A 72,089-nucleotide genomic window follows, 5' to 3' on the forward strand; every position below is an offset into this window, starting at 1 on the left:
ATGAATGTGTCTGAATGAAAGGAAACAATTTTCAGAAGCTTAGTTCACATTTTGATTAATTTTGGATGTAGAGTAACTTACTTGTCATTAAAATTATGTGAGACAGGCATCAAAATACTTTTTGAGTTCTATCCTGCTGGCTTTCAGTGACAGGTACTTTCTAAACTTCCAAGTCAGCTGAGAAAGGGTATAATGTTACCATCTGGACAATGCCTTGGGATTCAGCTCTTTAACTCCCTATTGTCTCCACAGGAGCTCTCCCAAAAAGCCCAACAATGCCCTTTGGGGTCCTTACCAAGGACCCCTTACCCTGTTCCCAGGAACGATTTGAGGTGATATAGACTAAACTCCGGGTCCTGGCCATGAGCCCTCGTGGCTACTGCAAAAATGAACCCTGTCCTGGCTGCAACCAGGAAACCCTGTTTTATAAATTCTGCATTTTTACACCATCCCAGAAAGAATTAGGGAAGCAGGAGGGAAAAGTCCTTGTGTACTTGTGCATTTCCTCACCCATGAACAGGAGAGAAAATAAGTTGGAAAAAGCTCTTGGGCTGAGATTAGGACAGGGAGATTTCCAGTCATGATCACAGGAAAAACCATCTGGGAAAAATTGGATTTATTGCCAAATAAAATTGGTTTGGACAGAGAGAAATCGAGACAAATTGAAATACCAACTTTCACCCATTCCATGCCCACAGTTCCTTCAGGGCTATTCACCTGCTCCACCAGGGTCTTCAGGTAGCCGAGGTAAAGCTTTTAGTGTATGAAAAGTGTGCTTGAATTTAACAGTGTGTTTTAATTCTTTATCAGGAGCATCTGAGGACGGACTACATCATGATCACAGCCCTGTTGATACTACTCTTCTCACCTTCCAGTCAAAGTGCAAGAAGAATAAAAACAGGTAACTTTCCCTTACTTTAAATACTCTCAGTATGCATGTTTATCTGAATGCTTTATTAAGAACTGAGTACTAGCTGTGACAGAAGATCTGACACTTCAGTCTGACCCAGTATTGAGCTCTTACATAAGTTTTCATTTCTGTTAACACGATTTTCTTTACCCCACCCTCTCCTCCTCCTCTGCATCACTTGTCCATATCCTCCTGCAATTCAGTTTGGTTTCAAGTTATGTAAAATGTTTTCATCACTATGCGCTATCATTTGAGTGTGCAATCCTGTTCCAGGCCACAGAGTCTCTGGAGAACACAAACTCTCCAGGAGAAATGGGATTTCTTTGATGTCACTGCGCTGGGAGGGGGAGAGTGGCCAAGGCATCCTTTGAAGCCATCCCATACAACCAGGATGCTTCACTTCCAAGTGGTCCTATTTGCAGCCAACACACAAGGACATGAGGGAGTTCTGAGGTCCTGGGTATTATTTTTTTAAGTACACCACACTTACTCAAACCAGACAAATGTTTTTCTCCTGTTGATAAGTACTGCAGCCATTTAAAAACTTGCTATATATAAGAATGCCTTTAACAGGCAGCAGAAAAACCAAATTCTGTGGAAATTTTTAGTAGGAATAAGGACATGAATTATCCTCCCACAGAATCCTAAAATGAGTGAATTTTTTGCATCACCTGAGTTGCTAGGATTTCCAGGAAGCCCAGGTTACAAAACGAACATAAATTGTAAGTACAGTAAAGGCAAAGACATTAGACTGAAAGTTCAAATATCTATCTACATTTTTATTTTTAAGGATTAAGGATTGACAAGATCAGCTTTAACACCACCATCTTAAAGTGTTACCAATCATGAACCCTAGATTCTCCTCACAGGAGTTAGTCTGGGGATATTATTCAGGAGTAGAAAACATCTATTCCACACCTTCTTTTACCTGTTACTGAAATACAACCTCCTCCCCAGCTTGACAGCACAAAAAGCAGGAAAGGCTTTGGCTCTGTGTTAGCTCTGCTCAGCAATTACAAAAACATCTCTGTATTATCAACCCTGTGCTCAGCACAAATTCGAAATGCAGCCCCACACCAGCCACTGGGAAGAAAATTACTTTAGCCAAAACAAGCACACATGCGAAAAACTTCAGAAGATGAATAATACAAATACATTAACACGCATATGTCTTTCTTTCTTTCTTTCTTTCTTTCTTTCTTTCTTTCTTTCTTTCTTTCTTTCTTTCTTTCTTTCTTTCTTTCTTTCTTTCTTTTTTCTTTTCTTTTCTTTTCTTTCTTTCCTTCTTTCTTTTTCTTTCTTTCTTTCTTTCTTTCTTTCTTTCTTTCTTTTCTTTCTTTTCTTTCTTTCTTTCTTTCTTTCATCTGTCTATCATCTCTGCTGTTATTTTTTTTGCATATGAGAAAAGTTTAAAAGGCTGGTCTAACTCATGCCCTCCTAAGAAAAAACTGTTGATATTATGAGGTCTGAGTGCCTCTGTGAGAGCTTCAGAGGTGCAAAGATCCAGTCAGGGATGCAGTGAGCTGTGCTTCTCCTGGCCATCCTGGCAGAGGATGCAAGTGAGGGTCAAGCCTCCCACAACATATTATCCTTGTGGATCCCTTCAAATTCAGGGTATTGCATGATTCTGTTATTCTATGATTCTCAGTTTGGCAGTAGCCTCCCTGAAACTGAACCAGGAGGTCTTGTTGCTATATGGAGTTTTGCATCATGAAGTTGTTGTTATTGAATGTTTGTATAGGTGTTTATACAAAATACAAGACACTGCCCTGCCCACTGACCTTGATTTGCCCTTCTACTGCTTTGAGTGGAGCAGGATGTACATGCACACCTCTTTTAGGGAGCCCACATGCCCAGGATCTGCTCCCATCTGGCACAAGAGAAGAATATTTAAGCCGGGATCTTGCTTCATCCCAAAACTTGCTATGTTGACAGCAATTATCTTGTTAGAGGAACAGGCAGAAAAGTCATAAATCTTGTCTTGCAGAGAGAACTACATGCCTGAGGAACACTGTGTGACCTCTCTCTGCGTGAAGAATCCCATGTTTGGGTGAAACATCTACTCTGAATGGCTGCCTGCATGTCAGAGTCCTTTTCCCCACCCCATTTCTTGAACATTTTGACAGGCTATTATTTTTTTCCTCATCCAATAGGATTTTATGGTAGGAAGAAGGGGAGAGGTGATTATATGAATTTGTTTGAAATTTCAGAGCAGCTGTAATACTGATGAATTTGACAGGAAAACTGTGTGACAGCAAATAAAACACACAGCATTTTTTCCCCACGTTTTATGTGAATTAACACAATACACACTTCTAAACCTGCTCATGCATGTCTGACTGCCATTCCCAGTTCTGAACAAGTACATTGCTGTGGAATTCCAAAGTGCCTGATGTTTACAAGCAATCTATATATGGCTTTTGCACTGTTATTTTCCACAAGAATAAGATTGCCTTTTTTTTTCCTCTGCTGAGAAATCGTTTTCTGTCAACACTGAACTATTTGACACACCTTATACTGCCAACCTTTTAATCCAGTAAAACCCTATAGCAGGTCATTACCTTGGTGTTGTGTATGCACATCAGGTACTGTAAATAATATTTATAAACACTAAATGCTTTCCTCTTCTCTCTTAACTTTGAATGATGAGCATAGAAAAGCCAGTCATCACTGGACATACAAGTACATCAGCTGTCTGATAAGTCTGGAAATTGCAGAAAATTTATGACTTCAGGTTCTCCTGCTGCATTTGCTCTTTGTGTTTTTATTCACAATCATAAACTCTGTTTTCAATAGTTACCACTCACATCATTTTTCCCACTGCAGAAGAGAGGAAACTACAATTCAATCATCATCCATTAACCAAACTGCCTTTCTCATTTGCAATGATTCTTAACACACTGCTGAAAAAGAAAGTATTAATCTTTTCTAGAGAAGCTCCAAAAATTATTCTTCTCTAAACCATTGTTTAACGCTGAAAAAATACCACTTTTTAAAAGATGAATATTACTAAAGCATGGCTTATTGAGGTTTTGTTTCCCAGTCAAATTCCAGTCTTGCACTGCCTCATTGAAATGCACACAGGGCAAGTGATGCCAGTGGGAAAGAGACCAAACTCAAGAGTGGGACTTTATGAATTCTAATCTGGGCTTGAAGCTGTTATTTTACTTACAGTTTTCAAAATACTTCAGTCACAATGCATAAGACAACCTGACATTTAAAATGCAGGCCCTTCCACACTGGGCAGATCTCCTGAGGCTGACATAAGAACACATTCTCTCTTAAATCTAGCCTCTATTTCAAACCTCTCTTCCTCCCTTATTTCCATTATGTATTATGTATTTTAATGAAGTATTTAATTTTAATTGTGGAGACTCTATTGGTTAAAGCTAATTCTGTTGTTTTACTGCAATATGAGTTGATGCTGACATAATTAAAAAAAATGTGCAGAACAAAAATATTTTGAAAAAGAAAAGCAGCTGGTAAAATGGATGAGGCAAACTAAATGTCCATAGGAGGTAGATTTAATCCTTTATTTCCATGGCTGTGGTAGCAATAGTGGCCATAAATCTCACGTATGAGATTATTAATGAGGGAAATCCTTTGTTGATGGTTTGGGCTAATTCGTTAGGAGCAAGTGAACTGATGAGGTAAATGAAGAACCTTTAAAACTAAGCTACAGATCAATGACAGAATAACCATTTGAATTGCTACTCCTCTCTGTATCATAAAGAACAGCTGGCCCTGCCAAGGATCACAAAACCAGATATGTATCATTTTAAACAATCCTGAAACATAGTTGCAATTCAGAGCAGAATGGATGGAAGGTGCTCCAGACATTAAGAATGAAGTTACACAACCTTCTGTGCTCAAAGATGAAACAAAGTATTCCATGAAAAAGAGAATTCTCATGAAGAATTCTAGGAGAATTATATGGGGAAGGAGAACAGAGCAATTCTGGGCCTCTCTACCAGGGGGATCTGGGTCTCTCACTTGAGCACAAATTCAGGCTGTCTCCAGTGGCTCTCCAGAGGTTCTAAGAGTTATGGGATTACAGGTGGCAATTGTCAGTGTCCTATATCATACCCCATCAATAGTTGGTGTCCTGCATCCCCCCATCAACTTGCAACATTTGTACACTTTGTATTTTCGCTTAAAATATTAGCGGTTCCAGAAAGTAGGAACCTGTCTATAAAAACATCACAGTTACTCCTTTAGATCAATATAATAAATTATTTCATGGTAACTGCTCAGTAGAAAATGAAAAAGGCCTGTAAGGCTTTGCTTTATATACAGGAGAGATGTTTTAAAGTACATAGAGATTATGCTAATCTCCTCAGTTTTGATGTCTAAATTGAAATATTCTTGTATGCAGTGACATCTTTATCATCCAGGGACATATTAGTCTTAAGGCTGGCACTCCCTGAGACAGGAAATTATGAGCTTATTGAATTTTCCAGGCTAAACATTGTTCAAAACTAGAGGGAAAAATCTTCTTTAACCTCTTCCTGTGTTCACAGTTAAAATCTGTCCAGTTTCATTTCTCTCTCCCTTAAAAGCACTTGAGCTCTGCCATCTTTGCTTAGGATGTAGTTCACTTCACTAATAGTGCCAGTTATTTTCCATAGAGCGAAACACAAGCAAGACAGATTGTATTGCCTGTCCTCAGCTGCACTTTTTACTGTAGCTTTTTCTTCCACTTTTTGAAATGCAAGGTGTGAATGCAAAATGATTGCTGAGTGGGCTGTTTTGTATCCTAACAAAATACAGCGAGTGACAGGGGAGTTTTATGGTATAAAAGGAAAATAAGTAAAAGAAACATGCAGTACTTGGACGGGAAGGAGCTATAGAGAGGCAGAGAAGGGAAATTATACTTTAGAAATCTACCACGTGGACTTTTGTGCTGTAACTGTTTAATGATATTTCTGAGCAGAAAGAAAATTACATTTTTCCAGTCATTTTGCTGGCATCTTATCTTTCCAATTAAATTTTAATAACAAGTGGAGTTTCTTCAATATGCTTCAGTCAATTCCATGGGCATATGTCATTCTTGTTTTAAATTCCATGTCCTCTAACAAGACTTTTAATACATCAACTTATGGGAAATGGAGAGGAACAAGAGTTCAGATCATAAATTTGAATTATTGTCTCATCATCAACTTCAATGTAGTGACAGCAATTGACATCACTGGTAGCTGTATCCATGTTATTCATTATTCCACTCTGTGTGGTTGGGAAAAGGGAATGTTTCCCAATTGACTGATGGTTTTAGTATCCTCCCTTGCATATATATTTTTCAAGATTTCCAAAAGTCTTCAGGTTCAGCTGCCAAAAACTGAAACCAAGCTGAAGTTATAATCAGCCCCAGTTCCACGTCTAGGTCCATTTCAATCACTCCTCAGGAAAAGATAAATAAAACAGCTGCAAACAGAGCTGGAGAGAAGGAGGAAGGCAAAGGACCAGAATCATGTGGGTACCATTGCAAAAATATTTAGATAAAAACTAGAGACTACCTGTCACTTCTTCTCACCTGGTTAAAAATCTTCCTTTGGCCACTGACATATCAGAGAGCCCTACAAGCTATTGCCATTTTTATTTCCATTGCGTGATTTCTATAGCTGAATATTCAGCCATATCAAATAATTAATCAGTCCATCTTAATACTGAGGTGATCAAGCACAACTCTCTTTTCAAACATGTTCTTTGTATGGTGGAATTTTGGGACTGATAATATATAAAAATAATATCAGTATATAAATCTATCAGCAAAGCTTCTTCATTTTTAATACAGACTTCCCTCTGAGAATTCCATATCTATTTCTGGACAAATTTTTGTCCTCACCATGCTACTGATCTTAAATATCCTGAATTTCAATCGTATGGACATTTTCCCTTGAGGTAGTTCAAGATATGTGTGGCCATGGGGTGGGATGCAGTTATAGACTAAAAGGTGATGAAGTTGTGTGGACAACAGGGTACAAAATGTTCCCTCCTCTGCAACAAGGTTTGAAGGCATTACAGATCCTCATCAGGGTTTTTAAAAGTATAATTTATACAGCATATTGAAACACTGGAACAGCTAAGACAAATGTTAAATATTGTGAGTTTTCACGAGTCTGTTATTACTTATAAAAAATTGAAGGAAGTAAAAGGGGAATGATGAAAATAATCAAGAAATTGTGAAAACAATTTTGTCATAACGATATAATAACAGATCACACGTACATTGTCCTACAGCAGAAGACACAAATTGAGCAGAGATCTGGACTGCAGTTACCAAATGACAACAACCTTCTAAAAAATCAGACAAAATTATTAGCAAGGTACTGGAAGAAATGTTGAACTGGAGATAAATAGTCTCATATCTTCATTGCCAATTCCAAAATTCCGAATTTAGATATTTGTGATTTGATACCAGAACAAAAATTGTTTAAATCCCAATTAAGAGTGTTATGGATAATACTAAGGAGATGTTCTTAATTATTGAAATTTGACAAAGCCAGGCACCTGCTAATGTAGCCAATAAATATATTTCATCACTATGGCTGCAAAAACAAATACTGACTAGCAAAATGTGGTTAACTGAAATAAAATGATTGAGAAATAGAATGACAAACCATCTGAATTGCATTAGCCTCCAGAGTGCTTGAACAAAAGTGGATTTAACTGGATGAACTGGTGGAGTTTGCTGACTTAACTGACATAGCAAGATATATTTTCTTCTAATTTAAATTGCAAGACCTGGGAGCAATTCCTATTTCCTTGATCAGTGACTTCAGTCCTTACTGCCACATCAGAGTAAGATCTGTTATGAATCATCCCCCTACTATAACTTCATTTCCATTGAAAGAGAACCTAAACATGTGTGCATGAACTGAACCATGGCTTTGTGAAATTCATCTGCTCTTCATTCTGCCCTTCCATTGCTCTTGATTTTCTCTCAGTAAGTCTCTTAACACTTACAGAAAAGAACTTATACTCAGTTATAACTGAAGAAACAGAAAGGCAACTTTAGATGTTGCACGTTTGGACACAGCAGAGTGTTGTCAAATCTTTTTTGGATTTATAGATCCCCTACATTTTTCCATTGATGGAAAGGACACTGTACAATAAATTTGATCTACTGACAATAGACTCTTGTTCCAAATTCACTGGTGGGCCACAGGTGGAACACTGCTGGTACAGAGCCTTATTTTTGCCTGGCAGGTTACAGAGTAATTTACAATTAACCAGAGGAGCACACTGGACCCCCAGTGCTTGACAGGAATTTCACCATTGCCTGCAGTTTTATGGAGAGTCAGATGTTTTCTTTTGGGGGCAAATCATTCAGTAGGAGTCAAGGAAAGTTAAGTTTGAATAAAATGTGTGTTTTGAGCCTGATCCAAAGCACACTGATTGTCAGGGGGAGCATTTGCCCACATATTCCTCTGCTAGCAAAGATAACTTTTGTAAGAAGCAATCATTTTTATGATTCAGAGTATAAATGGATAGTATGAGGTCATAAAGGTATTTCCTTTCCCTCCCCTGCAAAACTATGGCTCTTGCATGGCACAGCAGTACATGTTTGGAGGCAGATAGGCTGCTCACAGAGGTGCACTGCTACCCTCTACAACCTACAGTGGCAGAATTCAGTTTTATGTGAGGAAAGGTCTATTTAAAATTAGTAGATGTGTACTGAATCCAGCACTGATCCTGCAGCCAGGACACATCTCAGCAGTGACACAACTTCACGGCAGAGGTGATGGGTTCTCTGTCTTGTAGTGACATCACACCCAGGCTGGATTTCATTGTGCTCTCAGAGTGATGTAAATGTGCACTTAAATCACAGGCAATGAAGTGTGGTATAAAAATAAGAAATCTTCTGATTTAAATCTGTGATTTAAAATTTAGAAACATCTTGCTGAAAGTGGGCCCTGAGTTTCTCCTTTCTGTAACTTGATGTATTCCAGCCCCGGTGGAATTAAGTATTTTAATTAAATTGAAGAACAAATGGAGTTCACTAGTTTAAAAAAAAATTCTTTTTGACTCTCTGTTTGACTGTGTGCTATTAGAGGATGAGAGAAGGAAAAGTTACGTAATTCCTTAGGACACGTAACTGAGCCTTTCTCTGCACAGGGGTACCTGGATGCTATGGATCTCAGTTTCCTAAGATTATGTCAGCATCCCAACCAAATTCCATCATCATGCAGTAATGAATGGAGAGGTTTTCAGCCTGTAGTATGAGATCACAGGTTTCTCCTAACTTAAAAATTGCTATAAATTACCCACAAGCACCACGACTGTTTGTTTTTTCAGTCGATGTGTTCATCCCTAAAGAATGTCTAAGAGCTATAAATAACCTTTAAGCACCTCATGATTGCACTGGTGGAATGAGAGCCAGCAGTCAAAAGCCAAATGCTTTCACTATACGCCATAAGTATTCTTTTCAGTAAAATAAACTCCACATACTTCAGGACTTAAGGCACGGAGGCTTGAAAAATCCAATGTGAGGACAGCCTGCTTTGGTAGATCACCACTTTTTTGAAAAATACAGGATAAATTTCATAATGGGCAAAAGTTTATTGACTTTCACAGATGTTTTGTATGTAACTCCAGAGGAGTTACACCACTGGGTGTAACTGGGTGTGAGAGGGATCTAGAAAATGCCTTGGAGGATGGAACCACTGTCATTTTTGGTTTTGGCTGACCCACCAGAAGATGTGAGCAATCCCTGCATTCCCAGGGCCCATTGGAGCAGCAGCTTGTGGCAGCAGTTACTGAACAGGTTTCAGTCAATAAGTGAGATTGGAAACACCACAAATGTCATCTGTTTGAGATCAGAGGAGCTGATTTTGACAACACTTAGACAGTGCCCACTTCAGAGTTTATGCAGCCTTTTCAAAGGCCCAGCAAATGTAAGGAGCAGATTTCAATCCCACCAATTGCAAGGAACAAAGAGAATTCATGATTACAAACCCATTCGGTCAGGATGTTGTATTTGGGAGTATATTAGCAATTTAAAAAATTCCAACATCCATGAGAGAGTGGGGAGGCCCTGGCACAGGGTGCCCAGAGCAGCTGTGGCTGCCCCTGGATCCCTGGCAGTGTCCAAGGCCAGGCTGGACAGGGCTTGGAGCAGCCTGGGATAGTGGAAGGTGTCCTTGCCCAAGGCACAGATGGAATGGGTTGAGCTTTAAGGTCACTTCCAACCCATTTCATTCTGGGATTCTCTAAAATGCCCTGAACTACAACACGGTGACCCTTGGATCATAACCCAAGTGTTTGCACACATCCTGTGAAGCTTTACAAATACACAGCCAAACAGAGCACACACAGAGAGCACACATATAACCCCAAATTTACAGGGGCTGCAGTTTTCCATGGAAATACACTGTGTACCAAGATAAGCTGAGAGTTCTGTTTTCTTGTAAAAAATTGTTGGAAGTAGCTTTTATGGATGGACCGTCATGGAAAAAGATCCAACTGAGGTGTTGCAGTTTGAATTTTGTTGTATTTCTTTTTTTGGCTTTCTGGAGGGAGGCAGCAGGTTTAAATAAACATTTTGATTTGGGTTCTGCAGGGTCTTAGAAAGCTGCACTGTGTGGACACTGACGTATTTGGATTTTACGTAAAGATACTTTGCCATTTTTGAAGCCAGATCTAACCTTTGTATCAACAAATCATACACAAAAACTTCAGTCTAAGCCTCAAGGTAAGAAAACATACACTTAAAGGGATTCTTTGTATTTGATTTTAAAAATACTCTCATTTACAAGCAGATTTTGAATGCCTGCCACCAACTTTGAAAATAACCTTTCCATTTATTTTGAATGTTCTTAAAGATGGGTCTCTTCTAGCAATCTATAATGATCATATAGTGTATAAAATAACTCACAAGCACACGTATTATAGGGTCTGACTAAAATCCACAAGAGGATTTACAGTTAAGGGTGGATTTAATCTCCTTCTGAAAGGCTTCAGGGTATTTAGACTGTATTTTACGTAAAAATCGAATTTACAGCTCATGCAAACTAGCTACACAAGTGAATAGAATGTATTCAGTCACATGAGTTTATTAAAAGCTGACTTTTTTTTTATGCATATCAAGTACTTTCTGTGGAAGGATTGATGAGGGAGGGTTTGTCACCCACTGGTGCAGCCACACCTCAAATCCTGTGTCCTGTTCTGGGCTCCTCACTGCAAGAAGGACACTGAGGGCCTGGAGAATGTTTAGGGAAGGGAACGGAGCTGGGAAGGGTCTGGAGCCCCAGGAGAGGCTGAGGGAGCTGGGAAAGGAGCTCAGCCTGGAGCAAAGGAGGCTCAGGGGGACCTTGTGGCTCTGCACAGCTCCTGACAGGAGGGGACAGCCAGGGGGTCAGGCTGTGCTCCAGGGAACAGGGACAGCAGGAGAGGGAACAGCCTCAGGCTGGGCCAGGGGAGGCTCAGCTTGGACAGCAGGAGGAATTTCTCCATGGAAAGGGTGGTCAGGCATTGGAACAGGCTGCCCTGGGAGGTTTGCAGTCCCCATCCCTGCAGGTGCCCAAGGAAGGGCTGGAGGTGGCACTCAGTGCTCTGGGCTAGGGACAAGGTGGTGACTGTTCAAAGGTTTCTGCAAATATATTTTGGGAGTATGAGCAGTCCTTCAAAGATCAAAACAACCAGGCACAAATAACAGATCTGCTCTATGGAATCTTGTGCAAAAGTGTATCCTTAATATTTTGTTGTTTAATATTTTCAAATGACTCAAAAGCAGAAAGGTTGATGAATAAAGTAGCATTAACAACACAACCTGTATATCCTGCCTGTGAGATCAGTAGATTTTAAAGAGACACATCACATCAGCAAAGGCTTCAAATTTACATCTGCTTTTCTCACCTGTGCTGTGCACTGCTTTTCCTGGAAAATCTGGATTTGGAAAAAGCTGCAAGAAAGGCAAGAGAATAAGATGCATCTGAAGGAATGCTCCTATAATTGGGAACATTAATATGTTAATATTCCCTTTGACTAATGTCAAATGTGGTTTCACAGCTTCAGTTATGGATCCCATTTGTCTGTGGAAAAAATGGATGATTTCATTATTCCCAGATTTATATAACTTCTATCACCCCAAGGCAGTGGCAAGCCTGCATTGAGACTCTTGTCATCAACTATCAATTATTCTACAATTTATGAGATCGTTTTCTGTGGATATTCATCCAAAACCTAGAAAAGTCCATGGAAAAAGAAAGTCCCATTCAATTTAAAAAGCTTCTTTTGATTGTTCTCTAGACTAGGATATTTTGTAATAAGAAATGGGCAAAAACTTAACACTTGCTGAAAAGGAAGTTGTCTTCATTTCTACCTATGTCTTTTGTCTGAAGAGACCTAATTGTGGCCTTTCAGTACTTGAAGGAGCCAAAAGAAAGATGGAGAGAGAAAATTTTCAAGGGCCTGGAGGGACAGAAGGGGAATGGCTTCAAACTGCCAGAGGGCAGTGCTAGATGGGACATTAGTGAAGGAATTCCTGGCTGTGAGGGTGGGCAGGCCCTGGCACAGGGTGCCCAGAGAAGCTGTGGCTGCCCCTGGATCCCTGGAAGTGTCCAAGGCCACGTTGGATGGGGCTTGGAGCAACCTGGGACAGTAGAAGGTGTCCCTGCCCTGGCAGGGAGCAGGACTTGGATGATCTTTAAGGTCACTTCCAATCCAAAATATTCTATGTTTCTTTGAAGGTTTACAAAAGGGAGAATAACAGTAGAGAGATTTCACAGTCACAAAAAGCCAAAATCTTTGTTTTATTCACTATTGTCACATTAAGATATTTTTTATTAGTAGTAAAAAGTTTTCCAAATCAATCAAAAAGAATTTGTACTGAACTCTTCATCCATGGAAGCTGGAAAACCATAGAGTTATGCTTTAAAGCTATGCTAGGCCAAATAAGTGATTTCATGAAAACTGAAAGCATGGAAATATGTACAGTTTGGTCTAAGTGTTAGAGATGAATATCAAATATAGAAAATTATGATCATTATTAGACAAAATATTTTAGTGAGTTTTACCTTGCTGGGAAAAAAAAAAAAAGCCTGAGATTTTTTAATACAGTCCTTTCCACCAGAAAGTCTTTTCCACCACAGTCTTGACTGACCAAAATTTTCCCAAGAAAAACAAACTCTGGGGAAACCCTGGGATTAGCACACTTGGTCAGAGCACAGTACTAATAACACCAAGGCCATGATTTCCATCCCCTGATGGCACATTCACTTAAAAGTTGCCTTTGATAATCCTTGTGGATCCTTTCCAACTCAGAATCTTCTGTGAAATCTATGAAAAATTTATTGAGGAAAAGAGCCTGACCTCTCTAAGAAAAAGTGAATTTTCCCAGTACAACCTGAACACATCAGATCAAGAGCAAAGATTTGTTGCTTAGCAAACAGCACTGAAGTGTCTCACAGAGAGTCTAGACTGGGTTTCTCATTTCCCATTGGTTTTGGGGTTGGTATTCCCAAGCAGAAGGTGTTGGCATTCAAACTCAATCCTTAGAAAACTGTTCCTAAACAGGGTAACTTGAAAAAAAGTGTCAGGCTGTCATTTAAAAGAATCACAAGAAACTCTGGTAGCAAACACCAACAAAACTGAAATAGTGGTGATCATTGAATAGTGATTGTGGACTTTTGTAATTTATAACTTGAGGGTTAAACTTGTGCAACAGTTAACTTTTTTCAGGTATTGCATGAATTAAGCAGTTGAATTTCACTCTGTCCTAATGGCTGATAGCACAGCTAGTGAAGATGATGTTAATCCTAATTAATTTTAGTGGATTTTGCATCAAATGTGCTTCCCAGATTCACTTTTTCGAGCCTTAGTCCCCCTTCTATACACAGTAAACAGCCTGAAGACTATTTCCCAGATATTTTTAAAACCATTGGGAGCATTAATGTTTTGAGAACTAATATATTCTTCATGTTTTAAACTGAATTTGGCAGTGATTTCTGAACTGTGTGTAAGAGCACTCTGGTCTTATAAGAGCTGAGACTCTCTAATGAGCTGGATATTTCCTGGGTTTAGTGTGTATTTCCAATGAGCCAAATCCTCAATTTACTATGAGAATCTATTAAGGGGCAAATTTATAAATACAGGTGAAGGCAGTTTTCACCTTGTGTTCTACTCACCACAGTTACACAAAATTTGATCAATTCAGAGGTACTGGGTGATAGGAGAATTTTAAGAGCTACTAAATTAATGCCATTTTATAAAGGCAATCTATTAATCTGAGTGTAGGTCTAGTTTTTTCTCTTCAGTTTTGCACAGTGACAGATCACCTGAAATTACAAATTCTCATAAAAACTACTGGGAATCTCAAAGCCATTATCTTGTCAGTGGTACAAAACAAACAAACAAACAAACAAAGAAAACCCCAAAAAACCAACCCAAACCACACCAGTGTTTTTCAGTCAACCCTCATAACGGTGACTTCACTGTTGAAGAAAATGAGAACATAATTCCCTTTTTTCTCCTCAAGAAACAAAACCTTGCTTTTACATGAAGGTCTCTGATCAGGAGAATATTCTGTGCCACCCCTCACCTGGGCACCCCAAGGGTGCTTCCCACCCTGTGTTTCCCAAGCCTTGTTTAGCTTGCCAGCTGTAAATCCAAATCCATCCTGTTCCCTAATAATTTACAGTAACTCTTTGCATAACTTGACCTCTTCCCAGTAAACTTGATGACAAACACAGTGTTATTTATACCCTGATCCTTTTGGGCAGTGTTTCTTGAGACTGAAACCATTTTCCTCCATAAGTGACTATGTCATTGCATGAAACCACAGTGAAATCAATCATTTGCAAGGCAAAGGATGTGGACAGGCCAGAGCATTCCAAGTCCCCTCTCAGAAAAAGTGGAGTTTCTTCTCTTTTCTCCTTCAAGGAGTTCTATTGTATGGCAAACAACACCACAGAAGTGTGGAAACTTGTGCTTCAAACCCATACAGAAAAAAAAAAACCTAAAAAGAAAATCACTATCAATTTACAAAATGATACCTGAAGTTCTCTTATATCATTATGGCTTCTGTTGTTGGCAATCATCCTGTTAGTGGTTCATAAAATGCAGGGTTTGTTTTTTGGGGGTTTTTTTTGGCAGTCGTATTTAGTGCTCTGTTTTTGCCCTGATATGACAGTTCATAATGTACAAGTTAAGGACTTATATTTAAAATGCAGTCGTGGATTTTCTCAGTATCTCATCCTTCATTCCTGCCATTGTCAAGGAAATTATGTCATGAGAGGGTAAATGTAAGAAATGCCCAATTTCTTGGCATCTCTTTTGATGGGTTTGCTTTGGCAGGGGAAGATGGCACTCAAGGAACTTTAATCCCTTTAGAAGAAAAATTTATTTTTAGAATAAACAGAGCTGGGTGCAACACTTGCCCAGATGAGTTTACAAGGGTAATACTGCTCCACACATTTAAAGTTCCATATTTCCAAGTTATAAAGCAATATAGGAGCATAACTAAGTGGTATCAATCTATTTTACTATTAAAGATAAAACCACATAGTGATTACTGACACAAAACTACTAGAAACTCTTCAGCAATCTATTTTTTTTAATGAGAAAATGTGTGAGGATCAAAAGATATTGTAATGTTAGTGAAGAAGGCTAAAGGAACAGACCAAGATTTTTATTATCATTATTATTATTATTATTATTATTATTATTACTCTGGTTTAAATATGCTGATCTGTGTGTTGCCCTGAATAAATAATCTATATTGCAGAGCATCTCTCTATGAGCCTGCATTGGGATCAGCAGCTACAATTTAGGACAGAATTTCAGCTGCAACAGGGTGAGACAACTGCTGAATTTTTAGAGGAAGGGAGCTATTGTCAACCTTAAACCCTACCTGCCTTTTTCCTAATGCTGATTTTGATGAATATCAGCCACAATAAAGTAGAAATCAAACCTGCCATCAGGGTGTTCTCTTAGTTCCATTCAGCCATTATTATTTTCTTATCTTGATGGAGAATCTTAGCACTGGTTGTTTCTCTCAGCTCCATCTTTGTGGGAAAAGTGGAGAAAACTTGAGCCACTTCATGTATGAAGTTTATGACAATGCTGTTAGGATGGGTTTTCTTAAGGAAGTTGTGAGTTGAAGCTGATAAATTTTAATGCATAGGAAGAAAGAGGACTCAGGTTTACTGGCTTAAACAGTGAGAGTCTAGTGGACTCTCATCTGAAAGTACAATAACTAGAGGATGTTTAAAGTAATGTAGACTTTTATGCTTTGGAAAGAAGAAAGAACACAAGCTGTTCGGGCCACAATCCATAGTTTCATGATATCACTGCTGTAGATTCAAACACTGTTCAAATAAATGTCAATTTAATTTTAAATCAGCAAGGTAATTGCTAGTCTCTCCTGCAAAGGGCACTTTGAATGAGATAAAACGGATTGCTGTTAAATCAGGAAACATGCAGTAATTGTATTATTCAGCCTTCAAATGAGCATGAGTGACTGCCCAGAGGAGTTAGTGTACAAAGACAAGGACCCAAAAATGGGAATTGTCAGCTAAAGTGTGAATTAAAGGTATTCTGGGAGTCCCTGTACAGCTGAACAGCTCTGGCTGTCATCTTGCCTTCCTTTTATTATTTTCCAGTCTGATGATTTGATCAATAAGTACACTTTAATAAAAAAAACATTGTTCAACTTGACATGATTAATTTATTTCCTGATAGCTCCTGTGTAGATCCCACACAACTCTGAGCACCTCTGCTCTGTGACATGCTCAGTTACACTGAGCTGAGATCACACTAAATATAGTGCTTTGTGGTTTGGTTATTTGGTTGGTTTTCTCTCATAAATGGCTTTTTAAGTAAAATTAGCAGATTCTGATATTTTATCCTGAGAAGTGACCAAGTTACTCGAAATGAAGTGTCACTAATGAACACCTGAAGTCGCTCTGTTCAGGTACCTGAATGCCACCTCTATCACCACAGAGAATTCAGTGGCTAAGCTTCCCGTGAAACCACCAGGAGTAGCCTTAGGGTGGAATATGTATGTTTGAATTACAAAGGAAATAAGTAGCTTTAGAACCTTAATGCCAACACTGTAATGAATGCTTCAATTGCCTGCCATTGAGCAAATTAGAGTTACTAGTGAGTGTTAAATTTAACTAATGTGACCCGGGCTCCCATCCAGCTTTTGGAGAAATTCAGTCAAAACATTTCCCATTGTCCCTCCACCTGCAGGACTGACAAAAGAGAACAGCTGAGTACTGCACCCCTTCAAATGTCTGCAAAATACCTCATCAGAGAGAAGCAGCAGCCCCATTGTCGGTGATAAGGCTGTGGAAACAGTTCCAAGAGCCCAACTTCAGGTGGCATGGCAAAGCTAAACTGACCTGGGCAACTTACAGGCATAACATCCTTTTTCCAGGAGCAATCATGTAGCCCATAATGAAAGGGCTATTCTGTAGCTGTAAAACAGCCCCACTATTCTGCAAAGAAAAGAATAAGAGGATTCAAAAGGAAAAAAAAGCTCAAGAAAATAACCCTTCTGTGTGCAACTACTTGCCTGAGTGTTGTGATCTGCAGCTCGTTCAGAGGAATTGCCCTCAGAGGAAAGCCTGTGTTACTGGCCAAATACTCACTTTAAGAGGGTTTTTTCAGCTGAAAAAAAAAAATTGTGTACAGTGGCGACAAATGAGCTTCAATTAAACCCTTAAAATGCAAAATAGTTCAGCAGGTTATACCGAGATATAAATAATAATTTGCATCTCATTCTTGACACATTTAATAGCAAATTTCAGTGGCCAGGGCAGAGTTCAGGGTAAAGATTGCTTGCTAGGAGACAGCTATTCCTTCTCCAAGCCTACAAGATTATTTCTTTATCCTTCCTCCCTCCTCAACTGCAATTAGAGAAGCAGGAGCTTCTCCAAGCACTATACCATAGCGCTTGAAGTCAACTACCACTAATCTTTTAATTGAAAGTAAATGATGGAGAGATAGCAAATAAGCAAGTGAAGATGGAAAACACAGCTTCCTTATGTCCCTGTCACTCCACACCTCATCAGCAAATAGAGAATTATTAACTGCAGGGTACCTAATCTTTTCCATTAAGGCAGGATGCTGAACCCCTGAAGAGAGATTTGAAAGCTTAACCCACACCACTGCAGAAAGCTTTCTTCTCTGGAAGTGTGGGAGAGGTTGATAAATGTCTCAGAAAGGCCTGGAGTGCTCTGCAGGGGGAGGCAGAACCCCAGCAGGCACCAAGTCACTTGTCCCTGTCCTTTCCCATCCTACAACAGATCCAGTCAAGTCTGCTGGGCACTTTCTGGCTAAAACCCTTCCAGGAGGTCACTTTGGAGCAGCAGTAGTGGCAGGGAGATCTCAGGGGCAGAACTGCACTTGAAGGAGTTTATCTTGGAAAATATCATATTGATCCCTAGGAGGAAGATTTACTTTGGTCTAAGGTGATTCTTCATGTGTGTATATACATAAATACATACACATACATATATATATATATATATATATATATGTATATTCATGTTTAAATTTATATCAAACTGCATTTAAATCACCAGTACTTCCATTAAAAACCAAAATATTTTTTGAAGTCGTTTTATTTGAGTCACAGTTTAGTATTCCCCCAATTTGATGGCATAATTTAAAAAGTTTAATTATACAGTGGGAGGCTGTAGGAGCAATTTTATTGTTTTGTTTAACATGCCCTTTTAAAACTTAAGCCATTTTTTTGGCCATCACTAATATTATGTTTTGAAGTTAGCTGGCTGTATTTCTGATCTCTCAAATTATGTGTATGTTTGTTCTTATCCCCTTTTACATTCACTAATACCTTAGGTTTAATTGACATATTTTTTGTTTAGTCTTAAAGTAGATAAAGGCAGAAGTTTTCCCATGCTGTTTGTTTTTGGGGAATATGACGTGTGCCACCACCACAAAAGGTTTAATTTTGTGAAAGAAAACAGTGAAGTTTCAAATATTAATCATTTTCAATAACTGCTGAAGCAAATACAAGCATAAATCATTAGGCCAGAAGTGATCACTGTTGTAGCTGGGAGTGACCTCCTGTACAACACAGACCAAAGGACATTCCCAAATCAATTAATTTCTTTTATGAAATATTATACTTTGATAGAAATTTCTAGTGGTGAAAAACCTACTACAACTCGTGAGGGTATTCCGGCGATGGACTGTCTTCATTGAGAAAACCACCACTCAGTGCTGACTCATTTTTTGCCACATTTGACCTCAGTCTAAAATATAGAATAAAAATCTTCATTCCTGGAGGTCTAAAATAGCTTGAGGTGATTCCTTCTCTGGAAACAATGGGTTCTTCCTTTAAAAATCAGATATAATTTAGCAGGATTCTCCTTTGCAGCTTGGCAGGAACTGGGTACAGCAAACTCCATCCTGATAATCATCCTAAAGCTCCCAGGTGAAATTCCCATTCAAATGTCCCAATAAATACAATTCTAAAATGCTTGACCCTTCCTTTCTTTCCCTTGGGTGGAAGCTGCTCTCTGTAGTCATTGTAGAGTCAACATGGTGAGGTAATGCACAAAAATAATAAGTTATTGTATTGTTATTGAGCAACTTCGAAATTTATCATGTCTTACATATATGAAGTAACATTTGCCCTAAGTACCTATTTAAAAAAAAAAAAAAGGATTTCTGGTCTGCAAATTCAATATATGTGCTGGTACTCTGCCACTGGACAAATCTAATTTGGGACGTGATCTGTTTAGGTCTAATAAGATCAGTTTTGTAAAAGCACAGTGGCTCCAGCTAATCTGTTCTCCTTAATGCTAGAAGACATTAAGTTTATAGGCTTTGATCTGAACTATTTAAGAGCATATTACACAGAGAACACTCTCAGTACTAGATCCTATTAATACAGAAAAGTATTTAATGTTCTAGTACTATAAATGGCAGCAGAACAGTAAAGAATCTTCTGTTTCACTGCTGAAATAAAAACTAAAAAAAAATTGTTAGTGCAGTGGTCAGAAATGCAAAAGTTTTCAAGTATCACTGTTCAAATATCACTGAAATTCTTAAAACAAGTAGTTTGGTGCACTAGAGCACTGAAGGTTCTAGATGCGTTGAAGACTTCAGCTTTAGAGTAAAGCTCTTTTTTATTTGATTGACAATATAGGTAAAATAATATTAATTCTTTATTTTGGTTGCCTAGAAATTTAGTCTTTGACCGCCAGACCTGCTGTTAAGTTAATGTCAATGATGGAAACTTTGCAGCTCTTTTCCACCAGCACAGAGTAGGGGCGGGAGCTGCGACTTGTCTGCATCACAAAGGGGTCTCTAGTGGCACTCAGGACAGGCTAAAAATGGGGATTCAGCAGTGCTCAGCCGCTATTTCCCCCTCATTTAGGGGGAATTCCATTGTGTACGCCTACAATTGACAATATGAAGATGTTTTTGACATCGGTTCAGTTTAGATAAACCCTTGCTTCTTGCTGCACACCACAATTATGTAGCATGTGAAAGCTCAAATACCTGTGACTTGGAATATCCACTCTATAAAGATAATAAACGCCTAGAGGGGCAATTCATGGAAATTCCATCTTGTAGTATGCAAAAGAAAACTTCTGGCACAAATCTTGTTTTGTTCTGTTCTATTCATACTCTGAACAGGAGTCCAATATATTTTTATTTGTACTGCCCAATGATGTGCTGAAGATTTTGTTTTTATCCTAAAAAATTACTTTCAAAATAGGTTATTTAAAAATAAATATTTATATCGTTTAATTTTTCAAACTTTCCCTAAAATCTGAGTAGAGTTTGAGCAAAAGCAACAGTACCTTCCTGAACATGGCCACATGATGGAGCAGCAAATCACAGTAATTTGACATTTAACTCATTTCACTGGTCAGAGAACTCGTAAGCCTAAAGAGGTTAGACCAAAGTGACTGAAACTCTCAGTTTTTTGACAGCAGATCATTTTTGCAGCACTATACAATCAATGTGCCTATTACATAACCCCAAATATTTTTGACACCTGCCCAGCTCCCAGCCACTTGTTTCCTGATATGTTTCCAAAACTCTTACGGTTTCCTCTAATGCTGTCACACCTTCTACATATTTAAAATTGGAATAAAATTCAACATATAGTAAATGTGGCATGTAAACACAGGAGCTATTATGTGCATACACATAATTACCCTTTCTATTCAATTAAACTCTTTTTCAGCTGTCACTGACTTTTCAGCTCATTTCTTAGTGATATATTCACATCTTTTGAGCCCAGTCTGGCAAAGAATCCAAAGCAGAATTTTGTCTCCTTGGTGGAAGCAGGAACAACCTTGAAAATAGACTTTTTTTTTTTTTTTTTTTTTAAATGGTGTGGAACCCCCTGAATTCTCCTACATTTGTAAGGCCATTTGCCTCCAGACCATCTTGAATGAGGACAGCACCTTTCAGGACTGGGACCTCCAGTTACACATTGATTAATGCATGGGAAATAGGAATTCAGTGAAATATTACAGCTTTGTACCTCATGATAATGTTTGGAATAGTGGTTTTGCTTGAAAAAGAAAAAAAAAAAAGATAAAATACTTTTCCTAAATTTATTAACTACCCCTTATAGCAGGAATTAATTCAAATAGAATAATGAAGTGATTCAGGAAAAACTTATTGATCTGAGCTGGTTTTGTTAATTATTCCTCACTCTTGCTCTGTGTGTGTCAGAGTTTTCCTCGAATTTGCCTTGGCCACCTTAACTAAGGAACACCCACAGAGCCTGAGAGGAACTCATGAATATTGAATTACGGAAAATCACTGCGCAGTCTTGCACTGACATCCAGTGGTGAGACAGAGAGGCGTTTGCGGGAAGCAGAAAAAAGCTGCAGCAGCCGAATAACGCCTGAGGACATCTCAGAGGAGGGCATTTATCTCCCAGCAGAAACAGTTGTTTGCTGAAATGGATAAAAGCACACATGAAACTTAAACTGAGGCTTGCAAAATCAGCAGGTCAAGCTCTGTGCTTTGCTCCACTTGGGCAATATCTGGTGCAGTCCAAAGGAACCTCATCCAAAGGAAGAATCTGGTCCTACAAGCCGATATGGTTTTTTTCAGGCTTGTTCCTTCTTTTCTTGGCCCACAGGACCAGACATTAACAAGCCCTCCACTGCAAAGGACACCAGAAACCCTGAATCTAAAACAAAACAGACAAGTTACAGAGAGATTGTTGTTCAAGATCCCTGAGTAAACTTTGTTTATGCATTGCAGAACCACATTTCCATTAAAATGAAAGCTCCTTCTGGCCTTTTCCTGCACGGTAAACTGAGATAGCTGATCAGCTAAGGCTCTGCCTTGTGCAAGCATTACAGCTGTCTTTGATATTAAACAGAGCTGGATGCTAACAGACAAATCAGACTTACTCTGATTTCCAGCTCAGTTCCAAGCCTCTGATAAACAAGCAGCTTAAAAATTCCCTCTGCACGCTGTTCCCTCCACACTGGCCAGGCACAGGGAGCATTTACTTGTCCTCTCAGCAGAGGCACCTGGCAGGCAGGAGTGGTGACAGGTGACCAGCCAAATGGGGCAAGAAAGGACAGAGAGTAAAAACAATGCATCTCTTCCTCCTTGCAATCCCTGCTGTCTGCATGAGGGTAGCACAACCCAAAGTGCCACAAATAACCACGGAAAACTACACCATAATTCTGTATTCTGTACAGTGATGATGACATCAGTGAGGTCATGGCTGCCACTCAAAGCTCTGCCAGACTGCAAGGAAAAAGTGTGGAGCATCAGGCTTTCCATGCCAAAATCTCTGAAGCACATCTGTAGTAAAACACTCTGGCAAAAGGATAACTGAGAAAGCCTCTTGGCAATACAGAAGATCTGAATAGTAGCTGTGGACACAGCACATTGTTGAGAAAGAGTATAGATAATTTTTTTTTTTTTTAAAAATCAAACAGAAACCCCCCAGAAATAACCACACTTTTTTGTAAAAGCTACTTGGAAAGTGGGGACCAGCCCACAGAGAAGAAGATGAACCAGCTAATGACAAGTTCTTGTTTGTTTGTTTTTTTAAATTTTTTTTTTACTTTAATGAACTGTAGAGCAGCAAAACTTCTTTGCATTTCTCACACGATGTCCTCAGGCACAGTAACACACAAACGTTATTTGGACAGGGCAATAAGAAGAACACTAACTTATAATGCAAATAGTGCAAACACTTTGCTCCCTAACTAATGCATTATATTACTTAAACCTACACTTTTCCCATCTTTTCAGAATAAAGATCACAGAAATCACAAGCTTTCCTTGAACTCCAAAGGGGGAATGCTGTAGGTTCTGAAAACCTACTGTTGCATCAGAAATGGAAATAACAGTGCTCCCAATGACATCAAACACTAATTCCTATGGAAAATCACTGCTGAGATGTCTCTTCCTGCCTTTCTTGCCAAACTACAATATACAGATGAGTGGAAAGGCTGAGAAAATTTGGATTATTCAGCCTTGAGAAGGGAAGGCTTTAGGGTGACTTCCAGTAGCTCCTCAGTACCTGAAGGGAGCCTACAAAAGAAATAGAGAGGGACTTTTTACAGGGGCCTGGTGTGACAGGACAAGGGGGAATGGCTTCAAACTGCAAGTGGGCAGGTCTAGATTAGATATGAGGAAGAAATTGTTCCCTGTGAGGGTGGTGAGATCCTGGCACAGGGTGCCCAGAGAAGCTGTGGCTGCCCCTGGATCCCTGGAAGTGTCCAAGGCCAGGCTGGACAGGGCTTGGAGCACCCTGGGGATGTTCCTGCCCATTACATGGATTGGATCAAGATGAGCTTTAGGGTCCTTTTCAATCCAAACCATTCTGTGACACTATGATTCTATGAAAATAATGGCCAATGAACTGATATAAAATTTGATTTCCCATTTATGCTTTCTCTTCAGCATTTGATGCATTTTAGGACTCAGAACCTCTGTTACAGTTTCAAAGGTTTGCAAGAAGTCAGAGATAACATTTTACAACAAACTTTCCTCCAAAGGTATCAATGAACTTTAAAAATTCTATGCATCAATTTTTTCTTCTTCTGTTCCTGGTCATCTGACAGTTGGGCATGTTAAATATCTTTTTCTGTGTTTCTTAAAAGTTCAGTTTTTCCAGCTCCCTCTCAGAGCACAGTGAAACCCTTTTTCCACCCCTGAAGCGAAGCCTTTCTTACTCTAGCATTTCTCTCTTGCTTGTCTTGCCCTTTCTTAAAGACTAATGAAATAACGGAGTGATGCAGTTTGGCTGCTGTTCAGCTGAACTCAGGGACACAGAGTGCAAGTGTTCCCAAACGAAACGAAGTGAAAGTTCTTTTAGATTATACAAATAATCATCATTAGTTGTGTTTCCTCTCAGCTGCTGGATCCAAAGGCTTCTTTCCTCAGGAAGAGGAATGAAATTGTGAGAGAGTAAGGCACTCTGACAGTTTTAACAAGCCAAATTTAATTTAAAATGTTTTTGTCCTCATCTTCAACAAAGTGAGGCCCCTAAGGGAGCTGCCCCTGTCCTATAGAATAAGTCACAACATCCTAACTCCTTCCCTATTTCTGTCTGGAGAAAAATCTCCATCTGCATTCTAAGAACTGTCACTGAGAATCTGAGCTGGAGCTTCCATTTTCCTCACCTGCTTGTGAGGTTTGCACCCACAACCACAGCACGCTATAAAAGCTGTAGATGTGCAAAATCACTGAGGAAGGACTCCATGCAAAGCCACTGTGTTGTAAGAGCAAATCATAGACACATTTTGGCAAGTCGAGTGTTCTGGTTTCCTAAGTAGGCCACATTTAAAAAGATTTTTTTGCATATTTACAAAGGGAAAGTAGATATAATCTAGTAAGTCCCAAATTCTGAAGAAAAGCAAAAGTGACCACATGAATTTGGAATTTGGCCAAAGCCCTAAATGTCATGTTGCTCTCACAAGTGTGTAACCCTCTGACCTTTCTGAGTTCTGGGGCAGTACAACCTTAGCAAATCCATGGAGCTCTGCCAGTTCCTAGCAGATCCAGCCCTGTGATTACATTTATTTTCTCACAACCACTGCAAAATTCAATAACTACTCCATGCAATTCAATAAGAGGGGAAAAAAAAAATCAGCAGTCAACTGGTCAGAGCATCAACTCACAAAGTGAGCCTTCCAGAGGGAAATCTAGCAGGACATCGGTTGGCCAAATCTTGGCTGTGCATGGAGTCTCAATGAGGTCACTGCAGAGAGACTTGTGACAGTGTTTAATCCAATCAGTCTTAAGGAAAACTCACAGGTTCCTGCGAATATTCCTGTGAATTCCAGGTCATCTGCTCTCTTTGACGATGAGATGAAGAGTTTAAATTTACCTCATCCTGGGCATATGGGACAGTAACATGGTTACTGTTTGGCTCACACGAGATACAGCTGAGTGGCAGGATAATGCTCCTACATCTCAGAGTTTTCCCATTTAGACTCTGCTAGGAATTTTAGGATGCCTGGAGGGACACCTGCACCACTTCCATGTTCTTGTTTTGGACAGGAGACCACCAAATAAAGAGATGGGGTGCTGCAGGAAACAAGGTTTGTGACTCGATAGCTTGGCTTCCTCTCACTTCACTAGCAAATCTCCTCACACAAACCATTCCAGTCCTGTTTTGTGTTCCACAGCAAAATATGCAGTCACACAAAGCTCCAAAATAGGCTTAAAAATGCCAGTGTAGGTTTTATAAATAATGATAAGGCTGTGGAGTTAACTTTTATTTACAAACATTTCAGGCAGCCTACAGAAACATTTGCAAGTCGTGTGGATGAAGGTCGTGCTGGTGCACACTCTTCAGCTGCCCAGCAGATGAAATGCTGCAATAAAATTCTGGGCCACAGGATGCCCAAGCCAGTGTAATCATCAGTGAGCTTGCTTGTTTGTTTCTGAGGACTTTTACTGTTCCAGTGTCGGGTGTTAAGAGAGTGTTGATACTTCAGCTGCCACCCCCGAACTTTCAAAAAGAAGCAGAGAATTCCTGACACCATTTTAATGCAGCAACTTGAAATTCAAATTTGTTGACTGCGGTAGGGAGATACTCCCTTGCACAGGGAGCACTCAGACATAATCCTTTCTGTGTTACCCTTTATCACAGAATCTGAGATAACTGCAGCTCATAGTCCACAGGATAGGAAATCTCAGCAATTTCTTCTAAATAAGAAGAATAATAGGGAAAAAAGTCACTCCAATGAGAAAAGCCAGGTTACAAAAAATAAATGCTCCAGAAGTCACCGAGCAAATTCTGCTAGGAGTTATAGTAACAAATATATCTTGGAAAATCCACTAAGTTGTAAGAGAGATTCACAGGACTGAGCATTTGGGAAAAGGTGGGAATATTTCTTTCATCCTCGTTGAAGGCCAGTTACCAGTGGAGTCGTTGCAGGACTTTGTTGTGGGATTTATCCTGTTCAACATAGAATTATGGGTTCATAGAATCATCAAGGCTGGAAAACTCATCACCAACTCAGAATAAGTGGGTTTTGTATAATAATGATTGAAATATCTCCAAACTCCCAAAACAAACTCACAAAGTCTCCAAATATTCAAATATTTTAGCATAAATTACAGGCAAGTCTGTCTAAAACCTAAGTAATTATTTGTGTGTAATTGCTCTATTTGTGTCTGTGCAGGATTTGAAGAACTAGAATTTAATCAGTTATCAATACTTTCCTTCCAACTTCAAAAATACAAGCACTTCAAAGGGAGAGATTAATCACTGCTGTGGGAGGAAAGCTTAGGAGGGATGATCAGATATTTCCTGCACTTGATTGAACAAAATAAAATAGTGTGATTCTCTTCATATGAAGCAAACATGGCAAGTTTCCATAGAAAACATGTCTTATATGAAAGGATTAATTCAATGTGCTTGCCAATAGGTTTGTTTCTTTAAGGAAAGGGAAAAAAGCCCATTATTCCCCCCCACATAATTTCAGTACACCAAAGAGGAGTCAGACATGGGCTTAGAGGACTCTCTTATCTGCTGAGAAATCAATACAATAATTAGAGGTTTGATGATACTGTAGGGTTTTTAGTAGCACAACTCAAAACTTTCACAGCAACAGAAGAATCACAGATGGCCTGGAACCAGATACAAATTCCTTAGGATTTAGAATCTAGCAGATGATGACTGCTGACATAATCATTAAATACCTCTGATAAAACAGATTTCCAAAACCTGCTCAACACGGTGCCCACGGTAGAGGCTGTAATCCACTGAACCATTATCAGCTTTTTTGCACCAGCCATTAGAGGGCCAGTGCGCCATGAAGGTAAACAAGCAGAGAAGTCAGAGACTCTTACATCCAGAACAGAATTGATGTTCTGACAAGGAGGTCAAATTTTAAGAGAAAGGCAGAATGCCTGGCACAGGAAAGGAGGATGACAGTGAGGTACATCAGCCTTCTCAAGTTTCTGAGAGCAGAAGGGACTTAGGGCAAAACTTTAACCTGATTCTGTGAGAAATTAATGCACTTAAGGTCAGTGTGTGTTCATGGATGGAGGAACCTTCCCCTGGAGCTGATTTCAGTTGAGTATGAAGGGTCTGAAGCAGAGGTCTGATAAAACACTGAGTTCCTACAAGTGGAGGAAAACAGGACAGTGACTTGGGAAGGCTTTACTAATGTCATCTCTGAGGCAAGTGCTAACTAACTTATCTTTTATGAGACAAAAATGTGGGAGGAAACTCTAAATGGGATCAGTACTCCCTACTGCTTGCCACATTTTTTTCAAAAGAGAAAAGAAAGCCACAGACATTGAGGCCACCACTTGCTGCCTTTCCTATTTCTTTTATTTGAAATACATAATACACATATCTTCTTAAAGCATTTTTTTACTCCTTATTAGCTACTTTACTCATTTTTTATCTATTTATGTATTTGTAGTCACTTAGGGTTTTTGCACATTATAAAGCAGAGCACACAATTTTCTTCTTAACAGATTGCAGTAGTTAACAGTCATTGCACTATGAAAAGAAAATATACATAAACACCGTTGACATGCCTAAATGTATTTTTTCTTAATAAAAGCTTTCTTTTCCATTTTACATTTTGATGTAACATTATGCCTTATTGAGAAACTAAGAAATGTATCAGGTGTCACATAAATCTGAAGTGAGAATCAACAAAACTGAAGACTTAACACAAGGTTGCAGTTAATTTAAGATTCCTCTTTGTTGCCAATTTTCCCCATTTATTGTGCTTTCTCTTCCAAATGTTCTCTGGGTTTTTTTTTCCCTGTAGAGTCATTTCTGTATTCATCTCTGCCAGAACACTCGAAATTCTGTCTACAGGCCAATATTTTTTGTTCTTCTGGGTCTCTCCTTCTTTGCTTTGAGGCTTCTCTCCTTGTCTTTGGCTATATTAGCACTGATTTTAGAGCTGCACAGCCTCTCTGCTCTCTGTTCAGGGCTTGGGCACTGCCCAGTGGAGAAGTTCTGCCTCCTGTGCAGGGGGAACTTCCTGGGGTGAGTTCCTGCCCTTTGCTCTGGTGCCATTGCTGGTGCTTTTGTTGAGAGAATCTTGACAGTGATTTCTATGTAGATATTTTGGTTTCGTATGAATAATACTTTGATTAATTTAATAGCGAGAGTGACTAGAGCAAGGTCAATGCTTGTGTTAGCAGTTGACCAAACTCAGTCAAGCACTGGGCATCACCCTGCTAGACAAAACCCCAGGAGCCTGGTCAGCCTTATAGCAGAGAAGTTCCATACACAAATCCTCCAAACCCCATCTAAATTGACAAGTACAGAGCACCTGCAGCTTGAGTCACGGGGCTGACATAACAAGCCAGGTCCCATCATATTATTTTCAGTGAATTTACTGCTTATTACTGAAATTTAGTGTAATTTATGCCACAATTCCATTTCCAGGCTGAGCTAGTCACACCACCTCTTAACACACAGCTGTGAACATGACCATGTGCACAAAAATACATAAGCATGGAGAAGCCAGTCCTTTCCCATCACCCAGAGGCTTTGTAGCCTATTTCTGACCTGATTTTTTTCTCCATTCTCCATACATTTTCCCCAAATCACCAGTGATTCAGTGAAAAGGGAAAAACCAGCCTCAGCCCTCTGCAACTTAGTCCAAATGGGAGAGGAACTCCAGACTCAGGCCCAGAGCAGGCACCACACCAGCATTCACTGCAGGGAGCAGGATAAAGTTTTCCACTTTATCCACACTAAGAAAACAACAAAAAATTAGGGCTCAAATAATCATGTCAAGGTCACTTCATCCAAACAAAACACCCAGTTGTGAAAATACTGCACACACATGGCATGAAACACCCCATGGATGCACTAAGACCCAACAAACTGGACTTAAATTAAGGCACTAAAATTTACATGTTCAATGAATAACTTGCAAGAAGTAAAGTGAAAATGAAACCTGAGTGTACAAGACCTTGCTCAGAGCAAAGTATAAAAGAAATAACCTCAACTTCACATTGGTACGTGTGAAGTTTTCTGACTGCAGCAGAAGTGCAGAAAATATTCTCTACTCCTTATCGTCTGTTATAAACATTTCAATTGTTTCCAAACATTGCATAACAAGTGCTGTTAATGTAACATTTTCCAAGGGAAAAAGGTTCATAAGTAGTTTTCAGGAACCTCAGTTAAAGCTGCCCACATCCATGATCCCAAGAATATCTGCAGAGCCAATAAAAGGATGCATTTCAGGAAAGGTACACATGTTCTCCAGGGTACTGAAACACTTCCAGCGTGTTGGAAATGCCCATGACAGATAAGAGATTTCAACTCATTTGTTGAGAGACTTTGGAAAAGACAGAGAATAGAGTTATTAAAGGAAAATAAGCTCTCTTTCACACCTCTTTCAGCACCGTGCTCTGGACAATGCAGCTATTTAGGAAAACAGGCTTATATTTTCTTATGCAGTGCTTGTTCCATTTGATCAATAGTGCATCAGGTGCAGTAAACATCTCATTTTACACCTGTGTTGCACAGAGACTTTAGCCTTGGAACACCTGTTAGAGCTGTTTCAAGATTTTTCCCCTGGACACCAACTCTCTCAGCTGCTTGTAATTAGAAAAAACAAAGCAGAGCTACCACATGGACACAGGCCCTGGCAGGGGGGAGTGCCAAAGAAAGCAGCACAAGTTTTACAAGGATGCATTTCGTGTTTTTTCCCTTGGCAGCACAGCCTCAGGACACCAGGCTGGATGCCAACTGCTCCAAGTGTCAAGCAAACAACAGGATTTGCTACAGGCTTTGATCACCTATTTCTGTAAAATACCTAAGTTTATAAATATTGTTACAGAGATATTGTATGGGAAAAGAAGTGTTACAAATTTTGACTGTGTAGGAGATGCTTTTAAAAATAATTGCAGTAGCAATTATTTATTTACCATTTACCATTACAATTTACCATTGCCCTTGTAAAGCTGTGTCATCTAGCTGGCCTTTATTTGTTCTTGTAAAATACTTTAGAGAGCATTTTTAGATTATTAAATTAATGCATCTGTTGAGGATTATCTATTTCAATAATGTCATCCGTGTGCAAACACAAGATTTACTGACTCGAGCACATTTTCTCTGGCAACATATAAATAATTTGGCCTTTCTTGCTAAGATTCGATCCAATTAGAATTGATTTCAATGGAAAAATTTGATCATAACAGGAAAAGAGCCAATTAGTTATAAACCCACTACAGATAAAGACTGAAAATTAGTGGTGAGACAAAAAATACTGTTCCTTAACAAACAGGGATGGCACAACAATACAGAATTCATATATTATTATATGAAGTGTATTTAACCACTGTCCTGTCTGATGAGTGAAGGAAGTGATGAGTGGAATCATTGCCTTTAGCACCTGGGAAATGAGATTTTCTGGAAGGCCCAGAACTGGTATTAATCTCACAGGGCATGGTGTCACAATTTCTTGGAAACAGCTCTCTTTAAGGTCCTGTTCAGGTCTGTAAATGTTTTAAGAACTCTTTGTTTTGGCTACTGTCACAGAGGGGGGAAAAGAGAACAGAAACAAAACACTAAAGGCAACTTGACTTAGCAAGGGGAAAGTAAAAGATTGCATGGAAAAGGACTGAAAATTTGATAACCTTATCACTTGTGAAGCAATTCCTACTACATCCACAGTCACACTGAATGCCATTCTAAAAGAAGCACTGGGAAAAGATGAAAGAGCTGATATATCCCCAAAGATTTAGCAGGTCTAGAGACAGAAAACAGCCTTCTACATGAGAATAATATAAACAAAGGAGGTTATCTGTTTACAGTTGTTCTTTGATAGGAGGCAACAATCCCACCCAGCTGGCACTACATTAAAATGAATTTAATCACCCTAATGAAAGAGGTGGATGCTTTGGGAAAGAGAAATTCTGTAATGATACTTTTAGAAGGAGATTTTTTATCCCTTTCTAAAGTAATAAGACTGTTTAATTTTTCAATTTCATTTTTTAAGCATATGAAATAAGAAAAGGTTTTCCAGTATAGAAGGGGGACTATGAATAATTTCAGGTTTTTGAAAGAAAGGACAGAGGAGAGAAAATAGACAGAAATTTTCTCTTTTGTGCACTCTGAGGTTTTGTTGTGTGAGGTTTTGGTTCAGTGTTTGAAATGTTCTTTTGTTGTTGTCTTTTTCTGTTTGTTCGGGTTTTTTTTCAATTAAAAGTCAAGAAATGCTTTGTTTTCTCTCCTCTTCTCAATGAGTAGGAGAGTATTTTACGAAAAGCCCGTCCTAAACATGTTCAACCTGAACTCACATCACGGATTTTAGTGTCAAATGACCTTGTGTTTACCAGTTGCTTTTCTTCTGTTATCTGAAAAAATTAAAGGTCTGGTCAGATTACTCAAGATAGTTTCAAACAAGAGGACTGTGGGAATTGTCACCATTTCTTGTGCCTTTTTCTACCAGAAGCCTCACAACCATGGTCATATAGGTAGAGACAGAGCAGAAAAGGGCAGGAGAGTGATGTCAATAAAGGATCTGATTTTTGGTGTCCTGTGGGTAGAGAGGAACAGAAGGCTCAGCCCCTACCGTCAGAACTAATGGGTGTGATTTCCACAGCTTTCCTCAAAGATCTAGCAATATTGTGCATTTCAAAGCCACTATAAAAGCAGAAAGGTAAAGACCTACATTTCTGGCTGGCTCAGCTGAGTGCTGCTCCTTTGCACCTCTTTCCCCCTCTCCTGTCTCACCCTAGAAATTGTTTTTCCTCTCTGCTTTCTCCTGGCTGATGGCCAAAGTGAAGGCCCCCAGATTCCACATCTGGGACAATGTCTCACATTGCCTCACTTGCTGTCCTCAGCAAAAGAGAAACACTGAGACCAACAAGGTTGGGGACCACCCTGCCTGAGATCTACTCCTGCATGTGTTTATTTTTTGGCTTCCTTTTTGCTTTGGTGTAATCCTGAATTCAGAAGCTTCTGCCTTCACAAGAGAGAGATACTCGAAGTCCAGAAACCTCCACTGGTTCATTGAACCAAAGCCACTCCACAGTCGCTTGGAGTTTCAAAAGCAGTTTATTACATTTGTAATAAATCTTTGTTATTACGCAGATTAGCTCTTGTTGTACAAAAATAATAAATAAAAACATCTGAGCAGCAGATGATTCCCTTCAGTTCGGGTATATAAAGCAAGGACTCAATACTTGCAATTGCACAAACCTCAACTTTGTCCCTCTCTGCTTGGCTGCAGAGATTTTTGAAAATCATAAGGAAATTTAAAACCTGCCAAGGAGAGTTCAGAACCTCCTGGTTTCTACAGCAGATGTACTGTCCCAGCATGAGCCTGCTCTGGATTCCAGCCCTGGGGACAGTAAGGCCCATAGTGACCTGGATAATGGATATCAGAAGGGACTGGGAGGTTACAAATAATCTTCCCCTCAGTAAGCTGCACAGCCAAGCCTCTCCCTGGACTCTGCAGGTGTTTGGGTGAACCCAGGATTTGGGAGGGTTGCTTGATTTGTTTGTTTCCTTCTAAAATTGCAAAAACTTTTAACACGTATCAGCAATTTTGAAAGATGGTTTTGTTGACCGTTTGAGGTCATAGCTCTTAATTTCTGTACAATAACTGGAGTCTCTGAAACAAAATACACAACAAAATCCAACCATTTGTTCTCTTTACTATTTTTTCTTCTTTCTCACTGTATCCTACAGCCATGCTTCTATTATTTAGTGCTCTTCACAGAGAGATGGACAAGTTAGTAAAGGAGTTGTTTTATGGAGTTTACTATTGGACTCAGTGATCTTAAAGGTCTTTTCCAACATAAATGATTTTATGATTTCTATATCCCATGTCTAGCTTTTTCTCCTAAACACAGTAAATGTCTGAATCAGGATCCAGGCCCCACTGATTGGTTACATATCTAGCAGGTTGAGGATGATATCAGAATTAAATACTGTTGTTTACTATTTTTTGTTTTATAAAACTAGCCAGATTTCTTGCCTGATGAAAATGGATGGAAAATGCAACATTGTACATAGATATTAAAATTTATCTTTTCTCTCTGGCTCTAAGGGTTAGGGCCTATATGGGGAGGCACCCTTTACATTGTGTTCTGTCCTAAAAATTCCCTCTGAGCTCACTTGTAGGTTCCCTTCAGGTTCTGGAAGGTTCTACAAATCTCTCCTGAACTTTCTCTTCTCCAGGCTGAATAACCCCAATTCTCTCAGCCTGTCTACATAGAAGACATCTTCTTTCAGAGAGTTTCTGTGCTGCTGTTCAGTATAATGGTCTGAATACTTTCTTAAATTGTTTAAGTAATTTTCCAAGGAAAAGAGAAAGCAAGAAGAGGACAAACCTTTTGTAAATGCACAACAGATGCACCGGTGCATGGTGGGACCGATGCAGAGCAGACTGGGAGCTGTCATCACCCCTCAAAGCCACATTGTTTCCCCAGCTCATGTGGCCCACACCTGGGACACGCTGGCAGAGCAGCTTGGGAAGCTCCCAGGTTCAAAGCAGATGCTTCTACCTTTGTTCCTGCCTGCAAGTCTTTTTAATTTCGGCATTTTCCCTCCTTGTCATCACTGATCTCTTTCACTAGGAGTGTCTCTGACTATATACCAAAACATGTTGAGAGGGGTTTTTTTAATTTATTTTTTTGTTTCTTAGTATATAGGAACTTAATTGGATGTGTTCTCTTTGTCAGGCTTTTTGTTTGTGTAGTTGGATATTTTTTGTTCTCTTCAAACCAAACATTAGGAACTAGAGCTAAAAGTTACATAAAAGTAACTGTTGGAAAAACCTGAATTGTACCTTAAGGACACCTGGCAACCTCTGGGCATTTGTTACATTGCATGATTACATTACATTGCATATTTTTCTGTAAGATGATGTAAAAATAGTAACAAATATTTGCACCAAAAATGAGTGGCATGAAGTGCAAATAGATTTTATGTCTTTACTATTAAATTCATAGTCCAAGTGTGAGTAAAGACAAAACTGAGTCACACATGATTCAGTTTTGATTCAGTTATCCTTTAATTTTATTATTTTGTTAAATATTTATAGTCATGACAAAATTCCCATCAAGCATATAATTGATGCAATACTTAACTTAATAAAAGACTTTGCCCCTTTTTATCCTGATTGCTCTCCACATACTTTTCTCACTAATGCACCATCAAAGCTCCAGAACCTCTCATGAGCTGCTGAGTCACCAGCAACTGAAATGTCTTCCACAGGCTGCTCTCTAGCAACATTAATCTATGTTTCCTTTGTAAACAAGACAAATCACGCAAGAATCTGAGATGTGTCCTTTCAGTATTAGGACTCTGTAGAGTCAGCACAACTACTGGATAATAACTAAACCATGAAGAGATGGGGTCAAAAAATATTGAGAGAAAGGTCTGGTACTGACAGTGCTGGTCGGCAGCAGGGCTGTACCCATCCAAAAACTGATGCCATTTGGGGTGGACAAAGTGTACTGCAAAATTTGTTTGTATTTGAGGCAAACAAGTCCTGGACTGCATGGAAAGCTGCAAGGCTGACGTACAGAGATTATCCCTGCTGATAAAAGAAGCACTCGGGAACATCACTAATTAGCTGAAGGAACAGAAAGGAGGAGCAGTAAAGCTGAAGGGGGAAATTCCAGCTGGAAGCTTTGGCAGTACTTTGCTTTTAGTTTTACTGTACTACAACCTACTGCTGCTACAAATAAGTACCAGTTTTGCCTTCTTGCTCAGCAACAGAAAAAAAATAGGGTTTGAAAAATGCTTCTGATGTCTAAGGAGGTATATAGACTTTAGATGAAATATGCAATTAGCTTAAAATAGAGAATTTAAAATAAAAACAAGAGAATATTAAAAAGAAAAACCCAACCTACCCCCCCAAAAAATAACCCAATATTTGAAATGAAAGCTGTCCACTATTTATCAATAAATAATTAAAAAAAAAAAGTAGAAAAGGAAATGGAAATAAATAGATACGTCTTCAATTATGGTGCACTTTAAACCCATTATTAACATTATTGAAATTCAGCATCTTCCAAGTGCCACTGGAAAAGGGAAAAAATTAAATGACAGAAGGGAAAAAAAAAGCCAAACAAAACTCATAATGGAAAGAAAGGGAAAGCAGAAATGGTGAAGTGAAATGGAGTAGTAAAGAAAACCCTGTCTGTTCCTTCTGGTTAGGACAGGGTCTGGGGTGCTTCAGTGGGAACACCCAACTGGAGAATAACATTCATAAACCACAGCAACCCCTCTACAGTGCTTTAAAATATTGCTCTGGAGCTCAGGGAAGGGTAAAATGAAAATTAATCCATAACTGACAACACTGATGCTGTCTATGTATAACAGAAGGTCAGGCTATAATCCACAAAGTCACTTCAATAGTCAGACTCTAAAACTATGGATTTATCGCAAGTGTAAACTGATATTGCAGCAAGCATCACATGCATGATGCTCTGCTTTATTTACACCTTGGTGGTGGTTAACAGTGAGCAGAGAAGTAAGGAAAAAGAAGGAAAACCTGTTGCAATCCTGCTGTCTACAATCAAGACAGTGAGCCAAGGCAGGAATGCCATAAGAGGACTGCTCAAGTTAAATAGGATTGGGGTCAAGTACCTGCAGTACATTGATTTTTCACGTGGTGCCTGTGAGAAGATGGGACTGGTGTAGCTTAAAGCAACTGTGAGTGTTGCTAATGCCAGAAGATACCTAACATTAACACCAGGAAAAATGTCCCTCAGCATCACAGACTTCTGCTCATGTGCCTGAATTGGATCTGTGCTAATTTCCATGCTCTACCTCAGTCCACGAAACTACAGAAATGGGCAAATGCTCAGGGACCCAGATTATTGACCTACTAATTTTGACTCTAACTAGGCTAAATTAGGCAGAATTTCAGGCTTTGCAATGTATGAGAGAACACAAAATAATCGATGATGTATTTCTGATTCCACCCAGCCACCCACATCACACCTTCTGAATCCAAGACTTAGGTCAGCTTTGCCTCTTTTGGTTGTGAAGAATTTTTACACTGGACCAAATGCAAGGAGGTGCTGTATTCTAAAAAGGTGGAACTCAGTTCAACTATAAACACACACATCTGGCATCTAAATATCCATTTCTAGTACCTGACTGCCAAAATACCTCTATTTGAATACCCAGTTTTGAACTTTGCCCTCAGAGTGTTTCCCTCACAGTGTTTCTCTCTGCTTACACAATAAAGTGGCCAAGAAATCTGATCTGGTTTTTTGTCTCTGTCCAGACCACATTGGAAATAAATTCCCTCTACCTAAGCAGATGCTGTTAAATAGAAATACAAGGGAAGACAATGCGTTCCCTGCAGATGCCTCTCTAGTGAGAATACCACCTAAAAATAACAAAAATGCTACATATTTATGTTCATAGGAACAGGAAGGAGATTTATAACTTTAAAAAAATTTATTAAGCATGAAATTGCACTTGTAGCAAGCTTTGACTGCAACCAGACAGTGGCCTTGGTGACTCACACCCCTTGAGTGGTTTCCTGAATCTCCATACCCTGTTACTTATTCCCTGTGATAGGTAAACCCCTCACTTTATACACTGTGTTTATTTCTATATCTTACCAAATTCAATAATAATGAACCTGTGCAACATTTATTTTGAAAGTTTAGTGATTAGGTTCATAGTGGTTGTTTGATTTTTTTCCACTGAAGTGTTTCTTGAATGTCTTTATTATGAAAAGGAGAAGGGCAGTGCTTGGGATTAAATGAGCCAGATCTTCAGCTGTGGAAGGATAATTTTGTTTCACTCCAGTGGGACAATGCTGGTTGAAAGCCAATTCCCCTGACCTGGAGGATCTTCCCTGATTTCATCTCTCCAGCTGGACTTTTCCAAATTGTAATTAAGTATTCACTGGGTACCAGGGAAACAAAGAATAAAGAAAAAGGGGAAAAAATAAGTCCTTTATAGAGGTTCCAGTCCTCTGGTCCAAGAAATATTTAATTATTTAGGCAAAGTGGAAATGCATTTCTGGAGAGGCTGAGAGAGTTCTCCCGTGGTGGTTATGGAGAGAAAAGAGAAATAAAAGAGAAAATGGACAGAGGAATCCCAGTGGATCTCTACAGGGAAAAAGGATGCCTGCTTACCTTTTTCAAACAATGTAAATAATATACTTACTAAATGAGTTAAGAAGAAAAGGTCTAGTTGAATAGCAAATTAATTATCTTTAACTAGAAGTTTAGAATTCCTTTAAAATTATTGGTTCATTGTATTATTCAGGTAGTTGTCAAGGAAGGAAAGTAATGTGAAATTCATCAGATTTAACATGCCTGCCTCTGTGATAACTACAGGATATTTGCTGTGATGTTCTGCCCTAAGATTCTGCTGCAGAAATTTTCCTCATCTTTAACAAAGCTATGAAAGGCGGAGGGGGATGTACCCAAAAAAGACAAAGGCATTTCTGGCACAGGGAGGTTTTAAAGCAGTGATGAATTAGTGGTGTTGCACACACTGTGTACCTTTCCCAGGAACACGGGCTGGCCCAGCTGCCAGGGCAGAGGCACAAGTGGAGCTCTGATGGGAGCAGATGCCCCGAGGATCCTGCAGCAGCTCCATGTGCAGAACATCTTCCCACTGCTTCCCAGCGCTGGGCTCCCTCCTTCCAAGAAGGCAGGGGCCTCTTCAAACAAGCTTGAAAGGAGCAAGGCTTGCTAGTCAGCTGGCAGCACCTCTGCATTTTTGAGCTTGCCTGGATACAGCGCAGGAGAGCTGAGTTTGTGCTGTGTGCCTGACCCCTCTCAGCCAAGTTCAGAGCAGTGTGAGCTATCAAAAGTGACACGCTCCTGGCAAGCATCTGCAGGCTTTTGGCTGCAATCTCTTCCAGGCCCAGCTGGGATCAATTAAACTAAATAATAGTTCTTGCAATAACTAGTTCCTACCTCATTCTTCAGAAATTGCTTAGTGTTCAAATGTAAATACTGTTAAGTTCATACCTTGCTCACCCTTCCCCCACTTTGGATAAACTGACACCTAGAAATCTGAGATTTTTAGATCAAGTCCTTAAAAGTTGAATCAGGAAGGATCATTGCACGTGCAGGCTTGCATTCTTGTCTTCTGCTTTCCCATCATGAAATCCATTCTGCTTATCTAATACCCTAAATAGGAATAAAACCCCACCACTTGTTCATTTCTCCAGACTTTATGTTAAATGTAGGTGTTGTTGTCCATAACTGATTGGCAGACTGGTCCAGCCAAACTGTTATGAAATCCTGCCTTAAAAATTTGGAGTAATTGGCAAAAACCCCCTCAGTTGTGCTATAACTCAAGTGTTTCCAGGACCAGGTAATGATCGCATTAAAATAAGGAGCATTTAAAATCAAGATCAGAGTTTCCAAGTGATTCTACTACTGTACAGAGATTTGCTGTGAGCAACATGAATAATCCATCTCAACCTTTAAAAGATGAAAAACAGAGTAACTGGAACAAATACATAAATGTTTTTCACTGTGAATGAAAACAAGAATTATTTTCCATTCAAATTTTTAAAAAGTTAATTTTTATAATCCAGTAATCTCCAGATCTTTCCTGAGAGGACTCTGTGTTAAAACTATGAATCATAATAATTACTTTCTTTGAAGCCAGAGAGTATTTGCACAGTTTTAAAGTCCCTGATCATTCTCTCATTTACAGAGGAACACAGATCTCAACCCGAATAAAAAGAAATATAATACTTTCTTCTTCATTTTAATGAATTTTGTGTAGTTTTGCTTGCTAGATTTCCAAACCCTAATGTAACACTAAGAAAGCACTTGTTGTAAGCATTTGAAAGTAGTTGGATCATCCAGCTGCTTAAAGGCCCTCGTGAATGGAAGCCAAGATTTTTATGATCCTGCAAAATGTCCAGTACTACCCTGGAATGGTGTGCTGTTTTGTCATTGCATTCCTTAGGTAATGACTCTCCCCACGAAGAATTCTCCCCTTTTTTGAAGAGCTGGAATAACCTCCCTGGCTTGGGCTCTCTCCACCATGTTGTGCTAACCTGACAATCCTCCTGAGGAGCCTGCAGAGCTTCTTCAAGCAGTCAGTTTTTAAACACTGTACAGTTTTAGATGTAGAACTTCTGCAAATAATATCTTGCTTTAAATGCATAGTATGGATGGCAGAAAGGCATTCAAATTCAGAAATAATTCCTTGGTTGAAGAGTCAGAGAATGGCTGAAGACAGCAAGCTTGCAGTCCCTCTCTCTAAAAAGATCCATGAACATGACATTGTAAGGTACTAAATTTATTTGTTTTACACAATCTTGGAAAAACTACTGATTTTTATAGAATTTTTTTATAGTTGCCAGTACCAAATGGTTCAACAAGAAACCTTATGGTTTAAAATCCAGAAAACCACTTCTACCTCGCAGGAGGAAGCAGCATTTAAGCCCAGTCTCCAAAATCAGCACATTTTAGTGATACCATTCCACCTACCATAGCCTGTCTGCTGGTCCAAGTATTTATTTCAAAAATATTAAAAAAACAAAGAAAGAAAGAATCACATTCCTTTGTAAAATAAATTCCTATTCCTGTAAACTTTCCAACGTAGGACAAAGTCACAGTTACCTTTCTAAGGGGAAACCTCTGCAGTGAATTTGTGGGATAATCTCCTGACTACCAAACAAGTCAGCTGATAGCAACCAGGGAAGCTGATAGCAGCCAGGGAGTTCAGTTTCTTATTTTTCACCACAAAGAGAATAACCCTGTGCATACCACACCACCTCTGCAGTCTCACATGTGCCCTCCCAGCTGGGCTGAGCTGTTCTGTGTCCCCTGAGCAGGGCAGGTGGATCAGGAAAGGAGAATTCCAAAAGCATGGAGGGCATGGAAAGGCTTTCAGTGTTGGGCAAAGGGTAAGTATGGCAGAGCTCAGGAAACAGAGCGAGGCAAACAAATGGCCACACATGTGACTCGGGGAAAACAAAACCACATGGGCTTCAAGCACTGAAACACAGATCTGAGATAGCCAAAGCAGATTGCTCAGCTGTCTAAAGAATTAATAAGTTATTATTAGGGTACAGCCAGGAACTACAGAGAGGGGATGGATTAGATTCTGCTATAAATTACCAGAGATCACACAGAGTAACACACTTACTCCAGATTTTCCAAACATGGGCATGTGTGGGGATGGGAGATGGGACAGGGGTCGGGGATGGGAGAGGAGTCAATTCAGGGATGCAGAAACATGCAACAAGTCATCTGTAGTTCACAATCAAGACAGATGGACAAATGGAAAAGGCCAAAACAGTGTGGTAATACCCAATAAAGATGAGAAGAGAGAAAAGAGAGAAATTCAAGGATGGCCCAAGCTGCACCTCCTGGGGGAGGCTTCTGTGAGGTGGGGTGAGAATGGAGATGCAGAAACAGCAGGGGAAAAAACAGAAAAATGAAAGGAGTAGGAATTGCTCAGACCACAGCAGAGCTTCCTTAGATCAAAGCCAAATGAGGAAAACTCTGAAGCTGTTGGGAAATGTCAGGCCAAAGCAGTTCTTTACCTAAGGGAGATACTGACAAGGAGGCTGGAAGTTAGTTGGGAAGTTATGGAATGTTGCATACCTGTAGAAAAAAGCTCAAAAATATCTACTTATTGCCATCTGCATTGATCTATGTTACATATTAACTCTTCTAATAAAAGACCCACTTTCCACCCTCAATAAAAGCAGTGTCAGTAATCTCAGTAGGTATTTCAATATATTTCCTTATAAAATATTGTTTATGAAAGCAAAAATTTATTTGATTTTAGTATTTATGATCTTAAGGTGGAAAAGACAAGTTCTGAACACCAATGTTTTATTTTAAACAGGAACCAGCTAACACAATGCCAAAATACCCTCCTGAATAGCTAAGTGCAGTGTAACTTCAAACATCAGAACCAGAGTCTGGTAAAGGAGGCAGGTTCTCTATGCATGAAAGGTATGTTCTGAAATTTCCTCAAAGCCTGTGAAGTGCAAACTGTATTGAAAAAAAAATTAGGAAGACAAACAAACAAAAATTCCATATTTTAAATTATTTTTTAAAAACAGATTTGCATATGTAAAATATCTTCAATGTTCAGAAAAGGATTAGTAGAGAACAGTCATCCATAATTAAAACAAAATAATCACTCTGCTGCACACATACCCTCCCTTTAAGAGGAGAGGTACTTATGATGGCCATTAAATAAACCATTTGGGAAGGACTCAGGTACCACAGTGATGAGAGCAGCCCACAAATGAGGGTAGAACAGAAGATGCATAAATTGCTTGGGAATGAAGGATTTGCTACTGCAGCCTTCAGCAAGTTAAAGAGTGTTAAATATAAAAACTTTTAAAAAATCAAGTGTGGCTTTTCCCACTGCCTAAATCCCAGAAGGGGACACTAGAAGAGGACCAGGAGCCTTGAGCTGAAATTATGTGGCAGCTTAAAAACCCTCAGACAGTCTAAGTTCCTTCACCATAAATTGCTTCATACATTCTCTGTAAAATTTAATTCTGTAGCAATGTTTTTTAATTATTAATGCCCTGATGCTCCGGATTAATAAGTTCATGGGAATGTTCATAAAAAACTGTATGGTCATTTTCTGAGTAAATCACTTATTCTGGTATGTAAGATGCCTGAATGTTAAATAAGCTAGAGTTTTAAAACATATTCCAGTATTTGTCAATTGCAGTATTTTTTTCCAGAAGTCCTTAGCTGAGAATTCATGTTGACATCTGTGGTGACAAAGTGAACAGAGTTCTGTTTAAATGTTTGTTTTTCAAGGTTCAGTAGTTTCTCATCCATAACAGGTGGACACCCTGCTGAATTGTGAGAGAGAAAAATGTATCACACTGATAATAGAAACAGGTGGGTGTTCTAGAAATAAAAAATGTGATTTTTTTGGCTAAACTTTATAGTGGGAGTTGTGCACTTGTGGCTTTTTTCTTCGGTATGTCAAAGTAAAATAAAGCTGACACTCACCATTTATCCTATAAATTTTTTTTCTGAGATGTTCTTTTATTATTGATGATAATTTCCTATGGATACAACCCTTTTTTCAATAGTCTCCAGTATGTTTCTCTTTCTAATTTAAAAAACACAGCAATATTACAGCTCTGATGGCCTCCTGGAATCCCTGAACGTTTCCAGGACACAAACCTGGTTATCAAAACATAGCCACAAGTGCTCTTTAGTGAGCAATAAAATATTCCTGGCATCAGAAATGGATCCAAGCTTCTATACACAATTACAGGATCAAGTAGCTGCAAGGCAGACAATAATTTCAAAGACTGGCTCTCACTACCTCTGCCTGTGAGCAGCTAGTGCAGATATACCTGGCAATAAGGAAACACAGGCAACTCCACAAATGAGAAAATAGAAGGAAGTTGAAGGCTTCATTGTGAAACCCAGAGCAAAGTCCTGTCAAAACCATCAACAGCTCTAAACAAATATCTTCTATCCTTTAGTTAATCCCTAATTTTGTACTTCGTTTCCTCCATGTTATGCACTGGTAATAAGTATTTATTCCTGGGAAGTCAGTGAATTGTATTATTGTCCTTAAAACACTCAGATTTTTTTCTTTTTAATTGTGGATTTATTTCGGTTCTGCCTCTGTAAAAAGTGAAGAAATAAAGCTGAGCAGTGGAAGATATTTCCCATGCAGTATAACTCTTAGCAAGTTTTTCAAAGTACTAACTCTAATTGATCCTGAATTTTATGTCTTCGTGTTGCCATTGGACATACAAAGTTACCTGTAAGTGCCTCAGGATGTTAAAAAATGTGGGTAGATATTTTCAAAAGTAACAAGTTTCCTTGGCTGAAATATTTTACCTTGGAATTCCCCAAAAAGTTTATTTTTCACACCAGTGTCAAACATACAATGCCAAATTGTTTTCAAAGATGCAATGCTTAATCTCTGTCCCCCTCAAAAGAGAAGATCCCCGGCAGAGGGAATTAAATTTACTGAATTAAAACAGGAGTGGAATGACCTAAACAACAAAATTGCAACTGAATTACAGCACTAAGATGACAATGACACACTAAGAAATAAAAGATTTTAGTGGGGTTATTTTGAAATTAAGTGATACTATAGATTTTGCGGTCTGAATGTTTCATACCCTTTTCAGTTTAATAAACTGAAGATTTTAATAGAGATCTTTTAGCAACACATGATGTACTTTGAAGGTGTGAATATTTCCTGACTAGCCAAGTTTACATCCAGCTCACACAAGAAACTCATAGGTTTCTTTAACCTGACAGTGAAATTTAGTTATAACTGCGTAATATTAATAATAATAAAAAAAAAAACTTTACTGTTCTACCCAGTAAAGGGTCATGCCTTAGAGGGAAAAAAAAAAAGAAAAACTACCTTAAATTAGGCTTTAATTCCTCAGTAAAGATGAGTATTTCTTCAAAGATCCTTAGTATCCAAAAATCCCAACAATTTTGTTGTCCATCTCGCACTCTCAAATGGCAAACCATTTCTTTTAGTGGCCTCAATATAAAATGAAAACCTGATTTTAGGTTGCATTAAGAGCCTTGTAAGAGTGATCATCTTGGTACCCAAAGGGAAGTGTTAAGAAAGCTAAATATAGGAGGGGAAAAAGCTAAACCTTCTAAATATATAATTTAAGAAAAGGCACTTTTAATATGGTGAAGACCTGGTTCAATTTTCATAATTTTCATAATTTTGGTGCTGACTCCAGTTGGAGTGTCTCAGCACAGTTCTCCTAACATTGGGAGATTGGTGCTGGAATGAAGGACAGACACAACACTTTTCACAAACCTTCTTCACATCCTCTTCCTGGTTTTGTCCCCTGGGCCAAAGCTCTGGGAAGGCAAAAGCCACCCTGGAGCCCGACAGGGAGAGTAGGGACCGACACAGAGATCTGGGAGTGGGTGATGTGGCATTTTGATACTGAACTTCAGAGCCTTAAATCCCACTGAAACCCCATTAATGGTGTTCAAATAATTTATAATAGCTGCTCCTACAGCCCAACTTTCATATTTAGTAGTTCTTTTGACAATTTTCTAAAAGTAAAATGAGCCTTTTTTGGGAAGGGAAAGATTTCAGATATACCAGGGAAGGACTCGCTTTTCAAATACCTTAAAGGCAGCTGTGCAGTCCAAGCAGAGGCTTTGGCAAAAGCCTGATGCAGTGGTAATACTTCCCAATCCAGACTTTTTTTCTTTAATGGAAAATGATGGAAAGTCCTGCTTTAACAGGATTCAGACACTGGCTCTTGGAAACAGGATTTGGTAACCAAAATAAAAAATATCTCAGAAACTTTAATGGTCTCCTTCACTAAAGCCTGGCCAAGTACTTGCATTTAATAATTGAAGCTATCAGTTTACTTTTACATAGTGGATCTAAACCATCATTCCAAAAGAGACACAAAATCCCCTTGGCTGCACTGCCTGTAGCCAGAATTTGGGGCAATATATTTGTAAAAATGAGATATACTGGGAGTAACACAAATAATTTTGTCATTATTTGTCATTATGGTTAGAAGATGAGATGACAGCTGACAATCCTCACATCCTGGTGCCTGTGTGGTGTTTATAAATGTTTATAGGTGTGAATTCAGCCCCCATGACCCCAGGTAGCTGCTGGAGTCCCCCAAAGAGGTGTGTGGAAAGATGCTACATGACTCCCCAGCTGTTCCCATGAAATCCCCGAGCTTCCTGAGAGATGAGCTAGAATTTTGCCTTAGAACAAACATGTCCTACCAGATAAACTCAGATTTTGGCCCAGGAAAGCTTGGATCTTGATCCGCGGTGTTTTAGAGAACATCTCTACTGCTGTGCTATAAAGTTGAAATTATTTGAATTTTCTAGCTGAAGGCAAATACGTAAATTTTCATTAGAACAGCTGTTTCCTATTAGTTCTGGAGAGAGAAACATTAAAACTCAGGCATGTTTTGCACTGACAGCACACTGGCTCCGTGGGTGAATAAAAGGCCCTGGTGAGAAGTAGAGATGATGGACTTCACCTCCAGGAAGTTCTTGGGTAGGTAAAGTGGAGAAGGATGCAAAAGAGAAAAGAACCATCCTGGAGGAGTAGGGCACTGCCCAGAGTGTCTTTTTTCCCACAAAAAGGCATTCTCTGCTCCTGGGACAAAGCACTCATTTTCTGCACAGCCTGGCAGGGTGATTTACCCACTGGGTCACCACAAAATCCAACATGCAGTTTTGTGCTAAGTGTGTGGTAAATCCATGATGGATGCTCTGGAAGCCACAATTGCTACTGCACTGTGCCTTGTGGTGTTGGTACAATATGAGATAATAGCAGGGGGCAGAGAGCTGCCTTGTGAGGAGGCTTGGCTGAAAATACACCTTCAGATTTCAGCCCAGGCCCTTATCACTCTATCAGCTCCAGATCAAGCCTTTTCAAGTCCTACAAAAGCAAAATAAGGCTATAAAATTTTGGAAATGGGAAAAATTAATCCTTGCTCAAAGAAACCATCCTGAGCCATGCAAAATTCTTACATCCCAACTTAAATTAAGGTTTTCCATGGCATATCTGAGAAGTGCAAAATTTAAGAGTGCAGCAAAGAGGGTATATTAGTTTTCTTCACAATAAGTACAGTTCCTGTTCTGTCATCAAAGAATTTGCACTAGATTAATCAGTAATGAGGAATCACAAAATGACAAAGGAAAACATGCATGGAAAAAGAAGAGAATCAGCAAAAGCAACAGGCATCAGATATTTGTCCATTGTACACCAACACTGACCTAAAGATTTGTGTGAAGTTCCATCACATCACCCTCACCAATCCACTGTGTTTAACCACTTTCCTTTGGGACTGGTTACATTTGTAGAAACCTGATGGATTAATCTGTTGTTCTGATAATTACTCTTAAAATATTTTTTTGTCCCTGTTAATAACTCAGCTTTTAATAAAGGAAATAATGGGGTTACCTTTGCTGAAGCACGGAAGTGGAAGCTATGCAATATTATGGTTCCACTTTAGGCCAGCACAGACTTGGAAATAAGTACACATCACTAAAGTTAACACCAGATTTTCAGAAGGAACTGTCTTGTAAAAAAGAGGGGAATTTCCACCCTGCAAAGGATTACATCATTTTGACAATCATTATTGGAGTTGAACAGCACAAGCTCTTTCCCCACTCCTTTCTCCATCCCACTTTTCTCTGCGTTTAATGTAAATTAAATTTTTCTCAAATATTTCAGCCACTAAGAAACTGCAATGTTTTTTCCACGAGTTCAATGTGGAACTGCATCTTTGTGAAGGGTTATGACCCCCCAGCTGCCCTCCCCTGTCAGGAGTTGTGCAGAGCCAGAAGGTTCACCCTGTGCCTCCTTTTCTCCAGGCTGAGCTCCTTTCCCAGCTCCCTCAGCCTTGCAATGGCCATAGAATAGGGGGATGCCCACTGGAATATAAAGATTAAAGTGGCTTTTATTACATTTTGTTAGATTTACTGTCAGAAGACTGTTAAAAGGAATGATTAATAGGAACAAATTGGAATGAATAAGAAGTCTCCATTTCTTAAACAAGTGCCAAGGAATGGTTTGGATAGCATATTCCAGTGCTGTGGGGAAAAATGAAGAATATGGTACAAAGTAATTACTTTTCTTTGGAGGAATGGAGCTAATTGGGTGAGAGGGTAGGAAAAAAGTGATTCAGGGGATACAGTCAGCATGAAAACCATTTATACATGGAAGGGAAATGGAAGCAGAGGGCAGAAGGGAGGAGAAAACGGCAAGCCAGGTATTTCGTCATGGAAGATTATCAGGTTTGTCAAGCACGACATCCCCACGGTGAATTCACGCTGACTGCTCATGGCTTTCCTGTCCTTCCTGTGCCTGGAAATGGTTTCCAGGATGAATTACTCCACAACCTTCCAGGGTCCCTTCAAGGGACTGATGTGAGGTTGTTGTTCCCTGGGTGGTCCTTCTTGCCCTTAATGAAGACAAAGAAGTGACACTGGTGCTACTCCAGATCCTCCAGTCACCACAGTCTGTCAAAGATTACCAAAAGCAGTCTCATGATGACATCAGTGAGGTCTCCCTGTACTTAGGGGTACAGCCCATCAGGGCCCATGGACTTACACTTGTACAGCTTCCCTAAATGGTCCCTGACCTCTCATCTTCTACCAAAGGTAAATTTGCCATCCTACAAATCATCCCTCTGGTCTTTAGGGCCTGGGATTGATGAAGACCAATCTTGGTAGAAAAGACTGATGTGAAGAAGGAATTCAGCACCTCAACCTTTTCCATGTCCTGTGTCAGTGAGTTCACCAACTCACTCATGATTAGTGAGGCAGGGGAACCTTTCTAAGGAGATAAATCATAACTTGAAATCTAAACAGTTGTGTTATAGAGGAATAAATATGCACCTTTTATTGTTCTGAGTGCATGAGCTATAAAACCTTAAAAGACAGCAAATCACAAATATCTCATACCATTTTTAAAAGGAGGCAAATGCAAAACCCAAACTTTCATTCTGCAAGAGGCTTTTCATTCCAAACCAGAACAGATGGATAATTTTATATTTTTTTTGTGCCTGAAACTTTTTTGACAATTTAAACTCAGAAATCCCTTGCCGGATCATTTCTCTCATGGGAACTGTACTTTGGGTGAATTATATCCAGACTTTTCGCAGCCTGCAATCCAGGGTGCTGCTTGCTTCAACACAGATGTGTAATCTTGGCAGAGCTTCACTGTGAAAATTGTGCTAAGGTGTGAGAACACACGGGAACCAGAGCTGGGCAAGATAAGCAGAGTGAAAGCCTAGACAGAGGGCAGTTGCTGAAATCCTGATAGTCAGCAGCTTCCAGAGTCCAGAGGAGAAATGCTGGCATGAAAAGGTGTCAGAACTCTCAGGGAAAAAAAAAAGAGCAGAGGATGGAATAGATGGAATAGTCTCTACTATTTTGCCCACTTCTCCAGGGGCAATAGTAAAGCTTTTTATTCCTAGCCACCATCACACAGCATAGCACAGTGAGGTGATACAGATTCATGTCAAACTGAACCACTTCCTGTCCAAGCAGTCAATCCAAATCCAAATTCAGGTGTTTTTCAAATTTTCCACCAGTGAACAGAAAAAAACACTTAAAATTGAAATTTTTGCCATAAAAAGGCAATGCCAGAGATGCTACATGTTCACTGAGAAAAAAATTATGGAAAATATCAGAATTGCTTTATTTTCAGGGTGGGGAGGCCCTGGCACAGGGTGCCCAGAGAAGCTGTGGCTGCCCCTGGATCCCTGGCAGTGGCCAAGGCCAGGCTGGCTGGGGCTTGGAGCAACCTGGGATAGTGGAAGGTGTCCCTGCCCATGGCAGGGAGAGGGACTATGGAATCTTTAAGGTCCATTTCAATCCAGACCTTTCTGATTCTATGTCTCCATGACCCAATTAAATGGGTTCAGTTGCCTGCCTGACCCCAAGCTGGTCACTCATCCACACAGGAAGAAGCTGCAGCAGATCAGTTTCAGTCTCCACCAGCAACCCCAGCCTTTCTTGGCTCCCCTCATGAAAAAGGCCAGCCTGGCAAAATCCTGGTGCAGACAGAGCCACAGCCAGCCTTCCCCAGCACTGTGGCCTGCTGCCAGCAGGGAATTTTTGTCCTTGGTACTCCCTGACATAACTGGACAAGGCAATCCTGTGCAAAGTACAAAAAAAGATGTTTTGTGAGGCTGAAATGAATGGCCAAAGCAAGTGAAAAAAATAGCTCATTACTGAGACTGGTGTAAGGCAGTTTATGAGTCATTACCTCAGAAGGATTTTATTTGGGTTCTGGGAAATGAGGAACTGGGGGCTCATTTGTCAGGATTTCAGAGCAGCAGGTGAAATGCAGCCTTCAATGAGTGGATTCCTGAAAGTCCTAACTGGAGGAGGGTACACCAAAATATAACTTACTAAAGTGGTAGATTAGCCTGTATTTTGGTAAAACAGTGCCCCAGGGAGATCTGAATGTTCTTTCACTTTCTGTGAATGAATTACATCGTTCATGTTAATGTTAAAAATGTTAGTTAAACATTTTACTAAATGTAGCTTCCTGATCCTATGCTCATGAACAAAAGTCACTTGTTATAATAAATCTGAAGACAGATCAGTAGCCTTTTTCTTCTTGTGTTAAGCTGAGTAATTTTAGATGCCAAACATCTCCTCATTAATACCCTTTTGTAATCTTAAAGGATGGGGTTAAGAGGGCAGAAGATTAAAATCTCCTTGTTGCACAAAGTGTCCTGCAATCTCACGTTATTGACACTTACATTCCAGGCTTGGTGACTCAGTTCACAAAAGGACATCATGTTTTGGTCACAGCAGAAACTGGAGAAGGAAGAAAAACTCCCTTTCTCTGAGACAGTGCTGTATTGATAAAACAACGACTCTCTGGAGAATTCTTCGTCCATGTGCCATGACAGCTCTATTTTAATTGAATTTCTATTTTCAGAATTTCAAAGAGAAATTTCTTTCTACACCACTCAGCAAAGGGGGGTGGTGGTGGAAGCCCTCATTTCCCTGTCCATCACCCCTGACCTTCTTCCAGGAAAAGGGGGCAAAGCATCATCCTCTGCACTCCAGACCGTGGGACAGCTCTGTGGAGGCAGATTATGGTCAGTGATGAAGTAACTGAACAAAATTATCAGTAAATCTTTCTACAAGTTCAGCTACCTTACAGATGTAGGCAGTCAAAGGCTAAACTAAAGATAATTTCCTCAAGAATTGCAAAAGATGTTTCAGTGCATCAGGTCTTCTCCCTGTCAAATTTGAAGGTCCTCCTCCAAACACCAGAGGTATGAGAGGGATTCTTGCACTTTGGTGGAACAACCCCAGTTTCCCTGGCCTACAAAATGGTTAAACCTTTTCCTCCAAAACAGTTAGCCTAAGGCAGAGAACAATCATGGAAAGTTTCAGCCCAACCCATTAATGTTTGGCAAAGCTCTAACCAGCTTAAAACAGAGGTCTGTAATTAGAGCGGGTCGGAACATTCTCAGCTAAATGAAATTTCATTGAAATACACTGTTTCATCCAAGCCAAAACAACATTTTTCAGAGACATATCTGCTTCCACAAGGTTTTTGTTGGGAGAGCTGAAAGGGAAAGCATGCTCACACACTATAGACTGAAGATGAGGTCACTGGTTTGGGGATGTATGAGAGAGGCCCTGACTCACCGAGGGCTGCAGTAAAGAACAGTGCTCTTGCAGCAGGAGCACAAAATATCCAAATGCCAGAGTATCTCCCTGGCTGGCTTATCAACAAAAAATTATTCAGCATTAGAAACATGTCTTGATTATGATGCTCAAGAGATTTTATGTCTTCAAGCCCCACACACAAGGACATATTTTTGAACATTGTAAGTTGACCTAAAAGGATCTGACCTCTTCCAGAAGTCTGTGCTTCTAACAGGAAAGTTAGTAAATATTTCAACGTTAAAGGTCTCCTCAGTAAGTGCACTTCCTGGACAGATCAATAAACATTTAAAAAACTCAAAATTATGGTCCATGAAAAGGAAGAAGAAAACATTAATATTACCAGGTGGAAAATCCTCACTTTTTCATTCTTATGGTTTTCACATTTTATACATTGATATGAATAGCAGGAGAAAATATGTCTGCAATTAAAAAGTGTTTCATGCTGTGGCAGGTCCTCCCATCAATTACAGAGGTTTGAGGCCTACAAGTTTTGTCCTAAAAAGGGGAGAGCATAATTTTTCATTCCTGAAGGTTTAAGCAGAAATTTTTTGCACCGCTGAGTTGAGCTGATGCAAACTTTTGTTTTCATGCACTATTACCTGTCTTCAGCTCGTGCAATTATTTTCTTTCTCAAACATCAGGTTTGGTGCACACCTGCTTTTTTTTAAGATTATCCAAAGGTTTTTTTGGTATAAATGTTTGGCTTATAGAATTCACTGCTCTGTTATTGCTCAGGTCAGCAGAAAGGAGCCATGTGACACAGGAGACTGGGATCATACTTAGCTAATTCAATGTAAAGGATAATATGAGCACATACTTTTATAAAAACACATCTTCTCACTTAGAAGCACTGTTTTTTTCTATATCCTTATTTAATTCTTAGCATAAAGTTCTCAAAAAATGTAATTGTTTTTATTTGTACAATGTGTTTAAAAACAGAAAACAAAACTAAAGACATAACTTCAAAGAGACAAATAGATGAAGTATTCAAAACCTGGGACTCTCTTCTCAAACCACTGAGATTTGCAGCAATGTTTTCCTCCCTGAGTATAAAAATTCTGAATTCAAGTGATTTGGGCCACTGCAGCTGAGGATTGAGTCTTACGAACGAAAGTGCAACTTTTTCTTCAATAAAATTTATGCAAATAAAGTTAAATGATTATAAATTGTAAATTTCATCTTTCTCTTTCAGTCAAACTTTTAATGGAAGACTCGGGAAGTTACTGAGGTCACACCTTAAAATCCAGCAGCTGTGTGTCAATAGTCAGATTTTGCTAGCTAGGAGGAGTAGTATAGTAAATTCTTGTTCAATATTTAAGTTAACCTATCCAGAATAATTGTATTAATTTAAATGTTGGGCATTTCCAATTCTCCTCATGGGATGGAAATTAAAATGTTTGAGGTGAAAACCAGAGCAAGTCTCAGATTCTAGAACACAACTCATTCATTTAATGTTCAGGTTAAGAGCCTTTCATACTTCCTGATGACCTCAAAGCACATTTTATTTTCTCTCTCTCTTTTTTTTTTTTAAAAGTCCATGCACCTTTACAAAATTAAAACATGGTAAAGAGGAATTCAATATCCTAAAATCTTTGTGATACCACAAACATTCCAGAATGAAAAACGGTAGCTTGCAAATTTTAACAAGCTGAAGCAGATTGGTGTGGTTTTCTTTCCATTACTGGCTGGCACTTCTCACAAGAAATGAGGACAATGGATATAATCGAAATCCTGGTGTTCACCTAATGTCTTCCTTGGATTTTGTGGTAATTCCACTATCTGCAGCTGTACCTTTAAGCAGCCATCCAAACAGGCATCCCTGCTGCTGGTGATTTCCTGGCTTTCAAGTACTTCCCTTTGCAATGGTAATGATGAATTTTAACACTGGCTATTGTCATTTAGCAAATGTATTAATTTAATACATCACTAACATAAAAAATCTAAATGTGACTGCTTATATAGTGGCTAGAAGTATAAATTTTTATATAAATGCCAGATACCAAAATTCTGATTTCAGCGATCCAACGATCTCTCACATATTCCTGAAAAAAATCTGAATTTACTGACTTAAATTTTCTAACAGACATTTCTGACTTTGTATCAAAAAGGAGGTGAAAACTCCCTTCACATACTGAGCACATGCATAAAAGAACATGTGTTATTTATTAACAGCAGAAAGCATTTATTAAAATCTATCCTGGCTTTTGCAAATAAGATGACTTCATGCACAGGAAAGAGGTGTATATGATAAGTTGTTATTCCAGGGCTGTTTTGAAAACACTAAAAATGGGGACTAAAACTATTTTAGATGTCACCTTTCATTAATCTAATTTCCAGAAGGAATTTGAACAGTTAAAAAGCAAAGCATAATCTTTGGCAAAACCCTAAGCATCACTCATTTAAAATTCTTTATAGCATAGTAGTGTTTCTAATTCAATATTTTATGAACTGCAGAAGTGTCAAACGCTTTTTATGGTTTGTATTGAATGTTTTGAAGGTCTGTCTCAATTCTCATTGTAAAATGTCAATATTGTCTGGAGCAAAACCAGCAAAATATCTCTTACTACCTGATCTTAATCTTCCAGTCCATTCTGCCAAATGCTGAGAGGAGAATATAAGAGTAATTCACAGTAGTCACAAACACTCAAGTAACTTCATATTCCACTGAAGACTTACCTAAAATGAGATATTATATAATCTTTTCCTTACATTAATATCCTGCTCAGATCTCCATCAGACTATTTCTAACTTGGCTATTTAAAATTTTTCCATTTTATTTGTCTTCCTCACCTAAGTAGATGGCAATGGACATGATGGGTAGAGGAGGGATTTTCCTGAGTGTTATGAGGGAAAGCTGAACTCACTAGAACCTTCCATGCTCCAGAATATTTTGGAAAGCATAAATGGAAGTGCTTGAGCGCAGTCAATGGAGAAACCAGAAAGAAAATTAGAGGTGAGTAAGAATGGGATTAGAAACACCACATGGACCAGAACAACTCCCTGCACATATGGACCTGATTTGGACATGGGGAAGAACAGGGTCTGAGCAGTGACCTGCCAAGCAGCTGCAGTCACTCACCACAGAGTTCATATTCATGTCTCCAAGTGCTGGTGACAATCGATGGCTCCTTCTCTTCAGGATGGAGCTCACAGAGGTCTTGTGTCACAAAGGGTTCAATACAACCTCACCCAATAGCTTTGAAAATATCCAGAGCTATGGAATTGCCCTTCTTGCTCTCCAGGCCATGACTTTTCAATGAGCATATCTGACATTTTCCTCCACCTATTTCATGGTGGGCAGAAAACCTTCCAAAGAATGGAAAGGGTTTTCATAGATAGGCACAGGATCAGACTGGAGTCCATAGTTCTGATTAAAGTCATATATTGAGGAAAATATGACACAGGAGATGGTTGGTTTTAATGCAAATGCCCCAGACTTTTGACACTGCCTATAAAAAATCTATCATTAACTGCCATCAGTACTGTTAAAAGGTTTTATTCATCTGTGATGAGCCAGCATTTAACTATCCTTATTCTATCCTAACATAAAATAAATTAACAAAACCCTGATTCCAAGAAAAAGACAAATACTTATATCAGCTCTTACTTCTCATTGCAAAAGGACAGAGTCACTACATTTTAGTTTGCCTCTCAGTTTTCATTTGCACAGTTAATCACAGAAGTCATTCTGCCCTCATAATTGGCCATATTTTCTCAAAGCAACTCCTAGTACACAAAAGCCACTGCCTTGTAACATCAGCTGTGCACTGTAGAGAAATTAGGGATCATTTCTCCAGCAAACAAGGTTGGTGAGGGAATTTTTAGGCTAAAACTGCAACACTTGCTATTAATTTAGTGCAGAACTTCATAGGCAGTGCATGGAAATACTCTCAGATAGATAAAGACAATAGAAAAAATAATGTATCTTTGGGGGCGGGGGGGGGAAGCAAGGTATCCTTCAAAATCATGTTAAATCCAACTTTTTATTGGTTGAAATGAGGAGAAATTAAGTGACATGGCAATGGCCCATGGCAGAGGGTTGGAACAAGATAATCCTTAAAGCCCCTTTCAACCAAAACCATTCCATGATTCTGTGAATTCTTGTTGTTGGGACAATATGGATAGGAGATACTAGACCTTAAAAGTATCTTTCTGGAATTCTTTAGTTTTTCCTCTGATTAAATTCAAATGAATTTCAAATCAGCCTCTTAAAGGAGTTTCAAGTCTTGATTACTCAGTATTATGGTTCATTTCCAGTCAGAATATTGTTGAATCAGTAACATGTTATTAGAACACAATGATATTATTTCACAGTTCAGAGGTTCTTGTCCAAAGATACACATACTCTTGCATAAAATAAAAGAAATAGTACATTTGCAAATAATTAGATGTCAAATTATTAACCAATGAGTGCATCAGAGGAGTGCTGGAAGTGCAAGTTGTGCAAAGAAAAGGAATTTAAGAAAGAGAGTGCAGATGAAAACCAAGGGTATACTGGAAATATCCTTTAAGATATTACTCAGTGTCATGAGAAGATTTCTCTTCTGGCTCCTAACCTTGAACACTGCATTAAAAATATGTTTTTCTATCTCTAGTCTGCAGTATCAGGGAGTTTGGAGCCTTCAGGCTGAGCTTCCTGCTGGTGCAAGCAGCACAGCTGGATTTTCTTCACCAATATTTGCTTCCATGTATTATTTTGTGAAATTCTTCAGATTTTCTGAAAAGAACTGACAGATAACCAGCATTTTCATCACACAGGAAATTCCATTATAGAAACACTTTGTCCTGATATCAAATCAGGACAAAAACTCAAAGTATCCTTTTGGGCTTTTTCACACAGGAAAAACATTCTCAGCTCTGTTTATAAAAATGCCAACGCTTTGGAGTTGGTTTAGTGCAGAATGTTAATATTTTATGACAAAAGTCAGTGGGGGGTAGGGGAAATCAATTTTCATGTCCCACCTCTCCATTTTCTCTTTTGACCTCCCTGTACAAGTTTGGTTCCTAAAATGCAATAATTATCCCTCATTTTATTAATAATTAACACAACTGACTACGGAATTCATGGAAACACCCACAAGATAGTTAAATAGATGTCTTTCTAAATATATAAATAAATGGCTGTTTACATCTCAACCCAAAATATGCATTTGTAAGTGTCAGTACTGCTTCCATGATGATGAGATTTATTTTAATTTAGGCAAAATTTGACCAATGAATGTACAAAATACTTCATTAATTATGATTTACAAATATATTGTGCTTCTGAAATGGACTTTTCCTTTGTACCGCTCACCTGTTAATTTTATTTATAATTCTCCTGACCCTCAGTTTAACTTTTAATTCTGCATATATCTTGCATATGAAACTAAAAATGTAAATAACCCCTTTTTGAATACAGTGTTTTGAATAGTGTGCACTCACAGAGTTTCAATAATTTAAATTATAAGATGTGGCACAATTTACTTTGCTGTCACTACAGCTGTGGTAGGCATAGATTTGCAGTACTAGGTGTTTTTCCATTTAGTTGGGAAAAGTTTCACCTTGGAGAAGCATAACTATTCCATATATTAATTTAATTTCTTGCTTTCCTAACTTTGGTGAGTTTAACAATGTTCTAGATCATTATAGAAACTGCTATTTTTAACAGAATGTGTATTTTGGGAATAAAAATCATAGTATAAAAAGACCACAAAAATAATTTGATTTCCAATATTAAAAACCTTCCTACTTAAACCTAATCCCTGTAAAGAACTATCAGGATTTTTATAAAAATCCTGTTACCACAGAGGAGAATACCCCATTTGATTTTTATAGGATCAGATGTATGTTCATTGCAGTTGTCTGCTTTTCAAAATTAATTAAGGTCTTAAACACTCTTCATGAAAATATTGAAGGTGAAAGGCAAAGGAAAAGTGAGAAGTTATTCCTGTGCAATGTCATGTTTGCTGTGATGGGGTTTGGAGAGAGGTGATTTATTTTGTATGTTAGCTTGCTGGATTTCAGTTTATAAATGTGTTCATTTGGCCTCAAAAGTTTATCCTGGCTCATTTTGCAGTCAGTGCTGTTAATAAAAGGATCATAGAATAGTTTGGGTTGGAAAGGACCCCAAAGCCCATCCAGTGCCACCCCCTGCCATGAGCAGGGACACCTTCCACTATCCCAGGTTGCTCCAAGCTCCAACCAGCCTGGCCTTGGACACTTGCAGGGATCCAGGGGCAGCCACAGCTTCTGTGGGCAACTGTGCCAGGGCCTCCCCACCCTAACAGGGAGCAATTCCACCCTAATATCTAATTTATATACAGACTTTCTCAGTTTGAAGCCATTACCCCTTTTCCTGATGCCGAGCCCCTCTCCAGCTGCCCTGTACCCCTTCAGGCCCTGGAAGGTGCTGTAAGGTCTCCACATAACCTTCTCATCTCCAGGCTGAACAGCCCCAGTTTCCTCTGCCTGTTCCTATAAGGAAGGTGCTGCACTTCTCTTGTCACTTTTGATGCCCTACAGAGTCCTCACTAAGCTTCACTGTCCCACAGCCCAGGACGTCTTGAGCATGGAAGGAGCATTTCTGCCTTGGACAGAGCAGCTGGACATGAGATATTTCCTGAGATGTCACCTTTTGCCAGTGGTGCAAACCATGCAGTGGGTGAGTCAGGATGCATCTTCCTGTAAACAAAACCTAGGGTGAATAATCATTCCATCAGGTGCCTTGGAATCACAGATTTCTGTGGATAGGAACTGGTTATCACCTGATCTCCTCAAACAGCCCAACATGAGCATTCTAATCTTGCTTGGTGTCTTCCAAGTAAAGGCCTATTGCCAAAAATAGCTCAATATTAATCTTTCCTCGCAGGATTTTGAATGACTATGAGAATATAGAGTTTGGACTAACACAGCAAAAATACTTTCTTTTTTATCTTTTGGTTGTTCTTTGCTCTCATATGCTTAAATAATTCAAAACATAAGTGCCTCCCCTTGTTTCTGACTGCAAATGACATCTGTTCCTCATGATTCCAGTGAGTGTATGCATGATATTAGCTGTGCCTGGATCCTTTCCTTTGAAATATTCACTAACTAAAGATGAGCTTTTATACTGACACTAAACAAAAGCCTTGTTCACTGGGAGAGTGAACGGGTCTGCATTGGGCAAGATTTGAAGTCACAGTCTGGGTAAAATCTCTGGGGTTTTTAACTGAGGAGGTTTATCTGAACAAAACAAGAGGAGAATGAAGATGCTGTACTGACTCATCAGCGCCAGTTCATCCAAGAACAAGGTAAAGCTGCTTTCACTCCACATTTCCCACAGCATTCTTTATACATTACTCCAGTTATCAAATCTCCCAAGCCAAAGACTGAGAAAGAAAACCAAATATGTAGTCACAAAGCAGAGCTCTTTCCCCCTCCCCAAAACCCCCACTTGTTTAGAAGTCATACATGGCTTATCCAGAACACAGAGAGCCTCTAATCATGGGAAGAGTGACAAAACTGCAAGGGCCAGGGCAGGAACGATTTCCTAGTTCTCATTTCACATAGTCCAGGGTCATCTGTTGTTGTCAGACGAAGGTCCTGTATCCCTGGAATTCAAATTCCCCCTGTGGGCAGTGGCAGCAGTGCTGCCATGCAGGAAAAGGTGGGAAAACTGTCTCTTTTTCTCTCCCAGCATACCCAGAAGGAATCGAATGTCTTGTTTTGCATTCATGGGAGACCTGCACAGGAAAGCAGCTCATGGAACTGCCCAGAGATTCTCTCTCTTCCACAAACTGACAGTATGTGGAATGTTAGCTACAGCTGGCAGGCACGGACTTTGGAAGTCCAGGGTTTGTTTTTTTATTATTTTTATTTTTCCCCAGGGAAGAAAAGACAGAAGTGGATCTTACTAAAAATCTCTACTTCTTCAGAAACCATTTATCCCAATGGCTATTAAATAGATCTCACCAGGTTCCTCTCTTCTCATTCTCACTTCCTCCATAGCCTCCTTCAAATACAAACAATTTTATATAACTTAGAGTTTTTGTTACCACACTGCTCTGAGTTGATTCATACTGACACCACTCTTCATGAACCACCCATTAGTATCTCATCTGGGCACACTGGTTTGTTTTTGGAGTCCCACAGGCAAGAAATGCCTAAGAGTTATTAACTACTATTTCCAGAGAAGATGAAAAGTGTAATTTTGTCTGCAGCCACCTGCCAACTTAGAATTGTCAAAATTGCAACCAGCTTTTGATTTTTAAAAGCCCACATTTTAATGATAGTCTCTTGCAATCTCTCTGTTTTCCTTCACAATTATTCAAAAGCCAATTTTCCATCATTCATTCTTTACTTGGCATTCTCTCTTCCAATGCCTGGCACAGAGAATTGTAGTCCTGTCATATAATTTCATTCCATGGGGCACTCCCAGCTTTATGTTTCATAGATTTATCTCTTCATTTTGTTTGCTTTCAAGTTGTTGTAGGGAAGAAGCATTGTAGGAAAGAGGCAATATCCTAGAGCAATTTTGCAATCCACTCAAGATCTTTATGTTGCTGAAATAGTAGCACAAATTTCTCTGGGTCAAATTTCAGTGGAATTAACAGCAAATCTGAAAATAAAAGCAGGGCTTCAAGAAACAGCTGAGCCATAACAGCAGAGTTTCTCTGTCATTTTGTTATCCAAGCCTGCAACTTTTTTGACATGAGAAAACAATATAGCCTCATTTTGCCTTCTAAATCAGCCTGGTGGTGTCATGGAGTGCCCAGCCTTACTCATTTCAAACTCATTAGTTATATGATATCTAGTGACTAACTCCTAGTTCTTGACTGGTTTGTATTTTTTAATACTCATCCAGGATGCCCCAAATGCAACTATTTTATCTACTTTCTTCCCGGGTAATTCAAAATTTTGGAGAGGGTGTAACTCTATCTTGTCTCTGTTGGTGAGGAGGAAAACTTAATTTAGAAAATATAATTTACATGACACTTACATATAGAACCCAGTTTTTATTGATGCTATTAAGCATCTGGCATCTTGGATATACATGCCTTTTGTGAAGCTGGAAAATAGTTATTGGTTGCTCCTGTAATTGCAGTCATAACCACTGCATAACTCTTCTTTGAGTCTCTTTGCTCTGTTAGCATGATTATTCTTCCCAAAATAATTTCTCCTACAGAATTTTTGCTAGAATCACAGCACCCCTCTCCTGACAAAATCTTAAGCTGGTCACAGGCATGGAAATTTGGTTTATATCTTTTAAGAGAGGAGCTCCCTGCTTCATCACTACAACCAACCCAAAGGAGCTCAAGGGTGTGATCCCCCAGCAGTGCCTTTATAAAAGACTGGGCAGAATTAATATTTTATCTATATTGCCCTGCAAGGTGCAATTTGTGCATGCAGTAATAAGAAAACATATTTCTAGAAGTTCCTCTTGTAGCTGTACATGTTCTAAATGGTTTAGATGACTCTGGGGAAGAGATGAAAAGTAAGAACATAGAAACATTTTGCATGGGTGTCTTCATATCCCTCTGAAATTTCCAAACATTTTATCCAGATACCTTGAAACCGATAAGTACATACAAGGGAGACATATGAGGGGAACTTTGCTGTTAGTTTTTTGAAGATCTCACTGATGGTGGGCCACAGGGTTTTCCTGGCTCTGAACTTTAAATGGGAGTCTCAGCTCAGCTCATAAAGCATCAGGAGCAATATTGCAACAGCACTGCTGCTTCCTGATGTCTGGATGCAGAGTCCCTCAGACACTCCCCACCCACTCATCCTGCTGGTACCTGGCATTTGGCCCTCAAAACAGTAGAGGCTGCTCTTCTGAACAGATATTTCCATGTCTGGCAGGGGACTGAGACAGGTTCTTTTTTTGTCTTGTTTTTCATGGAGAAGCATGAGGAACAGAGTGTGATCCTGGAGCTGTCATTTAGCCTTAAAATGTGTCTCCAACAGAAGAAAACGTGGAAGCAGCAGCTTCCCATTCATCATTTGCTACCCAGACAGAATCCTTGCTGGCTGCCTCATGCTCCACAGAGATTCCTACGGAAATGGAAACCTCTGATGACATCAAAAGCTCATTGTGGGTGTGAGAGGCACCTGGGCCTTCACTGGAGTGCTTTGGAAACGCTTTTAACATGACAATGCTGGCAAAGCACCTTTGATACATCCCTGTTTCACTGACTCTGGGACCTTTTCAGAATTGCTTGCAAAGTGTTTAACTCACAGTACCATAGAGCAGCAGACATCTGGAAGGCTGCACTTCTCTTGCTCACAATTTCCACTGGTATAACCTAGCCCAGGGAAATCTGATTTGCAACGATGATAAATGTAAGGCTTTTTTCACTACTACATGACACCTAAACCCTTTCTTATTTTACCATGGTTTGTTTGCAGAGTGTTTGCAGGGAAGCAGATGTGTCTGCATTATAAAATATTAGCAGAAATGTTCTCTTGTTAAGGTATCATGCCAAACAAAGTCCACACAAAAAATTTGACCCACAGAGGTATCATCAGCACATGACATAACTCAGCTACAACTCTATAAACTGCCAAACAATTTTTTCAGATCAGCATTTTTTGCAGACACCTCTCCCACAAAATCCTGCTTGTTCAAAAGTGCAGCTTTTCTGTTAAGAGACCATTTAAACTTGCTCTTTTAATAAGCCAAAGTTGCCTTAATAGATCAAAGACCCAGAAACGATTGGCAAGGGACAACTTGTAACAGTCAGAGACAAAATGAGGCTGATTAGCTTTCACCAACCCATCAACAGCATGGTTTGAATGTCTAACCACAGTTCTCCCAAAGTGTTTGGAAGGAATACAGGTCTCCTGGGATAGAACATCAGAAGTGGTTCCACAAAGTACTCATTGCAACGGACAAAAGGCTCAATCTAAAAATTAATTCCCTGCTACCAGGAGGCTCTTTGCCTACATAGCTCCTGTTCTGTCCTCATATTTCAGTAAATTCTGCAGTAAAGTATTGTTGTGAGAATATTTTTTCATGCAGAGAGTTTGAGCAATGAACAAAGAATTATCATTGCCATGCAGGATTTCTGAAGAACATTTCTTAGAAAAACAATTCACTGTGGTTTTCACTCAAATGCTCTGTATTTTGACAAGAGTTGCCTAAAACACCTTGTTGAGATACACTTTGATATCTTTTAAAACTCAACTACTTTGTGTATATCTCAGTGCGCTTATGTTGCTTAGAAATGATAAAAACTATTATAGTACACAGAAAAAAAGACAATATTTCCATTATTCTGCAGTTCACCATCCGGAAGTCCTCAAATTAGAAAACTAGGGCTATGAAGCTATTATATTTATCTTTAAATAAAGTTAATAAAAATAATTTTCTGCAATTAGCAAATATTTTAGGCACAGTCAATGCAATCCTTAATTCGTCTCAAAAGCATAGTTGCTTTAAAGAAAATTATCAGATTTTGCTAATTAAGTTTTATAGACCCAAATCCCCATGACAGTCTTTTAAGATACCTGTCATGATGCAGTTCATAATGTCAGAAAACTAACCTTATGTTTGGAATTATTTTATCTTAGAGAAAGCTGTAGCCACAAGATAGGGAAAAAACCACATTCCTGGAAAAGAACAATAGAACTTTACATATGTACATTTCCTTTATTTTCTTTCTGGAATCAGTAGCAGCTGATAATTTTTTTTTTTTTAATTTCCAGAACTTTTGCAGGGATCTCCAGTTATTATTTTTTGCAATGACTTTCAGATTACACTGCTTTCATACTTTTCCTACCTGTCAAAGAGTGAGCCTCTTTGATTTGTAACCCTTTGTGTAGCTTATCTCTTGACATTGAACTCACAGTGTTGCCTGTTGCTAATTTCCTCTGCAGTATCTCCCTTTGATTGCACCTATAAATGCTTCCAGGAGAAGATGGGGTAAATCTGCCCTGCTTTAGCTGAAAATAATCTGTTTATGTAAGAAATAATACAGATGGAGGGATTATGTACAAAGGCCTGGAGTGACAGGGCCAGGGGGAATGGCTTCAAACTGCCCAAGTTGAGCCAGATGCCACAAAAAACCTCGGGTGACTGACCCACTGTTGTTGGGCATGAACACTTACACAGAATTGTGCTTGCATCTAATCCAGCCCTGACAAAATATTTAGCAATATTCTCTGGACACTTCTGCCCTGACAGCCTAGAAAATCCAAGCCAGAAATACAAAACACGTAGCTGAGCAAGGGAGTGTGGCTAAAGCTCAAAACCCCAGTATCAGCCAACAAAACAGGCCTAGAGATAGACTGCAGCCAGAGCTTCTAAGAGCACAAATATTCCCCTCTGTGGAAATTTTAAGAGGAATTCCAGGAAAGGGAAAAACTGGTCATAAAGAAAAGCTGGCCCAGCTGGGCAGATGCATGATACACACGGGCCTCAGGTCAGCTTAGTGGGCTTGAACTGTAGGAGGAAGCACTAGTTCAGTGCTAATTAAGGCTCTCCTGCACTCAATTGCCTCCCATACATGATTATGTGGAGGAAATACGCATTGTCATTGTCACTGACCCCTGAGAAAACATAAAATTCTCTCATTGGTACAAATGGGACTCAGACAAATAAATTCACAGGTGATAGAGTCTGCTCACAGTACAAGCCCCACACTGAAAAGTTATTCTAATCAATACCTCTGCTTTTAATGTGGGCATCTCCCACAGCATTAGGTAAGGAAATCTCCATCTTTCATTGCTGAAATGTGAGTAGCAGAGAGGAAGGTGTGGACAAGTTTTCCTTGGATTTACCTGTCCTTTATTAACCACCACAGGCCGTGCTCTGAGCCCATCCGGAAAATTCCTGGGCAGCTGATGGCCATGCTTGACATATCATACTACTATTGGCAATCAAACCAATTAATTTTTAAAAATGGCTCACATGTGTCTGTATGATAACAGAAATACTACCTCTTCCAACTTAGATTCTGCATTCTGCTAAAAAACCAAAAGTAATACTGCAGCTTCCATATGGTCTTGCATGGAAACATCTGGCAAAGTGCTGTTATTTCACAGATACTACCTCCCTTACCCTCATCTGTGTCCACTTAATGGACTGCTTTTTAAATTCCATTTACATTTCTAATAATTTCAATGTCAGTTCGACAGATATGATAGCTTGGTCATTAGCTATCAAATGCAACATTACTTGTCCTAAACCCTGCAGATTCCACTATTATCATGTGCAGAGCTGACAGTTTGGTTTGGTACACTGATCTCTAGTGTTGGTTGGAGTGAGACACCGAATATTTAACCAAAATGGTGATGGGAAATCACCTTTTTTTCATATAACAAGTAATTTTCCATCCTTTAATAGCTAGCATGCCTTTTGTGCATCTTTGCATTTCTAGTAACAGAAAGGAAGTCATAGGTTTTGAAAGAGACACAGAATGGTACCTGAGGTGGATTGCTGAAGATGAGCAAGACATTTCTACTGAGGTTGTATTAGGCAAAAGAACTCAAGGCACACTTCTGACTCAAAGAGAAACCTTGCCCTGTTTCTGTTAATTATTTTTATAAAGCCGTGGTCAGTGATCTGCTGCTCTGTGTTAGATACAAGTTTTGCCTCTCCAGAGCTCTGCATGTCTCCAGCACTGAGAAGAAATGGAATCCAGGTATAATCCTAAATATGAGTTTAGGGAAGTACAGAATCACAGAAGCACAGGACGGTTTCGATTGAAAAAGACTTTAAAGATTTAGTTCCAACTCCTCTGACATGGGCCACATTCCACCAGACCAGGTTGATCCAAGCCCCATCCAGCCCATCCTTGAGCACTTCCAGGGACGGGACAGCCACAGTATTAAAGCAGCTGCCCATGGCATCGCCTTCCAGCACCACATAACTGGTGTGAGCATGGCCACCCAGAGAGCATCATTCCTGTCCCAGCCCTGCTCAGAGCCCAGGACACAGAGAGCCCTGCCCTCCCCACTCCCAGGGCTTGAGGAGGATGCAGGGCAGATGTCCATTCTCTGTCAAACAGACAATTCAAACATGTCCCCTTTCTGGCCTGTCCAGCCACCAGGACAGCCAGGGGTGCAACAGCCCCATTCCCAGAGGAAATCTGCTCTGCCCCAGGATATGCAGGAAGAGCAGCCAGGCAGGACTGGCTTCCTGTCCAAATGCCTGTAGCCCAAAGCTGTGAGTGAGTGCTCAAGCTGGAACTAGTTCTTGCTGTGTGTAGTGTAAATCAGCAGGGGAAGGTCTACAACCATCTGTAGCACACAATTTATGCTTTCACGGGCTTTTATCTTTCTGGTTCCCTAAGGTAATGGAGTAATTGCAGATAATTATTGCAGAGATTATTATCTAATTCATACTGGGAATCTACCTGACAGATATAATTCATTTAGCCAAGAAGCACAGCTAGATTTAATTCCTACCTGGTCTCAGTTCAGTCTTTCAAAATAAGATAGTGATTCCACAATTCTTTGTGCCACTGGCAAGGTACCGAGCAAATTGATGTGGATAAAATGCCTGTGCTTAGCAAAATTATGAATATGCTTTTTTTAACTTGCTCTCAAAATTAACATTAAAACTTAATGAATATATTCACATGGAGGTTTTAAAATTAAGAAAACAAGGATGAAACTATATTTAATTTTTGATGCCTGAAGGCAGAAATAATATTATATTTATCTATGTCTTCTCTATTTCTCTCCCAGGCATTAAGATAATTTTGGACACTCTCCTCACAACCTGTCTTTTTACTTTTTTTATTTAAAAAATTTATTTTGTGAAAGACATTTTTATCTAGAAACAAAGCTTGTTTAAAAATTGTATAACAAAAGCCATTTTGACTCTGTTTCCTAGGTGATTGATTGGTTTGGCATGCAGAAGACTTTTGAACTGATGAATTTACTGTATGTAAGGAATAATTTAATCTTATTAACAGCTTTCTAATTATTTATGTGATAACTCTTGTTGATGACTCAGAAATGTTTACTTAAAACTCTTAAGACATGCTTGGCTTTTCTTTTTCTGATTACAATTGCTCCATTGCAAAGTAATTCCTTCCTTTCATGGGTATAAAAGCTACCCCAAGTTTCCCTTTGTATCTCAACTATGAAATAATGTCAAATTTAAAAGGGCTTTAAACACTTCCTTCCTTCCTTCCTTCCTTCCTTCCTTCCTTCCTTCCTTCCTTCCTTCCTTCCTTCCTTCCTTCCTTCCTTCCTTCCTTCCTTCCTTCCTTCCTTCCTTCCTTCCTTCCTTCCTTCCTTCCTTCCTTCCTTCCTTTTCATTTGAACTATATCCTGATTCAAATTATAATTCTGATTTTAAAGTGGGAGATTCCTGAAGCAGGTGGGAGTCAATTCCCAATGAGAATTTTTGCAGCTTTGACATGCATTTGGGAATACTATGGGAAGCACATTACTACTTACCCATTTCATTAATTAATAATTTAAATATTTAGTAAATAGGCACGTAGGATATAAACTGGAAAAGCCATCCCAGTCTCTGTGTTCTTTACAGCACAAGTAGCACAGCAGTGGACAGGACAACACTTGTCAGGCTTTGCTCACTGAGTAGAACATGGTGCTTCGCTGTCACAGTTTACAAAACACAAACAAAATCTCCGTTTGAATGGATGAAAAGTCAACACACTCTGCTCAGACGCAGTGGTTCACTAAACCCAACACTTCCCAGCTCCCCACTCCACTGAGCACGTCTTTCTGACGCACACAAACGCGTGTGAGCCCACTGGCTTTCCCAATCTCATCCCTTTACCAGTCAGCAAAATCCTACCCAAACTGTGGCTCCTCGGCACCTTGCCAGATCCTTGGGGAGTGTGTCTTGCTTGTGCAAGTTCCCTGTCATCCAGAAAACGTTGCTCCAGCCCCAGAGGCTGCAAGTGTCAGCAAGCCAGGGCTCAATTTCAGGCTCTGTAAGAGATATTTTACTGTACCTGTTCCTCTAAACAGCCAAACACTCTGCAGGAGCACAGGTCTTTTTCCCCCATTGGTTTTTTTTTCTCTTTTTTCATGCATTTTCATAGGGTAAGTGCCTACTCATCTCTGTATTTAAGGGAGTGGGGTTTCTCCTGATGTAATTTTTGCCCATTTCACATCTAAAGCTCAGTGACCAAAACCTGAAAACCACATTGGTTTTTAATTGCTTTAACAGAGAAGTTCTTCTCTTCCCCTCAAGCTTAAGGCTTTCCACACTCAGGGTTGTGTGCCTTTTTTACCTATGTCCATGCATTAAGGCATTGCCTTTAAAACTTACACAAACTGTATGTAATCTATATAATATATGTACTGTAAAAACATTCCATTATATATAACTTCCTCTACTATGAGGAGAGAGAATTTTGAAGTGGCTAAAGGATTCAGAAAATATCTTGTCTCCAAGATTTTTTTTATTGTCGGTGGATGAAGTGAGATTTTTCAGTCCTCTTGCATCACCTCTAATTTTCAAGTAGCTTCTCTCTCTCCACTTTACCCTCCCTTTCCCTCTTTACTACTGAGATATTGAAAGAAGTTTTTTCTTTCCATTTGAAAATAGAAATACACTGTGAATCCTCTAAATTCCTCACATCTGTTTTTTGGAGAAAGACATGTTCTAGTGACAGGTTATGAGCACAGGAGCTGATCCTAGAGGAACAAGGATGTCTCTTTCCTATAATACCCCTTTGCATTTCAAAATTGTGCATGTGTGGGTATGTCCATATGTACCTAATTTGATAGCTCTCTCTAATTATATATACACAAACACACAAACAGGGAAAAATGTACGGTGTATATATAAACAGAAATCTGTTAAATATTTTAGTTAAAAAAAAAAAAGCTTTTCTAGACCAGTTGACACCACTGATAAAGAACAGTCTAACACAGATTTTATTACACCATATAAGACAATGTTTTATAACTACTAGACTTGCTCTGGTTAAAATTTAGAGCCAGAAACAACCACTGGTTTTATTTTACACAGTTTGGCTTACGATTTTAGGGAGCTGTTTTGGATAGGAATGGTGTCATCTTCTAGGTTTGATTTCAGTATAAACATCCCTGAGCACAAGGCCAGATTTTAAACAAATGCAGGGCCTCAGCATTCCATGGACAACGTGACTTGGTAGCTGAGGCTTGCACACACTCAGGCAGTGGTGCAAAGACTGAACATTCCCTCTCCTCATAGAACCAGAAGCCTACTTTAAAAAGACCATGCTGGATAATAACCAGGTGATCAGCTCTTCTTTCTTCACATGCAAATGAAATCCAACATATTCTTTGCATATTCCAGAAGGAACAGGCAAAGGACGAGCACACAGTTGTTGATTTCCATGGCCTACCTAACAAATACTATTTCATTAACTACTGCACCTCGTCAGCTTGCAGCTTCCTGTCCACTGCCTACTGGTACTTAGCTTGGGAGCACAGGCTGTAATTCCAATTTAAATTATTGCTGATAATGTGCAAGCACTTTGTTTTTTTCACTTTTTTCTCTTTTCCAGCCAAGGAGAATCACTCTCCCCAGCTCAATTTGTCAAGGGTTTGCACATCAGGAAAATAAGATTGAAACAATGTAGAATACAGTGCAGCCATGAGGGGTTCCAGGTGTCTTCCTTCATCCACTCAAAGTGTTTTAAGTGTATTTTGTCAGACGCTGAGTACAGATAAACCAGCCTATTGAACTATGATAATAAATTGCTTATTTACCGGTACCAATTTATGCATAACAAAAACACACTTGTAAGATATTCATTCGTGCAGAAAGGTGCATGAGTAACTGCCCATGCAACAGCATCATATGGCACAAAATCTGGGAGAAAAGCACTTATTTGGGGGTGTTCATGTTCACAGCACACTCTCCCAAAATGAATTTTTCTTAGATTAAAGCTCTTGAATGTTGAACATTTCAAAAAGGACATGTAAGGAAAGTGCAAATGGTCAGAGTTTATCCCTTTTGTTGATGCTTTTTTCAGTGACTTGAAAACAGAAAGGTGCTGAAACCACCATGGATCTTTCACATGAGCTACTTTGGGATAAATCAAAGCAAATTTTCTTGCTTTCGATGTATAAATAGTTACACTTTTCTATTTGACTTATGGGCTATACAAAGCACTTTCCAGTTGAGACTTAAATTCCAGTTTTAATCACCCAGAGTTGAAAACATAATGGTTCATGCAAATATCTAGTGACAGTGACTGGAAAGAAATGAGGAGGAAATGAAAAAGCACATGAGACAGAGTTAACAGAAAACCTCCTGAATCATATTTCTTCTTAAATTTAATTTTGCTTTGCTCTGAAATAAACCAAGAGGCATTCTTGACCTGTTAGCAACTGTGATTCCAGTGCAGCAAAGCTGTCCTGAATTTGCTGGGTGTTTTCACCAGAGGGTCACGTTGACAGAGCAATTTTAAGCATTCTTACAGCCCTGTTGTGAAATTCCTGCCACACTTCACACAGGAGCATCATGTTTACCTTGTTCACTACAGCAGGAATGTGTGACCACCTTTTCCAGCAGACTACCCTCACGAGTCCCCAGTGAAAGGAAAACATTGCATTCAGTGGTTTGGGTTTTGTAGATTAAAGCAAATCGAAGTCTGCCCCTTCGGATGACACAAAAGTTCTAGATATAAGACACATTTATAGCTTTTTTGGGCTGTAGGTGAATTTGTTCTTGGGGGTATCAAATTCTTTTTCACTCTAAACTGCCACCAGCACACTGAAAAACAACAGATGATTACATTTTGGCAGCAAATCAGACAATAAGGACCAATATGTGCTTTGTAGCCTCTAAGGAGTGTTCACGGGATTGAAATCTGAAACTTCCCGCATTTCAGAATAATGTTGCAGCAAACAAAAAGTATTTCTTTAAAACTGTGACAAATAGAGACAAAAATGACTAACAAAATAGTAACTCAAAAAAAGTCAGAGTCAACATCAGCAATTTTATTAGCAGCAGTTTTAATTATTAGCTCTGTTTTTAGAAAAACTATAGGCCCCAAATCAGACTTCAGAGTTTTGCTGTTTTTTACACAGAGAAGGTTCAGTCTGGTGCAGTGACAAAGGATAGGAAAAAGCACCTGGTTCCCCCTCTTTTATAAATGGGAATTGGCCCACAAGGGTACCAAGATGTGCAGCTGTGGTCGCGTTGGACTGTGCACAAAACAAACTGCCCAGAGGACTGGTGGCTGCCCCATCCCTGGAAGTGTCCAAGGCCAGGCTAGAGCAACCTGGGACAGTGGAAGGTGTCCCTGCTGCTGGCAAGGGGTGGAACTGGATGATATTTACAGTGCCTTCCAAATCAAAATCACCATCCACTACTCTAGATAAATTAATATCAATTTATGTCTTGGTATTCACAAAGGACATATTTAGCAAAAACCATTTTCCTCTACTACATTTTCTTCCCTGTAGACAATCAAACTTTTACTGCCTGTTGGGCTTATCTAAAGCTATTTTAAAAATATTTTTCCTCCTACTTATGAAAAAAAGTTGTGCTATATTTGGCCCAAACCTTTGCTGGTAAGATAGCTGCTCACATCATCATAAAACATATGACTGGTAAATTATGCGCTAGTGGAAGAAGATATGGTGCTTAAGTATAAAATTTAACTGTTGAGTGTTGCAAGAAATAATCAGATAATGATAATATTTTAAATTAAAGGAGTTTAGGATCACTAATCAGTCTTTTACTGTTACATTGACATTAGGGTCACATTCCCTTTTAAATACTTTTTTAGCCTGAAGCTTTGTCAAGAGGAAATCACTGAAAAAAGTTATTATCAAGAAATGTTTGTTTATAAGACGTTGACAGCATTTCTATTGCTAATCATCATCGTTTCACTGACAAAGTGTATTCCTAAACAGAAACACTTTACTGTATATTAAAACACACACCAGGGAAAGCAGAATATGAACCAACAAAGAGAAAGGAAAAACTTCAAACACAGCCTTTTCTCTCCTTCTAGGACACTGTTACCCACTTTCAGAACCTCTGTACATCACCAGAAACACACAATTTTTTATGCTGACTTACACAGCCTGTCATTCCTTCAAGTGTGTTCATGCAAAGCTGCCAGAAATTTAACAAAACACGTATTCATTTGAACTCTGTGTTCCTCCAGCCTTTGTTGGACAAAAAAGCACAGCCAATATATTGCATGTTCCAGCTGCAGGGATTGTGATTCTCCAAGTATAAGGGAGGATGACTGAAGAGTTAGCTAGACACACAGCACAGACTGAGCAAAGGGGATTGCAGATTCTCCATGTATAATTAAACATAACAGCACTGATAATTTATAGTACCTCTGAATTGTAAGCACAGCACATTGAAAGGTGAGGCTGTTCAAAAGTACCAGCCACTTCCCACATCCTCTCCCCTCTTTACTCCCAACAGATTCAGGCTTTTCTGTGCATACTGGTTCCCTTCATGCCTTCATCTCACTGGGCCTCAGATCACAACAGCCCTTCAGCATGTGCTGAATATTAGTCAATACTATTAATCATTAGTTCAGAAAGCTTACCAGCTTATCTGCTTAAACATATGCTTAAGTCTCACTTACCAAATAAATAAAGGCAGACTTTGGAACATACATAGAGGCTTTCTGAACTAAAGGTTTGAAATTGTCACCTAAGGGAGCTGAAGAATTTCTCTCCTTCCATTCAAGTGAAATGAATGATGAGAGAAAGGAATTCAGAGAAAAAGGAATTTAAGATATGGCACAGGAGCTGCCAGGGTGTGAATTTAACTGCTCCCAGTCAAAAATGAGCCACCTTTTCCCTGTCTTACTTTCCTCTTGTCTTGTGATCTAGTAGACTTTACAGCTGAGCCATGACAGGCAGCAACAAGTCCTCCCAGTTATCCTCCAAGGACAATTGCTTACAATTTATCCTTCTCAGCCTGATCCAGACTATTCTGAAAGAAGAGCTTTCACCCCAAAGACACCAGGTTTCAATATGAGGACATATTTAGCAATATAGAGTAAAGAGAAAGAACAAGAGTTCTGCACAGCCTAAGGAAAAAAATCGTACTTGCACATTGCAAACGAGTGAAGCTCCAAAGATAGGAAAAGATTTTAATGCCCTTTGAACATCTGACTCCTTCCAGGATTATGGAAACAAAGTTGTCATTCTCTCTACAGTTCTATCACAGCCAAGTATATCCAGCGCTGGAAAAAAATGTGTAGAATGGTACAAAATGAAAGCAATTATATTTCCAGTTGTCACAATATTTTCTCAAAATATTCTCCCTGACAAGTGAAAGAGATTTCTTTCATAAAGCAACTGCTTCCAGAAAGGCAGTGAAGCCAATGCTATTAATTCAAATCATAGTAGAGGTAAATTGAATGTTAAAAGTAGTTCCAACACTCTAAAACTGGTCAGGTTTTTTTTGTTTGTTTCTTTGGTTTGGTTTGGTTTTGTTATTATAATGTGGTATAGATTATTATATCCCAAATAATGATTAGAACATCATTTCCTTGCACTAACAGCTGTGAGTTGCCTAACTCTGCACTGATCACAAGGCACTGACCTGAGCCTGATCACACAATTTTCAGTAACTCCAGCTTCTCAGCAATCCTGGTGAAACATTTCCTGGCTCAGATAATTCGGTTTTTTATCATAACGTGATACTTAAAAACTGAAACCCCTACAAGCCAAGAGCCCAGAGTGGGGGCAGGATCTACAATAAATGGATATTGCTTTA

General features: G+C 39.2%; 1 long non-coding RNA gene across 1 annotated transcript; it reads right to left on the reverse strand.

Moving 5' to 3' along the window:
* Nucleotides 1-49,747: 49,747 nt before the first annotated feature.
* On the reverse strand, nt 49,748-53,521 carry LOC146445655 (uncharacterized). The gene is made up of 3 exons (XR_014852755.1): nt 53,240-53,521; nt 53,017-53,050; nt 49,748-49,851 (listed from the first exon to the last, which is right to left on the reverse strand). It is a non-coding gene; the product is annotated as an uncharacterized LOC146445655 (long non-coding RNA).
* Nucleotides 53,522-72,089: the final 18,568 nt, after the last annotated feature.

Source organism: Lichenostomus cassidix, chromosome 1 (assembly GCF_008360975.1).
Source record: "Lichenostomus cassidix isolate B80296 chromosome 1, HeHo_3.0, whole genome shotgun sequence".
Taxonomy (NCBI): Eukaryota; Metazoa; Chordata; class Aves; order Passeriformes; family Meliphagidae; genus Lichenostomus; species Lichenostomus cassidix.